Here is a 72,089-nt window from a genome sequence, read left to right as displayed (position 1 = left end):
TGAAAACACATTGCCAATAGATTCAAGAACAGCTTCTTCCCTAATGTTATCAGATGGCATTAGATCCCTCATACTATTGTGTTGATCTTTCTCTGCACCTTCTTTGTAGCTGTAAAACAATATTTTGCACTCAGTTCTATTACCCTGATGTATTTATGTAAGATATGCAATGTCTGGTTCGTGCGCAAAACAATACTTTTCAGTATGTCTTAGTGCATAAGATAATAGTAAATCAAATCAGTATTGCATTGCTGCGGCAGTCTAGACTTTTTTGTTGAAAATTTTAATCCAACAAGCTCCTGTCTCAAAGACATTTTATCTAACCACTGAACCATGGGTAAAACCCAACCAGTTAGCAATCAACAAGAAAGTTTCTGCAATAACGTCTTGCAGAAGCTGGAAACCTGCAACAAAGTAAGAAAAACCTGAAAGACATTGTAGATCAGTAGAGAAAGAGAAAGAGTTAATGTTTCAGGGAGATGTGGGCAGTTGCTGATGGTATTCCAGAGTATTTGCCAGCATTTTCTGATTTTTTGCAATATTTCAGATTTGAAATATTGACAAATGGAAGATCCAAATGTATTTAACACAGGAGACAGGCAAAAGATTTTGCAGCCTCCATCAGTCCAAGTAGGTTCATCCAGCTATTATTTAAAAGAAACACGCAACAGCAATTAGATTTATTTCCAAACCACACTTAACAATTAGCCTCATGTCAGCACAGAAGCAACTGAGACATGTGGTGTTTGTGTTTAATTAGCTCTCATGAAATAACTGAAGAATCAGTAAAATACGTGGCCATCAGGCAAATTCTGATTTTGTTCTATGTTTATTTGCACTTGCTAAGTGCATACATAAATACATGAAGGCTTGTATCCTGTCCCAAGTCACCCTTTATTTGCACATGGAGAGCCCTTGACACTGACCCAGTTCCCTCAGACCGAGCCGTCAGGGAGAATAGAACCACTGATATTCCTGGTTATATCTGTCAGCCTGAGGTCCCTGACTGAGCCAGGTTAACAGCCCCAGTCAAGGAACTCATACTCAACAAGATCCACTTGACTGACCTTGTTCCAGTCGCTATATTCCTCCCCCTCTAAGTCCTGAGATGTAGGCCCATTCCTCTTTCTGTGGGGACATCTTTGCACCAAGCTCAGTTCTTCCAACCCTGCCTGGGATACTGGCAGCATGTGCTGGGCAGTAGCCCACCTCTTGTGCACTGTGCATGTCGGAAGAAATTCCTCTTCTTCAAGCAGTAACGGCACACTCCTGTCCTGTTTGCAAGGTTTCAGCTTTCATGCGGTACTTGTGCAGAGTCTTTTCCCCATTAGCAACTCTGCTAGATCTATCCCTGTAGTCCTATAATCTGGACAGTTTGTATTGAGTGAAGTCATTGGCTGTTTCCTTATGCATGCCTTCAAATTTTGGACCGTTGGGCGATGAATGGTATGCACCTGTCTGAACATACCAAATTCCATTTGGCTTTAGGAAGTACATGAATTCCCTACTGGAAAATGATGGCCTGTTGTCTGTGATCAATATGTCCAGGACTCCAGGTATTGCAAAAGTTGCTCGCACCTTTTCAATTGTTGTCTGTATGTTTGATGAAGGAACTCTATGCACATCTAACCACTTTGAATGGGCGTCCACAATGACTAAGAACATAGAGATAATGAAAATATCTGCATAGTTGAAGCATAAAGAAGCGCAATGTTTACCCAACCATTCCATGAATGTGGGGGTGTTGCTGGTGGTAATTTTTATCCTTGTTGACATTCCAGGAACTACTCCATCAAAGCAGCTATGTCTGCATCTAGCCCTGCCCACTAGTCATAACTTCTCACTAATGTCTTCATTTTGGAAACTCCTGGATAACCCTGGTGGAGTTCAGCCAGTATCTGGCAGTGACCTTTCCTCAGGACAATCACTGTTGTTCCCCACAATAATATGCCATTCTCTCTGGTGATCTGGTCTTGTCAGGCCCAGAAAGGTTTCAGCTCTGGTTGTGATGGCCCTTTATTGCCTCCCATCACTATCCACTGTTTTGGTTTTGCCAGGACACGACCGTTTTGAACATTTAGTCTGATATTGTTAGTGTTGACAGGAAAGGCGTCCAGAAAGTTTAAAACCAGAATAGATTCTTCTAGTTAATAAAATGTGACGCTGGATGAACACAGCAGGCCCAGCAGCATCTCAGGAGCATCATAGATTCTTCTAATGGCCACATCACTGGTGGTGTATCCACCAGTGAGAAGTGGCCCAAGACATTGGTGTTTGCTGCTTGGCCTCTCGAAAGGTGTTCCAACTTGTAATTGTACACTCTCAGAATAAGAGCCCACTGCTGAATTTGACCTGAAGCTATGGACTTGTTCTCTTTGAGTTGTCCTAGCAGGGGTTTGGGTCTGTTAATATTACAAATTTACACCTAAAAATGTATTGGTGGAACTTTCTCACATTAAAGATGGCCGTCAAACTTTCCTTCTCTTTTTACATCTGGCATCGGCATACAGTCTGGAAAGCATACACTATCAAGCTTTCTTCTCTGCTGGGCCACCAGTGACCCAACACTACCCACCCCCCTGTATGGGGAGGCATTGTTTGTCAGCACCACATCTTGCTTTTGGGATCGTAGTGGGTCAACAGTTTAGATGACCAAAACTGCTTCTTCCCTAATGGCTGCATCTTGTTTACAAGACCATTTCCAAGGTTCAGTCTTTTTTAATGTTAGCAAATGTAAGGTGCCAGGATGGAGGCAAGGTTATGTAGAAATTTTCTGTAATAATTCACCAACCCAAGGAAAAACCGTTGGTACAGACTAGGAATTGGGACACCTTTGATCACCCTCACTTTATCTTCCAATAAGTGTAATCTGCTCTTGTTGGCTCTGTAGCCCAGATACTACAGGTATCTGAAACATACATTTTTCCCTCCTGAGGCATACACTTGCCTTAGAGAAACATTTATGCTCTTTATTGCTCTTCCCGGCTGTTAGCGTGTCTTCTGGATAAAGGTCGACATGGGGTAGACATTGTAAAATGTTCCCCATCATCCATTGGAAAATGGTACAGCCTCATGATACCCAAAAAGGCAGTCTCTGGCATTTGTACAAACACTTATGGATATTAATTGTGGCATACTCCAGAGAGCCCTCATCTAATCACAATTGTATGTACGCGTGGCTCATGTCCAGCTTTGTAAGGGGCAGCCCTCCTACCAATTTTGAAGATAAATCCTCAGTGCGAGGGATTGGGTATTCACCCAGCTGGAAAAAAGTAGCTTTCCATTTGTTTGTAATCCCCCAAAAGCAAACCAACCCATCAGGCTTCATAGTTGATATGATCATATTCCACGAACTGGGCTGGTTTGATGATTCAATCACTTTCCACCTTCCTGATTTCTGCCTCTACTTTTGCACATAAGGCAAATGGCATTGGGCTGGGACTTGCAGAATCGTGGAATTACTTCTTGGTCACAATGCAAGGTGGCTTCGGCTCTTTTGATAGTCATTAGACGTTCCTGAAAGACTTCTGGGTATACAATTACAACTTCACTCAAGCAACCATTTTTGAATCAAAAGATGATGAGCCGATCAAGTTAAATTTTTCATAAGCAATTTCACCCATCAAGTTTGGGCCTAAGCCTTTTAATTGAATCAGTGGTAACTGAACCAGCTGCTTCTCATACGAGACCAAAACTGAAGTTGAACCCTTAACCCGCAAAGGTTTTCCAGTTTAAGTTCTCAGTCTTGCCAACCTCTTATGCAAACTTAAAGGCTGGAACCTAGAACAAATTCTGTTAAAGTCTTGTTCTGTAGTCACTGAAATGATATTGGCCTCCATTAAAAATGGGTGACTATTTAACCATGCATTATTTTGATTGGTTCTGATTTGTATGTTGCTGAGAAATTCAGTTGTTCCAAATCAGGGGTAGGAGGACTTTCCAAAGTCCACATATCAGCAGCAACTACAATAGCCTGCCAACCCAGATACTCGAGAAAATTTTAATCCTTTGGCTGAGGTTCGGCTTTGTTTTGAGGTTAATCTGTGGGCCAATGTAGAGGTCCTCTTTTCAGGTTGTATCCTAAGTGAGACTGTTCAATTACCTTCTCTCAAGTGGTGGTCCCCAAATTCAGTAGGCCTAATGAGCTTGTCCACTTCCATCAAAATCCTTGTAAATCATAAGCTCTACAAGCCACAGTTTGTAATGACAAAATCAATTATAGTAATCATTTGAAGTCCAGTTGGGCTTCAGCCAGCCAGCAAATTTGCATGGTTACATCATTAATCCCACACACTAAATGGTCTCATAGCATCTCACTGAGGAATAAACAAAAATCACATGTCTCTGCCAGTTGTCTTAACCTCATCAAAATCCTGATATGGGTTCCTTTGGGTCTCAAACTACTGAGTAAAACCAACGGTGTCTCAGAATTAGAGGAGGCTTGAGGTCATAATATCCCTCAGCAAAAACTGTCAACTCTAGAAAGGTTTTAGTACTTGGTGCCTCAGGGAAAGCTAGGTTCCTAATAACAGAACAAGTTGCATATCCACAAGCTGTCAGGAGAATCACCCATCGATTTTCATCTGACCATTATCATTTGCCCAGAAAAAATAACACATTCTTTCCATATACTGGGTCCAGTCTTCAATGGCAAGATCAAAAGCATCAAGCTTCCCAAATAGTGGTATGATGCCTTAAATGCTTCACCCAAATCAATGATGACTGTTGCAAGCAAAGCTCTTAAGGCACGTGTTTTTGCATTATTGCCACTGAAATAAGTTCACAAAGGCTGGTATCCTTTATTTACGTTTACATAGTACATAACATGGAACAAGCCAGCTCATAGCTAGCTCCTAGAAAGAACAGATTCCCTGATACTCCTGTTTATATCTTTCCGCCAGGACTCTGATTGGACAGCCAAAATCAGGGAAATCATTTCTGTGACATCCACCCAGCTGACTTTATTCCAATCACTACAGATACCAGACATTTTCTGCATTTTCTGAGTATATGGACTGCTTATTACCATACATGCCAAGCAGAAATCATTCAGGTAGACAGTTAATACGCAGCAGCCGACATACTCAGCCTATAGCTGAATTTTTGTTTCATTCGTTCATGGGACGTGGGTATCGCTGGCTCAACCAGCATTTACTGCCCATTGCCAATTGTCTAGAGGGCAATTAAGAATCAACCAGATTGCTGTGTGTCTGGAGCTACATGTAGATCAGACCAGGTAAGGATGGCAAATTCCCTTCCCTTAAGGACATTATTATCCATTTGGGTTTATCCTGACAATCGGGAATGGCTTCATGGTCATCATCAAACTCTTAATTCCAGGTTATTATTGAATTCAAATTCCACGTACTGCCATGGTATGATTTGAACCCAGGTCCCCAGAACATTACATAATACCACTAGGCCATTGCCTACTCAAGCTGGAGCCACGGGATCATAGCGTTTACCTGTCTTACCAAGCTGGGCCGTGGTGGTGGTGCTGTGGTCAGGTAGGTGAGGGATGCAGCATTGGCAAGGATGACATGGCCCATGTTTGAGCAGACACATTGTTGGGGCCTAATTGCAATATTTAATCACAGTAAATATTTTGCTGAAATCTAGAAGACTATGTAGGCGTCATGTTATTTCTGCTTGTATGGTCAGAAATGTTTCTTCACAGGCAATTTTGCTATGATTTAGCAACCACAAGCCTTAACAACAAGGGTTGCTGTAGAACAGCCTAGCAAATAACTTTTCTCCTCCAACTTCATTTGGTGTATTTACTTTAGCATTACATCGGGTTGAAGCATATGCTCTATTTCTGTCTCCACAAATCCTGCCAGAACTGCTGAGTTTCCCCATCAATTTCTATTTCAAATCTTATGGTGCCAGGTGGGTAAAGGGTTAAGGTGGCATATAGGTTAAGGCATACATTGACAGTTAGTTGAGACGTTAGGGTGAAAGTTGGGTTGGAAGTTGCCAGGTGGCTAGGGTAACGGGTGACTGTGGTTAAGGAGAGTGGGTGGCATGTGGGTGATATTATACCATGGCAAGTGGGTGAAAGGAGAAGATGGCAGGTAGCAGAGGGTGGCAGGTGGGTGGATGAGTGTTTAGCGCAGATTGAAGGGTCATGTGGGAGTGGGGAGTAGGCATTGGTGTTAGGGCCTGGGGGAGTATTTGAAGGGTCAGTGGTGAACTGGGAACTTAAAATAATAATTACCAAGATGTTAGAGCAGGTGTAAATATATAACATTGTTTTCCCAAGCAACTATTAAGATTTGTTTCATAATAGCAATAATTAGAACCACATTTATTCAGGCACAACTACTACAGACACACCAGGTCCCTCTAAAGTGAGAGCAGAACTCAGTAACTGCAATCACAGGCCTTGCGTGACAGCAGTGGAATGGGTGTAACAGGAACATGAATTCCTGCAGGACCATGATTTAAAACAAAATGGAGGAGATTATAGAAATAAGGAGGGGCAAGGTCAGGGATGAATTTGAAAATAAAGATGAAAATTTTAATATCATGGCTTTGTCACAACCAATGTGTCAGTGAACAGACATGTGATGGATAAATTGAATTTGCTACAGGAAAAACATCTACAGTACCAGAATATCAGTGCTCACCCCAGCATTGAAAATGTCTGAATATGATGTATAAATTTTGTTTTCCTGCGCCAAAAATAAAGAAGCATCATCATTAAATTGTTCATTTTGACTTGCAGATGCCTGCAGTGCATTCCAATCTGATTAGGGATAACAATCATTCTGCTCTTCATTTCGACTTAGTGTGTTTTATATAGTTGGAGTGGGAAGTCGTCGGGAACAGGATTAAATAAAAGCAAAGCCCCTTCACTGTCCCTTCCTCCGCCTGGCATCCTAGTTCCAAAATCATCTTACAAAACATGCCTTTAATCATTAACTGACAAAGTGGCCATTTGAAATTTATGTACATGCAGACATATGGATTAGAAGCAGAAGTAGACTTTTCAATTCCCCCAAACATGCTTTGCCATTCAATGAGAACATGGCTGATCTCCTTGTTTTTCAAATTTCACATTCCCATCTACCTCAATAACACTCGATTCCCCTGCCTGACAAGAATCTACCTCACTTTCACAATAATTAATGGCCCCACTTCCATTGCCTTCTGAGGCACTACCCTCAGATCACAGAAAAACATTTCTCATCTCTGCCCTAAAAAAGGTGACCCCTAATTTTAAAAAAAAGAGTCCTCTAATTCTGGACTGACCCAAAGGAGGAAAAAAGCCTTTCCAAATCCCCGTTGTCAAAAATCTCTATCTCTAGAGAACATCTCTATCAATTAATTTTCACCACTCCAAGGGCAAAAACAATGTCTCCCATTTTGATTTCGCCCACATAAATGAAACTCTCTCATTTCCACTGCTGTTTAAAATTGATGTTTGACGTCAGTCATTCTGCTGGAATTATGATGGTACGTAAATACAGATTGTTGATGACATACACAGAATGACTTCACATTCGCCTTTGGCAAACAAAATCCTCTGCCAATTTATTACAGGATATCCGTCAGATTTTGCCATCAGAATGGTAACTAACTGTCCCGTCACACAGTTTTTCTCACAGCTCTGCAAGTATTTTTTAAGCTACTGAATTTGGCAGCTACTGCTAATTACAGAGGTATAATTTCCACCATAACTATCTCCATGCTGGGCATGAAATTTATTGGATTGTTCTATTCAGTTTCCAAAAAAGAGAAACTGGGCTTAGATGTTATTATATTGAAGAATACAAAAGACATTTATTAAAACTGAATAATACGTATGCACAAGCATTGCATTCCTCAGTCACGTTAGTGGCTGGGCTAAAATCAAGTTGTTAAGTTACAGCCAGGAAAATGCATCAGGTGATCTGAGGTAGGATAAAGTGTGAAACCTTCAGATCACTTACTATAATATTTTGATATCATGAGCATGTCGCTTAAAGGCACAATAACACGCTGATTGACAGGCACATACAACATCCCCACGTTTTTAAAAGGTAAAAGCATAATCCACATAGATTTATATGATTGGACAATGACTGCTTTTGATAATTTAATTATTACAAAACAGGTAAAACAGAATTCACGGAACTAATTTCAAACTTCAATGTAATGTTTTGGAAATTTGAATACTATCTTGATTTGGTGATCATCTACCAGTCAGGAGAAGCATGTGTTGTTCTATGCTGTGCTTATTTTGCTTTTAGTTGTTATAATTCAATACCACAGCATAATTATTAATGTTGGAGAATTCTTCCTCATTCTTCTCTTGGATGAATTGTACACCATACATTGACATGACCTGGCTTCTGTTCCTTTAGACTGTAACACTGTGACAAGTAATTACTTCATCTTGTTTGGGCTGGTTGCATATATTTAAAATCTTTGCTTGGATCCTTGTACTTGTGTTTATATTTCAGACCTTTTTTGAGTGTAATTATTTGAGCTTTCTGCCTATTCGCTTGTCATTTATCCCTTTCCTTCTCCTCTGTTTTTGAAGGATTTGGCCCTGTGCCTTAGAATGGATTCATGGTGGTTGTTGGGCAAGGCTCTTCTCACTTGCCTTCTGAGCATACGTAATGGTCACATTGTTGGGACTTGATCCTGTGTCAATTTTAACCATTATGGTGTGTTGTTCTGCTTTTCAGCTAATGATGCTAATGGTTGTAAAAGCCCCTGACTGCCTTGACTGTCAACATGTTGTGAATAGTTAACATTGTAGAAAGAGTGGTCATCTTCTGAAATAAGTCTTTTGTTTGGTCAACTCTGAACTTCATTGGCATGTCTACATTGAGTTCCTTCTTACTAGTTTCCTTTCTGACAAGGTTGTGTTGTTGTAATGTCTTGTTAGCCACTTAGGTTTTATCCTGAGGCCTGGTGTAGTCTTATGAATCAAGTTTCCTGCGCATGCATGCTGAATTTACATTAGTGCCACACGAGTTCCAGATATAAAGAAAATCAGGACAAAGCTTGGGTAGATGTGAAAATCTACATCTGTGACAGTTTTTTGTCAGTTTTGTGGAGTTTGTTGGCCAACAGCAACACTTAAAATGTATAATTGTTGTTGGTCTGCCATCATGGTTTCATAGTTGCTTCCATTTTCAAGTAATGAATCAATGGTTTGGGCATCCTTCTAAAAGGTCCTTCCTAAAGGCTTTAATTTGGTGTGTAGATGCTAACTAGCTCTCTCTGAGAATTTCTCTTCAAAAAATTTGTACTCTTGCTCTTTACAGCTGCATCTTCCAACAAACTGGTCAATAACTTTCTTATTGGTCAATAAATCCTTCGGGGATTCTGTCCTAATGAGATGGGTGGGGTCTATTAGTTCTGAATTCTACATTGACATAGTCTTCAAGGACCTTCCATATATTTTTGGACCTTTCTGATCATCTACAAAAAGACTGAATGTGTTAATTTTGGAAAGCCCACTCTTACCCATAGAAAGCAAAGTTTTTAAAGTTATTTTCTTAGGACCATTGAGATAACAACCTTTGAGCTGGATGAGTACAGCAGGCCAAGCAGCACCCTATGGGCACAAAAGTTGATGTTTCAGGCCTAGACCCTTCATCAGAAAAAGGGGATGGGGAGAGGATTCTGAAATAAATGGGGAGAGAGGGGGAGGCATATCGAAGATGGATAGAGGAGAAGATAAGTGGAGAGGAGACAGGCAAGTTAAAGGGGCGGGAATGGAGCCAGTAGATGTGAGTGTAGTTGGGGAGGTGGGGTTGATAAGTCAGTCCGGGGAGGACGGACATGTCAAATGGGGCAGGGTAAGGATGTGGAACGCCTTCTTGGGGCATGGGATGGGGGTGACGTATGGGGGCAGGTGTAGCACTTCCTGCGGTCACAGGGTAAAGTGCCATGTGTGGTGGGGTTGGAGGGACGTGTGGACTGGACAAGGGAGTACAGAGAGAGTGGTCCCTCCAGAAGGCAGACAAGAGTGGGGATGGAAAAATGTCTTTGGTGGTGGGGTCAGATTGCAAATGGCGGAAGTATCAGAGGATGATGTGTTGGATCCGGAGATTGGTGGGATAGTATGTGAGGACGAGGGGGATTCTGTATTGGCGGTTATTGCGGGGATCGGGTGTGAGGGATGAGTTGTGGGAAATGTGGGAGACATGGTCGAGGGCATTCTTGACCACTGCGGGGGGATGTTGCGGCCCTTGAAAAATGAGGATATCTGGGATGTACAGGAATGGAATGCCTCATCCTGGGAGCAGATGCGGCGGAGGCGAAGGAACTGAGAATAGGGGATGGAGTTTTTGCAGGAAGGTGGGTGGGAGGAGGTGTATTGCAGGTAGCTGTGGGAGTCGGTGGGCTTGAAATGGATATCGGTTTCTAGCTGGTTGCCTGAGATAGAGGCAGAGAGGTCCAGGAAGGTGAGGGATGTGTTGGAGATGGCCCAGGTGAACTTGAGGTTGGGGTGGAAGGTGTTGGTGAAGTGTATGAACTGTTTGAGCTCCTCTGGGGAGCATGGGGAGACACTGATACAGCCATCAATGTAATGGAGGAAGAGGTGGGGCTTAGGGCCAGTGTAGGTATGGAAAAGGAATTGTTCCACGTAACCTACAAAGACTTTCCACATCAAGCAGATGTTCACCTGCACATCTGGCAATGTCGTATACTGCATCCGCTGTACCCGTTGTGGCCTCCTCCTCATCGGGGAAACCAAGTGGAGGCTTGGGGACTGCTTTGCGAACACCTACGTTTAGTTCACAATAAACAACTGCACCTCTCAGTCGCGAACCACTTCAACTCCCCCTCCCACTCCTTAGACGACATGTCCATCCTGGGCCTCCTGCAGTGCCATAGAAATGCCACCCGTAGGTTACAGGAACAGCAACTCATATTCTGCTTGGGAACCCTGCCACCCAATGGTATCAATGTGGATTTCACAAGCTTCAAAATCTCCCCTCCCCACACTGCATCCCAAAACCAGGCCAGCCCGTCGCCACCTCCCTAACCTGTTTTTCCTCTGACCTATCCCCTCCTCCTCCCTCAAGCCTCCATTTCCTACCTACTAACCTTATCCTGCCCTCTTGACCTGTCCATCCTCTCCAGACTGACCTATCCCCTCCCTACCTTCCCACCTACACTCACATCTACTGGCTCAAACTCCACCTCTTTAACTTGTCTGTCTCCTCTCTACCTATCTTCTCCTCTCTCCATCTTCGATCTGCCTCCCCCCCTTCCTATTTATTTCAGAGCCCTCTCCCCCTCCCCCTTTCCTGATGAAGGGTCTAGGCCTGAAATGTCAGCTTTTGTGCTCCTAAGATGCTGCTTGACCTGCTGTGCTCATCCAGCTCCACACTTTGTTATGTCAGATTCTCCAGCATCTGCAGTTCCCATTATCTCTTCTTGGGATCATCTATTGGTTATCCATGAATTGAACTGGAAACTTTGTTTAAACCGCATTAATTCAGCAAAGCTGCCATTGGAGGCTCCATCTATCTTTTTCACTGCCTCAGGAAAGCAACCAACATAATCAAAGAACCCTCCCACACAAGTTATACTCTCTTCCAACCTCTTTCGTCACGCAGTGGATATACAAGCTTGACTACAGGCATGAACAGATTCAAGAACAGCTTCTTCCCTGCTGTTGTCAGACTTTTGAATACTAATGTTGATCTCTTTCTCTGTACCTTCTTTGCGGCAGTAACACTGTATTCTGCACTCTGCCCTGCTACCTGATACACTTTGCATGGTACAATCTGCCTGTATAGCACAAAATAACACTTTTCACTGTATCTCAGCATATGTGGCAACAATAATTCAAACTTAAACTCATTTCATCAGGATTCTGTTATCCTACTTCTGTCTTAAAATTTTCGGACATCATGGACTTAAGTCAACAACAAAGTTGCTGGAAAAGCTCACCACGTCTGGCAACATCTGTGAAGAAGTTTTGGGTCCAGTGACCTGAGGAAGGGTCTCCAGACCCAAGACGTTAACTCTGCTTTCTTTTCTTCACAAATACTGCCAGACCTGCTGAGCTTTTCCAGCAACTTTTTTTTTGTTCCTGATTTACAGCATCTGTAGTTCTTTCGGTTTTTATTTTCTGACTTAAGGCATTTCTCCCTGAATTTGTTTCAGTATAAAATGAAAACTAATCCTGATTGAATGTGCATCTGCCACTCCAGGAGAATGTTACTTTTTGCTCTTCATTCACAGGATATGGGTGTCACTGGCTAAGCCAGCATTTATTTATCATCCCTACATGGGTTTGATAGTTAAGAATCAACCAATATTGCTGTGGCTCTATAGTCACTTGTAGGCCAGACCAGGAAAGAGCAGTGGTTTCCTTTCATAACAACATTAATGAACCAGATGGGTTTTTCCTGACAATCAACAGAGGTTTGTGGTCATCATTATTATCATAGAATCATAGAATCCCTACAGTGTGGAAACAGGCCCTTTGGCCCAACAAATCCTCACTGCCCTTCGGAGCATCCTACCCAAACCCATTCCCCCCATAACCCACACACCCCTGAACACTATGGGCAATTTTGCATGACCAATCCACCTAACCTGCACATCTTTGGACTGTGGCACGAAACCAGAGGACCCGGAGGAAAGCCATGCAGACACAGGGAGGATGTGCAAACTCCACACAGACAGTCGCCCAAGAGTGGAATTGACACTGGATCCCTGGTGCTGTGAGGCTGCAGTGCTAACCACTGAGCCACTGTGCTGCCCAGATTTTTTATCCAGATTTTTATAGAACTCAAATTTCAAAATCTGCTATGATGGGATTCAGATTGAGATCCCAGATCATTCCCTGGGTCTCTGGATTAATAGTCCAGTGATAATACCACTAGGCCGTCAGCTCTTCCCTTAAACATTTGCTGTCAGTAACAAAGTGTTCTTGCCAATTGATCCACAAGGATGTTACAAAAGGTATTTAATTAGGAAGAAGATGATACTGTTGTAACTCAGCAGCTGATTGCTTTGTAAATTGCTTCTTTTAAATCCATTTTTATTTTCTGACCGAACTTCTAAATATAGCTTGATAGCCCTTTGTAGTTTTCATTCCAAAAGAAGCCTAATTAGTATGTAGAGAATTTTTATTTTCCGTTGACATCCACATGGAATGTAAAACAAAGCTAATGGATTTCTCAGCTGTATGTACATAGCAACAGAACGACACAGCTGAACTGGAAATGCTTTCCTTATAAACATTGCACAAATCAAATTACGCGGGACTCTAACGGTAAAAGCTATTCAGATTAACACACAGAGGAGGGTGTGTTCAGGAAAATTACCCACGCATGTATACAATTCAAGCAGGCCTTGTGTTTTTTTTTACATTTTTCACGCTGCAATTGATTTGAAAACAAAGTACATGCATTCATTTTCTGTTTGCTTAGTTATCAGATTTGCCAACACAGCAACAGATATAAATTGGGTAGTGAAAGAATCAGCTATGCAGCCTCACGCAATAAAGACTCAAGAACATTATTCCTTAATGATAATAATAACAATAAGCCGATGTTATCAAGAATGTGACTGAAAAGCACCTATCACAGCCCAGTTATTATTCATCCAGTGCTGTACTTGCTTTTAGGCATTTCTATAATAAGACAACAGCAAAATTTGTGATCAAATATTCAAGTGACCTTTCCACCCATGTCCTTTCTCACCTTTACATTCAAGTTACGGCTGTGCACAGGATTATCTGGGAAGGTATTATATGCAATTCAACTAAAGAACTCTGGTACATGGTTTAGATTTGGCAGTTGTAAATATGGCAAAACTGTTGGCTTTTTCAATCAGTACTGTGACAACAACATTCGACATGGAAATCTAGAATTTGCTGTTAAAAATTTCTTGTTTTGGTGGTTATTGATGAAAATATCTGTTACCTTTTATTTTTCATGGATTCTGTATATTGCTAGCCCAATATGATGATAATTTCATCGGGCAGCTTTTCAATTCCAGAATTAACTGTTAAATTAATTTAAATTCCATCAGTTCCTATGGTGATGGGGCTTGAATCCTTGTTCCTGCAGAATTATCCTCGTCCTCTGGTTTTCTATTTCAGTCAAGGAGGAATTTTCAAACATCCAAGGGACGATATGGGTAGAAGTTATCTTTCAAGATGACATCAGTGGAGTTACAGCTGTATCGCTCTGTCACTCTATCTAACAAATGAAGACACTACACTTGCTATAGTCAGTTTTAGTCAGTGGTTATCGGGTTAAACAGGATTTTGGATTTGGCTGCAGGATAGGGTACAGTCATAGAGAGTTAGAGGTTTACAGCGTGGAAACTGGCCACTCGGCCCAACTTGTCCATGCTGCCCAGTTTTCACAATTAAACTTCTGAGCCGGGGCTCGTTCACTCCAACCGCTTTTGCTTTTTTCTTTTCTCGCTGTTTAAAACTTTTCTTAGTATTTTTTAAACTCTTTTTCTGGTTACCTTCTGGAACGATCTTGGTCATAGAGGCAGCAGCGTTGACAGCAGCGGCTGGGGGCCTGGGGTAAAACGTTGGTGATCAGCTATGAGGCGGCTGGTGAGCCCAGGTAGGACACCGTGGGTGGCAGCGTCGCAGCTTCTTTAAGGTCTGGAGCGTGAAAGCAGCTGGGGGTCTGGAGCAGTGCTAGAGTGGGACTCTAGTGGTTCTGTGGTAAGGTGGCTGGTGAACCAGCAGGACATTGGTGGTTGGCTGTGATTCAGCAGCATGGAAGAGATCGAGCCCAGTGTCGGGGACAACGTGCCCAGCATGGGGGAGAGATCAAGCCCTCCTGGGGAATGTGAGCCCTTGTGGACAATGCCCAACATGGAGCATCTACAGGCCCATGGCTAAAGAAGGACTGCAATGTTGAACTTTTAACTTTATTTCTTTATTTTTCTACTTTGCACCTGAGATTTTGTACCTAGGTTCCTTTCTACATACACTTGGGCAGGGAATGGTGACTTTCCACACTCTTCTCTGTATTCCTGAATCTCTGTACTGAGTACATGTGACAATAAAGCCTAATTAAAACAATCAAATCCATGGGTTTGTTGATTGGCATAGCAAGTTAGAGAGGTCCTTTAGCCTACTCCTGATGTTAATTCAGGTGTTCATTCCTCAGGAAAGTATCAATTATCCATTGCTGCAATATATTGAAAGGACAACATTCAGTCACATTCAATGTTCAATACTACCTCATCACTTGTCATGAATTTAACTACAGGACTCAAATTTGATGCCAGCTGCTCATTTCAGTCTGGTGCCAGTAGTTGTATATTTGTCTGAAAGGGTCAATACTGAGGAATGCCAAAATATCATTTAATATAATTTTAATATAGGTTTAATATAATTTGATAGTATAAGGTAGGGGTAGAGGTTAGAAAAACTTTATGCTTAGGGTAAAAGTTCGGCACAACATCATGGGCTGAAGGGCCTGTACTGTGCTGCACTGTTCTATGTTCATGTTTATCAGCTACTATGGTAAAATCATATTGTTGTGTGGGAAGAACAGTTTAGAATGTCAAAGGGGTGACACCTAATACCTGATCTTCCTCAAAGTCTGCAACTGTAAGGAAAATCTCCAAATCAATGCAACAATTAAAGTGTTGGATTTAGAGTAGAGTTAAGCAGTATGAAAATTAGAAATTTTGCCAAGAGCCACATTGCACATAGCTTTGCAGATAGCAGATGGGAAGATATGGATGGCTTTGTATTTATTAGTTACTTACTGAACAAGAATTTTTGAAAGAAATTATTACGATCAAGTGAGGAAATTTGTATTTCATTAGATTTAACAAAAAACAATAATTACTTTTCCAGGCTCGCAGTCAACTATCTTCTTAAATGTTTAGCTTCTTGGATCAGTAGAGATAGATCAGAAAGCTATGTTTTCACACTATCCAAAATTGAAATATGCCAGAATCTACTCTTAATCCGCTCTTGAAAAAAAAAATTGGGCACCACAAGGCACAGCTGAGAAATTGAATTAAGGGACTATGAAGGAAATGTTATTCTGAGATTGCTAACTCAGGCACCTCACAAAGTCAGCCATTAAAACAGGAATGTTGGGCTGAAGAAGACTTGGTCAAATGAGAAAGAAAGTTTCGGAGACTTTATCATGCCAAAAAAAGCAGGAGTCTTCCATTTCAGTTGCAAAATACTCTAAAACGCTCAAGCATGACAACCAAGTAGAGTAGAATTACTAGTGCAAAAGAAAAATCTTTGAAGAAAACAATATATTTAATCTGAGTAGGTAAAAGATTTCAAAGGGCTCTGGATAGTTCATGCTAGAAAATAAATAGAATCAGCTGATGGTAGTTATGTTAGCATAGAAATGTATTTCATGCTATCAAAGAGATGAGGAGCTGTTACTACTTTGGAATGACACAGATGTTTTTCACTGCAATAGGGTAAGGTTAGGGTAACGGTTAACTCAACACTGAAGAGTACTCATGCCAGAAAGGCCAACAAGATGTGCAAGAGAAAACAAGCAATAAGATAGCCAATGAACACCATACCCCACATGAACCAGTTGACAAATCTATAACTCAGATTGTCACACAGTATATTGGACAAAATTCTATGACCGATTCAACCTGATGACAGATGCTAAAGTAACTCTGAAGAGGCAGGTTAAGTAGAAAGTTTGACTTCCTTATTCTTCCAGGAACAATCCTCAAAAACTGTGATGGGGGGCATGCCAAGCTAAAATCAATTCTAATATCACAGAACTAAGGAAATAACTATGTCAGCATCATAGAGATTGACTGCACCAATCAAAATCAACTATTTTAATCCCATTTCCAGCATTTGACTCATAGCTTTCTATGCCTTGATAATTGTACCCTCACATTTCTTTTAAACCTTTACCTTAAAACTATCCTCTCTGGTCATTGATCCCTTCACCAAGGGGAAAAGATTGTTCCTGTCTGTCCTATCTATGCCTCTCATAATTTTATACATCTCAGTCATGCTCCCCTGAGTCTCTTCAAACCAGTTTATCCACATATGTCCATAACTAAAACTTTCCAGCCCAGGCAACATTTCAGTAAATCTCCTTTGTACCTTCTGCAGTGGAAATCCTCCTTTTTTTTTCTTCTAATGTAGAATAAACTTATGCACTGTTTTTCAACAACATCTGTAGCTTTGTGTGAAGGTGTTTCTGTGACTAACCCCTGCATTAACTAACTGCCAAAAATAAGCATATGACCTAACAAGTTAGTTTCACTCTGGGAACTGAATTGTCCACTTGTACCATCAGCTGGAAAAATAGCAATTGAACCTTCTACCTTAAATTCTCTGACTTCCAGAATCTCTACCTTTTAAAAACCTTTCAAAACATATTTTTTTAACATTTTCAGACTCTCTGTGGCTCCATCTGTTCATTGCTTCATCCTTATTACACCTTCTTTTTATTTTCTCTCTCCCTACAGATTGCCTTGGGACAATTTTGATATTCAGTGCATTGAGTCAGTGCAAATTGTTATCATTCATCAGCGTGAATAAATTACACTTTTCCACTTGTTTCTCCTACATGCTGTGGTTTGGTCTCGAAATAATAATTTCCTATTTTCTTTCTGCAGTTTTTGTGACAATCTCAATCCTCCCATCCGCCCCAAGGGAAACGCTGGCTTAGTAAAATATCTTTAGGAATAAAAGACGGACTTCAATTTGCATAATCAGAAGGAAATCTGTCTTAACAATCTTACATTTTCCCATACCTTTAAGATCTTAAGAGAATGTCATTTCCAGTTTGAAACCTATGGATAGAACATGGTAATCACTGGGACACAGGTGGACCCATCTCAAACAATAGCTCAATAATGAATACCCTGGGCTAATGAGCACCTACAGCCTATAACTCTGACAGACATGTCCCTATGAACAACTGTGCTTCACAGATAAGCTGAATTCAAATGTATTCTCCTTCCTTCATTTGCTGTGTATTCTCCTAATTAGCAGCAGTAGTTCAATTGGCAAAGGTTTAGTGGCAACAAAATGAGCGACAAACCAATTTAAACAACATGATTTACAATGTCAGATAATAATGTAAATTTGAATGGCATGAGGGAAGCTTAGAGGCAATGCCATTGTCTAAATTGTGGTCCAAATGGATGAACAGATGGGATTCGAAGATTCAACAAAAAAGAGAAATCTCAAAGAATGTTAGAATACTAAAATTAAAGTAGAAGCCAAGGTCCATTTCCATTACCAGTGCATAATTTGCATGGATATCTATCACTTCATCAACAACAATCTCAATATTTGGTATCTCCCAAGGTGACAAGAACATGAAAAATAGCGACCAAGTCACCTTGCGAACATTGGCCTCGTATCATTGCACCATTATAATAGACATCAAAAACAGAAATTTCTGGGAAAGCTCTGCAGGTTTGGAGAAATCAGAGTTAACACTTGAGGTCTGGTGACCCTTCTTCAGAACAGTTCTGATTTCTCTTAACAGATCCTTCCAGACCTGCTGAGATTTTCCAACAATTTCTTGTTTCTGATTTAGAACATGCACAGTTCTTTCAGTTTTTATTCTAATAGGCATGTTCTAGCTAGCCAGTAGGATCCTCAGACTGGGCAAGGGCTCAGAAGCATTGTGGTCAATCTGGGAATCCACTCATTCAAGTATTGAGGATATAGGTTCAAAACATACTTTGAGACTAATTCTGTGGGGACAGAGTCCACCTTGAAAGTGTATGGAAGTTAAATTCAATCAGTAATCATGGAATACAAAGCTAGTTTCATCACTGGCTACACTGGCTACTTTACACAGAGAGTTGTGAGAGCATGGAATGCGTTGCCAGCAGCAGTTGTGGAAGCAAGGTCATTGGGGTCATTTAAGAGACTGCTGGACATGCATATGGTCACAGAAATTTGAGGGTGCATCCATGAGGATCAATGGTCGGCACAACATTGTGGGCTGAAGGGCCTGTTCTGTGCTGTACTGTTCTATGTTCTATGTTCTATGTTCTATGATGTTTAGTGTCATTTTGGGAAGAAAATTGCCATCCTTATGTGGTTTCACCTACAAATGATGCCAGACTCATAGCAATGCGATTAACTCTTAAATTCTCCCTGAAATGGCCTAGTGAGCCGTTCAGTTCAAGGCTACTTATTTTAAAAATTTATACCCAAGATGTGAACATCCCTGGCTAGGCCAGCATTTATTGCCCAAATGCCAGTTAAGTCAATCACATTGCCAGGCTGCTGTTTCCTTCCTTGAAGTATATTAGTAAACCAGGTGGGTTTTTCCTCAACAATCAACAATGGCCTCACAGTCATCATTTGACTCTAAATTCCAGATTTTTATTAAATTCAAATTCCACCCTCTGCCAAGGCAGGATTCAAACCAAGGTCCCCCTGAACATTGTCTGGGCTTCAGGAAGAACAGTCTAGTGACAATACTATTGGGCTATCACTTCCCCGTTAATTAAGAATTAGTGAACAATTGCAGGCCTTCCTCAATAGCCACATTTCACGGAATAATTCTTTGGAGAAGTACAGTGAGCTGGCTGAATTTTAGGCTCATCATCCCAGTGTAATTAGAGCCAATTATGATGGGCATGACTCACCATCACACTGCCATTGTTGATGTGGCAATAGCAAAGCCTCCTGGGGCCTATAGGGCAGCCAGATCTGTAGTGTCAAGTAACATGAAGTTTACAACATTTTACATCTGTAACAGCACAATTAAAAATAATAAAACATCCCAAAACACTTCACAGAAATTTTATCTAACAAAATATTACACCAAGTTGTATAAGGAGATAATATAGAAATCATGGAAATCATAGAATCCCTATAGTGTGGATGCACTATAGAAGATGGTAAACAGGGAAGTAGGTTTAAAAGAAGAGAGAGAAGAGGACATGCTTAAAGTAGGAATTTTAGATCTTCTATAGCTGGAGGAGAACACAGGCTTAGGAAAGGTGTTTTAAATAACAGCAATAATTTGCATTTATATGAAAATTGCCTTGCCCTCTAGAGATTGGAGCCTCTTGCAGGAAAGGAGCCTTCTGGTATCAGATGCTGGCCAGATTTACAACACTGTGGTATCCTGGAACTGGCCTGTGAAATCAGATTTTGTCCTTTGTCAGGGTGCCCAATACAACTTGGGGACAGTGTTGTGTTGTGATCATGTAATTCAATACATTTAAGCGAGTGTTCTCGGGGCATGGGTTCAAATGAGACATGGTGAAATTTGAATTCAATAAAAATACAACTTTTTTTTGTAAATAAGTGAGTCCAATGGTAACTATTAATGACTGTTATTTGTCATAAAAAACTCTATCAGGATAACGAGTGTCCTTTGGAGAAGGGAATCGGCCAAGTCTGGTATACATTTCATTTCATAGTAATGTGGTTGACTCTTAATTTCCTACTGGGAGCACATGGATGGGAAATAAATGTTGGCGTAATGAGCAACAACCAGGTCCCATGAATAATAGTTAAAGCACTCTTCAACATTTCACAATTAAGTTTCTCATAGACATGAGCCCAGATGTTTTAGACATTCCCTGGCAGGTTTCTTTTGTATATTGAGGTTTTGTTCTGAGACAGTCTCCAGCTGGCAAAGTATTCACTATAAAAGATGCTCAAGTTCAGCATTGCTTCAAATTCTACAGAATCACATTGACAAAGAAAATAATAGAACTGTCTAGGGATGGGAATAAAGTTTCCAGGAGTTATATTGAGCTTCAAACATTGATTCTCTTTCTCTCAACAGATGCTGCCAGACCTGCCAAGTTTCTTCAGCATTTTTATTCTTATTGAAGAATGATTACTAGCTCATCATCAATATGCTTCTCAATGCATCTGGAGTAGTCATTTAGGATTCGTATGTCACATTAGACTCTTTGCATTGCTGGTGGCCTTGTAGTCTCTAAATGCTAATATTTTGCAAGCCAATTAGATTTCAGAATTTAAAAAGGACCAATTTCAAATCAGAAAGTAGTTAAAAATGTTTTTTTTGCCATTTTCAGAAAAAAAGGTTGACTTCATATGATTGTTTTTTAGCCTATTCAGGCTGAAGCAAGAGTAATTGTTTCTTTGATCTCTCATTTTGCCTTAAACCTCAAATTTCTTCTCCTCATTCCTTAGTCCACGTGCCTTCCATTCTGGAATTTCCTTCCTAATACCATCCATCCAGTTACACATTTCTCCCTCTTCAAGGACGATTCAGTGTTGCATCTTCACCTATCACCTATCATCTTCCCCAACCTTTTTGTGAATTCCTGCTTGGTGTGCGACTTACATTTCCATATGTGAAACACCTTAAGATGTATGCCTACATTAAAGGTGTTATATCAGAAAAGCTGTTGTTGCTAGTGCTGGTGGTTTCTGGAGACGGTAATACGTTATTCAAAACATCATTCTTCATTTCTGAGCTCAAATAGTAAGTGCTACAAAATTATTTATCCACAAAAGGCACCACAAGTCATGCCTTCTTCACCAGATATCTACAAGAAGGCACTTCCAAGAGGAGTCACGGAACAATAATAATAAAAAAAAGTTCTTCTCCCAGCTCTCTAAGGATTGCTGAAGCAAATTTTAAGATCTTGGTTTATGTGCTAAATATGACAATTTAAAGCAAGGATCAATCTTTTCTGTTTGGCCCATCACTGCACCTTTCAGAGAAAATCAACCTTTGAACACAGATGCATGTTTCAGTTTGGAAAATGAAACCTGACATGTTTACTTTGACTTTAGAAAAACAAAACAAATATTTGCACTGTGCTTTCATCTTTTATTTGTATGAAAATTAAGCCACATCACCACCTGCACACATGTACATCAATATAAATTTATGGAAATGTCAGTATGAATTAGCAGTGCACATTCTATTGTGGAATTTCCATTTCTTTCAGTTCAGTTTGCACAACCAGGGTCAAATGTATTATGTGAGTGTATAAGAGTAGTATGCGGCCATTGGTTTATGTGATCTACTCTTTTTTATTGCACAAAAGTTTCTTTGCAACATTTTGCAATGGTCCTTTTGCCTCTTTCCCAATAGAAACTTATTCAATCCCATTTTGAAAGCTGGTTTTAAAGCTATCACTGGTAGTTTGCTCTACCATTTAATCAAATATTTCTGTAAATGAAAAAAAAGTTGTCTAAACTGTGCCTGATATCTTCTTAAAAGAAATGAAATCTGTATTAGTTGAATAACGGAGAATTAGTCCCAAAGTGGTTTCTCTGGAATAGAAATAAGTCAAGTATATAAATCATTATGATTAATAGATTTTGAGAAATAGAAGTGTTTTCATTACGGTCAAATACTCGCAGTATTAACCCATGGCTGCTTATCTGTTTGGAAACTTTGTAGCTATCACCTGGTGACAATCTACTCGTGAAAGTGCAGTAGTCAGTTTAATTGGCAGTTCTACTGTCCAAACCCCAGACAGAGTTGGAGTCAGAGAGCCGATGTTTAGCTTTCTTTACAGCAAAGAATTTTAAAGGAAACCAAATGGGCTAAACAGTCTGCTGCATGATAGGTAACGAGCGAAACAACCCCCTGTAGCAATTATCTCTTCCAGAGGAATAGATAGAGTATATCCACAGAGATGTGGGGCTTGTCTAAAGGGTGTATTCCAGCCCATTAAAAAAGGAACAGTAAAGCTTGCTGCTGTCTGTATTCATCTTGGGATAAGTTAAAATTTGGGGTTGAGTGCATTTTTCTATCACCTAATTTGTTGAGAAAAAAGGCAGGAAATAAGGCCATGGACATGTTTTTTTTCCTATATTCATGGAATGTAGGCATAGCTGGCTGGAATAGTATTTATTGCCCATTCTTTGTTGCCCTTGAGAAGTTAGCAATGAGCCATTTGCTCCACTGAATCTGCTCTGCCATTCAACACTGTCCTTCAGTTTGTCCTTTAATAATAATAAATACTAGGACGAACAAACCACTGAAATAAAACAAAGAGCTGAAAATGCTGGAGATCAGAAACAAAAGTAGAACTTTCTGGAGAAACTCAACAAGTCTGGTAGCATTTGTGGAGAGAAAACATTTCTTGTTTCTGTGGAGTTGTCTTACTAAATGTTGCTCTATATGATTTTTTGGAAGATAAGAGAAGCAGTTATAGGTGTATAAAGCAGATATTTAGTTTATTTGACGGAGTGCTCTATTTGTTGTGAGCATTGAGTGACTTTATGACAGTTACATTAAATTCTTCAATGTAAGAGATTCAGGACCAAGAGAGATTAATGGTATTGGACACAAGAAAATTTCAAGGGCAGGCTCAAAATTTATAATTTTGGTGCTGGCCCCAACTGCAATAAGGAATTTTTAAATTGCCATACATAAAGAATCATGGTTAATACCATTTATGTAAGTACTATTAAATACTATTGAGCATATTAATATTACAACCTAACAATGTTTGACCTAAAACTTTTGAGGTCTAACAGAAACAGCTGTTCACTTCTGCAAAAATCATTTTAGTATAGCAGTGTGTTGTGAATTAAATATAGGCTTTTGATTATATGCTTAAGGACTCCATGACAATCTATGAACAGTGGAAAACGAATGCGAAACTATAAACCAATTCTAATCTGCTTGGTCAGATCAGTCCAGCTGTGTGCCAGTGAAAACTTTGTTATTAAAAAATGCAAGATGAGTTGCTGCAGTCCTTTAAAAGAACGCTTTTCACACAGACGATGGTGCACATTTGGAACGAGCTGCCAGAAGAAATAATAGAGGCGAGTACAATTACAACATTTAAAGATATTTGGACAGGTGCACAGATAGTAAAGTATTAGAGATATAATGAATTCCTGAGAGTGCATACAAAGTAGCTTTCTGGAACATGAAATTTGGCTGTTTTGGGCTTAGCCTTGTGTAATGAGAAAGGTCTAATAATTAATCTTGCCGTAAAGGAGCCTTTGAAAAATATGGTTGAACTTTAAATTTGAATGCAGCAGGGTTCATTCTAAATCTGAGCAGACAAAACTACGAGAGTATGAAGCGCAAGTTGGTTACGGTGAATTGAAAAGGATAAAATATGATTTGATGGTAAACAGGCCATTGCTAATATTAAAAAAAATTATAAAGGATACAAAAGGTAAGCATTTCTCTAACGTACAAACACCCAAAGGGAAAGGTGAATTAATATGCTTAAGAAAGAAGTTAACAATTGAATTAGATAAAAGGAATTGCAATACAGGGGGTTCTGCTATAACATGATAGGTGTGTTCCTGTTCAACAATGCATTATAGAAATACTGGGGCCAATGGGAAAAAAAGCGACGTTGGCCAGATGAACAGAAAAAATTCAAAGTGACTCAAAAATCACTTAGAACTGTAACACAAATGATACCACAGTTCGAACAAATATTTAATTTGCATGTAATCATGAAATAACAGTAAATTTATCACCTTATCTTGAAAAAATGTCAAGATGACTTGATGGTGGAGCTGGTTCTGAAGTAGGTCTGTTTTTAATGCTTGGGTTGAGGGTTGTCATCATCATCATCATCATCACCACCTTCAGGTGTAGTGTTTTTTTGCCAGCTTACAGTGAAAAATAATTAATCTAGAAGTGGATGTCGGGTTGGCTTAAAAATGATATCCAGCTTTTGCTGCTTTGCCTTTTTACTTCATTCATAAAGAAGCTGCCCACAGTGTGCTAAAGAAGATCTTACTTCACAAATTCTGCCCTGCTACATTCTGCATTTTAATCATTGTCTTCAAATCATTGCAACTGCTTCTCAATTTCCCTCAGGTAGAAAAAAAATATAGAAGCGGAAAGCTGTCGTGGTGCTGCATCCTGGACTTCACCTTCTTCATCTCCAACTTCCAATTGCCCCTCAGTGACAAGTTGCTGTGGATCAGCTATAGAGAGGTCTTCACAGTGTGACTCAAGCAGCTCTCAACATCTTCACTCTCCATTTCTTCAAATCCAACTTGCTTTGCAAGATCAACATAATGTTCATTGCTTCTTGGGAGCTCCTCTGACAGATCAGAGCTTTTTAAATTTTGAAAAAAGGCTGGGCGAATCTTCTGCTAAACTGCAAGCAGTCCTTTCTTTGATTACCTCAGGCCTCCACGATAATGTCAATTGCATTTTTGATGCTAAAGTTTTTCCAAAATCAAAGAACACTGCCCTTACCGCTCAGTGGCTGCAATCAGCCTCTTAAATGTGAACCTTAAATAATAAGCTTTAAAAGCTGCTATTGCATCCTGGTTCATGCATTGAAGGAGAAAGTTTGTGGTTGGGGGTAGAAATAGAACTTCCATATTTTCAGAAAGTTCACCATTGGCCTGTGGATGGCTTGGCACATTATCCAGGATGAGAAGAATCTTGAAATCCACATTTTTTTTGTTCTGCAAAACTTTCTATAAGCATCTTCGAAAACATCAACAATAAGATCAGCAAAAATTTGCCCAGACATCCAGAGATAGTACATACTGCCGGTGCTGGCGAATCTGAGATAACAAGGTGTAGAGCTGAATGAACACAGCAGGCCAGGCAGCATCAGAGGAGCAGGAAAGCTGACATTTTGGGCCCAGACCCTTATTCAGAAAGGTTGGCAGAGTGCTACGCAACACATGTTTAATCTTTAAGTTTCCACTGGCATTGGCATTCAGCAGCACAGTCACAGTCACAGTCAGCAGCACACCTTAAAGCTCGAAGCATGTGCTTCATTCATAGAAGTGCCACTGCTTGCACTAAAAACAGGTCTGTCTGCAGGATTTTTGGCTTATTTTGTTCGATATTCATAAATTGATAAAGCTTTCTCTTTTAGTGTGTGAAAGGTGGTCCCAGATCACTTCTTCATTTGATCTTCTATTCACACATTTAGAAGCCGTTCCATCTCTTCAAGTTTCTTTGTCTGTGACCTTCCAGATTTGCTCGCACTCAGACTTGTTCCAGCAGTACAGCTTGCTTTAATCTCTTCTGCATTATCTCTAATGTTGCGTAAGGTAGGCTCCTTCATTCCTTTTGTTTGAGAAATATCAAATGTTCTCTCATTACACTCAACATGCTTTCTAATATGTAACTTCTCTTCAAGCATTATAGACTTTCTTTTAGGTACACCGCTGCTATTTTATCACCGGGATGCTTCTTGTTATCATTCTTGTCCCTTTGTCTTTGTATGTTGTGGGTGACACGGCAGAATTATGCAGTATCTCTGACAGGAAGCACAAGGATCCTTGATGCGAGCACAGGGGGACGCTTTTGGCGCATGCTCTGGACAAAGCCCGTGAACGAATCATGTGATAGCAACCTTGGAATGACATTATAGCCATCACAATGTTTGCGTTTTACAAATACCATTCCCCTATTCAGCAACTACATTATAGCCAATTCACATTGCCAAAACACTCGTTATAGGAAAAACCCCTGTGTATGAATATCGAAAATTGTGGTAAGCCGAAGTATTTGGAACAATTTAGGACCCATCAAACAAGTACAAAAATAAATAAGAAACAGGAAAAAAGAATATGAGTAAGAACAAATGTGGGCCCACGAAATGTGTGGATTGAAGAATTTTTAATGGAAAACAGAGATATAGTTGAGATACAGTTTTCTAAGGCTGTATCTGCATTCTTTTGACTAAGGGTAAGTTGCATTGGGATTTTTGGAGGGATTCTCACTGCGGTGTCCAGCAATGTCTAACTAAACATGTCTCATTAGTCACTGACCCTGTACCTAACAGCATCCCCCTCACATTTGACTCAATCTCCATTTCACTGTACATTATTTCCAAAGCAGCTTATTGCTCATCAGCTATCCACTGAAAGAGGCATCCTTTGCACTGCACCACTTTTGAAAGGCCACAGTACACCCAGAGAAGCATTGACAGTGTGTCATTGCCCCACACCTAGAATGTAGCAGCATAATAAGCACAGAAACATGGGCAGCATAACTAACATAACCTTACCCCTACAACTCCACTCTGTCACTGTTTAGGCACCACACCACATGGTTTTACCTGTCGTTAACAACACTTTGTGTGAACACCCTCACAGTCAGTGTTACACTTTCCCCAATAACCGCTGTACATCCACAGCTGGTCATTGTCCAAACCGGTGATATCACATACAAGGAAACAGTTGACAAGTCTGAACGTGAGCTTTTATTGATGGCCAACAAAAGACAACATGAAGGAAATTAATCAAGAGCTGCACATTAATCCACAATGCAAGCCAATTGGAACTGGCTGCCAATCAAGGTCATACTTGCCTTCAGCTTTTAGAGAATGCAGCTGAGACCTGTCATGCACAAGGAGTGTTTCCTGCAGCTCACTGTCATCACAGCTTTATTGTCTCCTTTTACGTCATAGCACATTTCCACCCACAACTCAGTGTGGACACCACCACATTGAATTATATCACCAACAGTCCTCCCGGCCTGAAATCCCAACATATTCCAGGATGTTGCTGGGTATGGAAGGTTTGAGTTATAAAGATAGGCTGGGACTTGGGCCATAGGAGCTCAGGAGAACAAAGAACAAAGAAAATTACAGCACAGGAACATGCCCTTTGGCCCTCCGAGCCTGCTCCGATCGAGATCTTCTGTCTAAACCTGTCATCTATTTCCTGAGGGCCTGTATCCCTTTGCTCCCTGCCCATCCAGGTACCAGTCCAGATACATCTTAAAAGACACTATTGTGATTGTGTCACGTGGCAACGCGTTCCAGGCACCCACCACCCTCTGCATAAAGAACTTTCCATGCGTATCTCCCTTAAACTTTCCTCCTCTCACTTTGAACTCATGACACCTAGTAATTGAGTCCCCGACACAGGGAAAAAGTTTCTTGTTATCCACTTTGTCTATACCATAAGACCATAAGACCAGAAGATATAGGAGTGGAAGTAAGGCCATTCAGCCTACCGAATCCACTCCGCCATTTAAATCATGGCTGATGGGCATTTCAACTCCACTTCCCTGCAATCTCCCCGTAGCCCTTGATGCCTTCTAAGATCAAGAATTTGTCGATCTCTGCCTTGAAGGCATCCAACGTCCTGGACTCCACTGCACTCCATGGCAATGAATTCCACAAGCCCACCACTCTCTGGCTGAAGAAATGGCGTCTCATTTCAGTTTTAAATTTACCCCCTCTAATTTTAAGGCTGTGCCCACGGGTCCTGGTCTCCCCGCCTAGTGGAAACAACTTCCTAGCATCCACCCCTTCTAAACCATACATTATCTTGTATGTTTCTATTAGATCTCCCCTCAACCTTCTAAACTCTAATGAGTACAATCCAAGGATCCTTAGCCATTCATCATATGTAAAACCTACCATTCCAGGGATCATCCGTGTGAATCTCCGCTGGACATGCTCCAGGGCTAGTATGTCCTTCCTGAGGTGTGGGGCCCAAAATTGGACACAGTATTCTAAATGGGGCCTAACTAGAGCTTTATAAAGCCTCAGAAGCACATCGCTGCTTTTATATTACAACCCTCTTGAGACAAACAACAACATTCGCTTTCTTAATTACGGGCTCTACCTGCAAGTTAACCTTTAGAGAATCCTGGACCAACACTCCCAGATCCCTTTGTACTTCTGCTTTGCGAATTTTCTCACCATTTAGAAAATAGTCCATGCCTGCATTCTTTTTTCCAAAGTGCAAAACCTCACATTTACTCACATTGAATTTCATCAGTCATTTCCTGGACCACTCTCCTAAACTGTCTAAATCTTTCTGTAGCTTCCCCACCTCTTCAGTACTACCTGCCTGTCCACCTATCTTCGTATCATTGGCAAACTTCACCAGAATTCCCCCAGTCCTTTCATCCAGGCCATTAATGTATAAGGTGAACCGCTGCGGCCCTAACACTGAACCCTGCGGGACACCACTTGTCACTGGTTGCCGTTCCGAAAAAGAGCCTTTTATCTCAACTCTCTGCCTTCTGTCACAAAAACACTCCTCAATTCAAGCTAGTAGCTCACCTCAAATACCATGAGCCCTCACCTTGCTCAGCAGCTTCCCGTGAGGCACTGCATCAAAGGCCTTTTGGAAGTCTACATAGATAACATCTACTGGGTTTCCCTGGTCTAACATACTTGTTACCTCTTCAAAGAATTCTAACAGCTTTGTCAGGCATGACCTCCCCTTAGTAAATCCATGCTGACTTGTTCTAATCTGACCCTCTACTTCCAGGAATTTAGAAATCTCATCCTTGACAATGGATGCTAGAATTTTACCAACTACCGAGGTTAGGCTAACCGGCCTATAATTTTCCATCTTTTGCCTTGATCCTTTCTTAAACAAGGGGGTTACAACAGCAATTTTCCAATCGTCTGGGACTTTCCCTGACTCCAGTGACTTTTGAAAGATCACAACCAAAGCCTCCACTACTTCCTCAGCGACCTCCCTCAAAACTCTAGGATGTAGCCCATCTGGGCCAGGAGTTTTATCAATTTTTATCCTCTTAGCTTTTCTAGTACTTTCTCTTTTGTAATGCCTACCATGCTCAACTCTGCTCCCTGGCTCTCCCTAATTGTTGGCATTCTACTCATGTCTTCCACTGTGAAGACTGATGCAAAGTACTTATTAAGTTCTTCAGCTATTTCCTTATCTCCCACCACTAGCCTTCCAGTATCAATTTGGAGCAGCCCAATATCGAATTTTGCCTCTCGTTTGTTTCTTATGTATTGAAAGAAGCTTTTACTATCATTTCTAATATTACTAGCTAGCCTACCTTCATATTTGATCTTCTCCTTCCTTATTGCTCTCTTTGTTATCCTCTGTGTGTTTTTGTAGCCTTCCCAATCTCCTGATTTCTCACTGCTCTTGGCCACTTTATAGGCTGTCTCTTTTTCCTTGATATACTTCCTGACTTCCTTTGTCAGCCATGGCTGTCTAATCCCACCCCGGATAATCTTTCTTTTCTTTGGGTTGAACCTCTGTACTGTGTCCTCAATTACACCCAGAAACTCCTGCCATTGTTGGTCTACTGTCTTCCCCGCTAGGCTCTGCTTCCAGTCGATTATTGTCAATTCCTCTCTCATGCCCCTGTAATTACTTTTATTTAACTGTAACACCATTACATCCGATTTTGCCTTCTCTCTTTCAAACTGCTGACTGAACTCTACCATATTATGATCGCTGCCTCCTAAGTGTTCCCTTACTTTAAGGTCTTTGATAAAGTCTGGCTCATTACATAGCACTAAGTCCAGAATAGCCTGCTCCCTTGTGGGCTCCATCACAAGTTGTTCCAAAAAGCCATCCTGCAAACATTCCATGAATTCCTTTTCTTTGGATCCACCAGCAACATTATTCACCCAATCCACCTGCATATTGAAGTCCCCCATGATCACCGTGACCTTGCCTTTCTGACACGCCCTATCTATTTCTCGGTGCATCTTGCCCCCATGATTTTATAGACCTCAATCAGGTCCCCCAACAATCTCCATCTTTCTAATGAAAATAATCGTAATCCACTCAACCTTTCTTCATAGCTAGCGCCCTCCATACCAGGCAACATCCTGGTGAGCCTCCTCTGCAGCCTCTCCAAAGCATCTACATCCTTTTGGTAATGTGGCGACCAGAACTGTACACAGTACTCTAAATGTGGCCAAACCAAAGTCTTATACAACTGCAACATGACCTGCCAACTCTTGTACTCAATACACCGTCCGATGAGTGAAAGCATGCCATATGCCTTCTTGACCACTCTATTGACCTGCGTTGCTACCTTCAGGGAACAATGGACCTGAACATCCAATTGGCCTGTACATCAATTTTCCCCAGGACTGTACAGTTTGCTCTTGAATTAGATCTTCCAAAATGCATCATCTCGCATTTGCCCGGATTGCACTCCATCTGCCATTTATCTGCCCAACTCTCCAATCTATCTATATTCTGCTGTAATCTCTGACAGTCCCCTTCACTACCTGCTACTCCACCAATGTTTGTGTCATCTGCAAACTTGCTGATCAGACCACCTATACCTTCCTCGAAATCATTTACGTCTATCACAAACAACAGTTGTCCCAGCACAGATCCCTGTGGAGGTTAAAAAGTGACCTAAAAGAAGCTTATAAAGTAATGAGAGGTACAGATAGAGTTGATGATAGCTGTCTTTTCCCTAAGATGCATAATTTTATTTCTAGGGGGCACATTTTTAAGGCGAGGGGAGAGAAATTTTAAAAAGACTTAAGAGGTAAGTTTCTTATGCTGAGGGTGGTCCATGTGTGGAATGAACTTCCTGATGAAGTGGTGGATACAGGTACATTTGCAACATGTGAAAGACATTTGGATGGATATATGAATAGGAAAGGTTTGGAGGGACATGGGCCAGGAGCAGGCAGGTGAGACTAGTTTAGTTTGGGATTATGTTCGGCAATTACGTTATAACCAATTCACGATGCCAAAACACAAAGGGTCTGTTTCCATGATAATAAAATGTGAGGCTGGATGAACACAGCAGGCCCAGCAGCATCTCAGGAGCACAAAAGCTGATGTTTTGGGCCTAGACCCTTCTGTTTCCATGTTGTCTGACTCTATGATTCTGTGACTCTATTACACCTTAAATGCTCCAACTTGCCCCTCTACACTCCCCTAATCATGGTAGACACCGTCAATAATTTCCCCCACCTCCAGTAGCTATCATACCTTTCAATACTGTCCCACATATACCTCATAGCCTCCCATAAACATCATTAACCCACCTCCAAAAATGCTTCTCCATTCTTTCTCCTGGCCTTGGCTGCCCCATTTCTTGTAGCAATGATGCCCCTTTGCCCCTACAGATCTCCCATGCATCCTCGTTAGCAATTGATAGGCTGCCCCCAGGATTGTGTTTGTCCCTAGACATTTGACCAGATTTGAGAATTAGCCTCTAGACATGACTGACTACACCCGTCACTGTTACTTTTGCAGCACCCCAACTGACATGACATGACTCTTGTGACTGCAGCTGCTGTGCCTACAAATTGGGCTGTTTCCACTGCAGTTTAAGAGATCTCTTGATGGATTGTTTCTCAAGATGATGAGTGAACCTGAACAAGTTTCTAGACTGTGTGTGGACTGTGTCCCTGACTGATGGTACCAGCACACCATGTCCAACTGTGGCAAACTCCCACCCTTTGACTGGAGTGAGGACAAGCCCCAAACAGTTTCTGACATAACTGTTTGAGTAAACGCAGAACGTTTTTCCTGCACAGGCAACAGAAACATACTGTGGTTTATTAAATTGATATTGTGGTGTGCCACAAAGCAAGCTGAAGCAGCACATCAGTATTGCATACTGTTCGCCTTCAGAGTCTGGCTGAAACACTGACAGACCAGCAGAATGGCACAACAAGGCATGGATGCTGCAAGAAGGAGTTGCCCTTGAAAAATTATCTGGATTGTGACTTGTAAATCTCCCAAGCCAAATGAACTTCTCCAGTGTTTTGAAAGAAATAGCTGAAAAGTTGGTCAATGTATTGATAGAGATCTTTCAATATTCTGGATGATTGCAAGCATTTATTGACCAGAGGGCAGTTAAGAGTCAACCACATTGCTATGGGTCTGGAGTCACATATCAGCCAGAACAGGTAAGAATGGCAGTTTCCTCTCCTGAAAGACATTGCTGAACCAAATGGATTTTTCCAACACTGGTTTCATGACTATCATTAGACTATTAATTCCAGGCTTTTTTTAAATTCAAACTCCATTATGTCCTGTGATGGGATTCAAACCTCGGCCCTCAGAACATTTTCTGGGTCTCTGAATTAACAGTCCAGCGATAATACTGTTAGGCCATTGCCTCCCTTTATGCCATGTATTTGAATTTTCAGAAAGTTATGAGACAATAAGGCCATAAGGTATAGGAGCAAGCTTATGCCATGTGGCCCATCAAATTTGCTCCAGTATTCGATCATGGCTGATATGCTTTTCAACCCCATTATCCTGCCTTCTTCCAGTAACCCTTGATCCCCTTACAAGCCAAGAACCTATCAATCTCTGTCTGAATGAATTCAATAATGTGGCTTCCACACCCTTCTGTGGCAATGAGTTCCACAGATTCATCACCTCCTGGCTAGAGAGCTCATCTCAATTCTAAAGTTAGCCCCTTCAGTCAGAGGCTGTTCCCTTGGGTCCCAGTCTCTCCGACTAGTGGAAACGTCTTCTCCATATCTATTCTATTCGGGCATCTCAGCGTTTAAAAATAAACCCAATGAACTTCAGATTCTGGAATTCACAAACAAAATCAAAAATTGCTGGAAAATTTGAGCTGGTCTGGCAGCATCTGTGGGGATAAAACAGATCTAATGCTTCCACTCATAAGGTTCACTGGACCCGAAATGTTAACTGAGCTTTCTCTCCACTGATGCTGCCAGATCTGTTGAGTTTTTTTTGAATTTTGCCTCTCAGTATTCTATAAGTTTCAATAAGATACCCCTCATCCTTCTAAACTCCATTGAATATAACCTTATGATAAGGTCACTTCCAGGAGCTTGATACTTAAAAGCAGTTCGGATAAGGAGAATGAATAAACTGGTATGGGTTGAGAATTGGATAATAGGCAGAATGTGACAAAGTGTGGTTATTAAGTTTTGCAGAAAAATAGGAATATATTTCTTAAAAGCTGAGAGTTTGGTAAAATTGATGGCATCTCTATCCAGGTGTCACTGGAAACTAGGACTCAGGTAAAGCGATCGACTCGGAAGGCAAAGACTGTGTTGACTTTAATTTCAAGACAATTTGAGTAGAAAGAAAATGTGTCTTGTTACAGTTGCATAGAGCATTTTGTGAAACCCCACCTAGAGTATTGTGTACAGTTTTGGTCTCCTTATGTAAGGAAACATATACCTACCATGAAAGAACTTCTAAGGAAGTTCACCAGATTAATCGCTGGAATGGTTGGATTGTTTTATGAGGGGAGATTGTGAAAACTGGAATGTTTTGGATAATGAGAGGTAATCTCACTGAAACTTATAACATTATCAAAGTGTTTCAGTTTGGATATAGATAGGACATTTCCCCTGGCTAACACAAGGGAGCATTAAGGCAAGGTAAGGGGGAAGCCATTTAAGAGTGAGAGGAGCAGGACATTCCTCATTCAGACATTGATGCAAATTTGGTATTCTCATTCCCAGAGGGCTGTGGACCTTCAATCATTGAGCATAGTTTTCTGGAAGCTAAAGACATGACGGGATATGGGGATAATGCTACAAAGCGGCTTTGAGGTGGAAAATCAGGTATGCTCTAACTGAGTGGCAGGACAAGCTCAATGGGCTGAAGCCCTACTCCTGTTCCTATTAGAGAAAAATTGTGTCTCTTATCACTTCCGACAAAAACATAAATGAATTCTTTGTGATTCAGCCAAATAAAGCAGAGGACTTCCTACTGATTGGCTAAGTGTAGAGAGAGCTTTACTACCATTGGATAGCACAATGTTCGCCATCAAGCTGATAATAAAAGGGTGTGAAAGCAACACCAACTGGAGCGGCTAGCAGCTTTAATGTCAGATGATGATTTTTATCCTGCGCAAAATGCTTACTTAGCACCAACACTCTGTTCTCAATTCACACTGAATGTTGATTTGTTCTGTCTTTCTTCTGCTGTATAAGTGCCAAAGTGGTCAAAGATTTCCACCAGTGGAATGTTATTTGGAAGAATGCCAGTGTTAAAATAGCTTGACTAGTATCACAAAAAAAATCAAACCAGAGACATTCCAGCAAACAAAAGCAAAATACTGAGAAGTAAAGCAAAGAATTGCTGATTAAACCTGAAAGGCTTGCAGTTGCTGTAAAGCAGAAACAAAAACAGGAATTTCTGGAGAAACTCGGCAGATCGGGCAACATCCGTGGGGAGAAAGCAGAGTTAATGTTTTAAGTCTAGAGACCATTCTTCAAAATACTGTGAATGTTGAAATAAAATAGAAATTGTAGGAAAAGTGATCAAATCAGGCAAGGCGTGCAGAGACAGGAACAGAGTTAACATTCCAATTCTGGAGACAGTTCAACAACCTTAAATTCTAACTTTACTCCTGTCTCTGCACTGCTGTGATTGTTTCCAGTAGTTTCCAAATTTTGATGAAGATGCATTATTTTATTGCTGTGAGGTATGTGAGTGGAATCCAGAGTGGCATATTCCCACTATCGGTCAATTGCAAGGCTCATCCTTTAGGGGCACCAAGAAGGTAAGGATGATGGTCCATCATTGAGTAGGCTGGTCCAATCAAAGGACTGGCAGCTCAACAGTTTCAGCAGTGATACAATAGAATGGCCTGGCATTGCTGAAGATAGCTGAGTTGGATTAGTGGAAATCATGGCCTAGCAGCTAGGTCTGATGATTGAAAACCAGGGAATGAGTTGTCGGGGAGTACTGGTCGTGTTATTGTTGGTGAGCAGGGCCTTGTTGCTGGAGGGCTCCTCCATGAGGCCTTGAAGCATTCCTTCCCATGAGCCACTGAGACTCAGTACATTTCACTGGAAAGACTACCCATGCTTCAGCAAGTTAAAAATAAAACTTCAATCAAATAAATGGAGCTGTAGGACAAAACTCTTACAATTAGTTCATTAATCGTGAACAAAATGATGGCTGAGAAAGTTTCACTCTTTCCTAATGCAATTGTCAATAGCTGTCCAATTTGGGGAGATAAATCGTTCATTTGAGTGAAACATGACTGGTGAGAATAAACAGCTCAGTTGTCATCAGCATCGAAGTTAATGTTGTTTTCAATTTTGCAAAAGATCTGGAGTTTAAGATCTGCTAACGCCTGTTAAATTGTCTCCACATGGGTCTGCAATGTTTGGATCTCACCCTTGGAGAGTTTGTTTTGCAGTTTCCGCCGTCTCCTGTGGGTCATCCTGGGATTATCTAGTAAAAAACTTTTCTGCTTTAGTAAGGCACCTGCATCACAGAGGCAGGATGTGGCCCTTAATTGGCTCTTTAAGTGGCTCACCTGATACACTGAGGTTATGCCCTCAGGTCTCAGATGTAGACTATGTAACACAATATTGTATTGCGGTTCAAGTGACAACAATAAATCAAATCAAATCAAATGAAGCGGAAGCAACCTCTCAATACCTACACTGTCAATTCCCACAAGAGCCTTTGTTGTTTCAATCAGGTCACACTCATTCAGATAAATTCAAAACAAGCCTAACCTACTCACATCTTCTCAGCAGAAGATCCCCCCATACCCAAAATCAACCTAATGAACCTTTCTGAGCTGCCTCCAGTGCCAATATGTCTTTCCTTAAATAAAGGAGTGTTTTGTACAGCTTTAGAACTTGAAGAACATGGCACAGTAGCTCAGTAGTTAGCACTGCTGCCTCACAGTGCCAAGGACCCGGGTTCAATTCCACCCTTGGACAACTGTGTGAAGTTTGCACATTCTCTCCATGTCTGCGTGGGTTTCTTCTGGGTAGTCTGGTTTCCTCCCACAGTTCAAAGGTGTGCAGGTTAAGTGGATTGGTCATGCTAAACTGCCCGCAGTGTTCAGGGATGTGCAGCTTAGGTGGGTTATAGGGGGATGGGTCCGAGTGGGACGCTCCAAGGGTTGGTGTGGACTTTGTGGGCCAAACAGCCTGTTTCTACACTGTAGGGATTCCAAAAAAAAATTTCATTGGTTTCCTTCCTAGATTTAGGATGTTGCAAAGCCTTTGAAATACTCTGAGTTACTGTCACTATTATAGTATGAAATATGGCAGCTTATTTGTGTACAACGGCATCCCACAAGCAGTAACGAGATAACTTGAACTAAATAATCTGCCTCAGTGACACCATTTGTAGGATAAATATTGTCCAGAATGCTGCCCAGAACTCTACTAGCATCATGTCCTCATGATATAGTGGGAATTTTTAGAAACCCAAGAAACAGACAGTGTAAATAATTTACTTTTCATCATGACCTCTGCTTCTATTTAGCTTAAATGTACACCAAAAAGCAAAGGTCATCTTGTTAACTTAATTGGCAAAATATTCTGGCATCTTTAAATTTGGAAAGTTTTTTTTAGGAAAAATCCTTGAAATTCCTGTTATAAAGTAAGAAATGTATTGTAAAAGGGTGTAAAGGGTTAATATGCTGAGTAGTACGTCGGGCACCATCCATTAGGGAATGATGTCACATAAACTGAGGAAGAGGGACAGCTTTGGATCTTAAAGCAGAAAGACCTAGCATTGAGATTTTCCTCATAGTATCTATAACAATATCTGCCACGTCAGTATAACTTGTCCCTAGTTACCTCTGTGCAGTGAAACATATCTTGTTGAAGACAGGAACACCTTCTTGTTATACTACATCCATTATCACACTAGGCCCTGTAGACCCTCCAAGATTAAGGATGGTAGCAGCAAACCTGCCAGATGGATCTTACACCAAGAGAAGCTGTGGTAAGGACTCATCTTAAAACAAAATGTAGACCACTTAGGAAAATATTCTATGAATCAATTAATAATTTCAAAGTTTTCTTGAGTCAAACAAATGATTTCTTGGAACTTTTTATTGATGGTGTGACTATATTAAAGATGATTAGTGCCCTGCCAAAAGTTTCAAGAAATGCTTGCTCCTCAGGCTTTGCTGCGCTCAATGTTCTGAATGACAGAACGAATCAATATTACCAATTTAGATTCATTTTGTCAAAATTGAGTCCCTATATCACAGGTAAGTGGAAACAAAAACCCTGGCTTAACAAAAGAGACTGGAGAATTAAAGGTTTACAAAGACATGTCATGGGTTATCTTAGAAGTTCTGTTTGAGGCATCGTTGGACATCATGTGTGTAAAGATACTTTTCTAATTTCTATTAGATTAAGCTCTGACAGATATAACCTCATCTGTGTTCAACAGAGCATTTCAGTCAAAGGCTAGAGTTGGCATTTCATTCCTACGCAATCATGAATTCACTTAGAAACAGCTGTTTCTGCTCGGGAAGCAAGGTTGGGAACCCTGTAGCCCAATGGTATCAATGTGGACTTCACCAGCTTCAAAATCTCCCCTCCCCCCACTGCATCCCAAAACCAGCCCAGTTCGTCCCCTCCCCCCACTGCATCCCAAAACCAGCCCAGCCTGTCTCTGCCTTCCTAACCTGTTCTTCCTCTCACCCATCCCTTCTTCCCACCTCAAGCCACACCTCCATTTCCTACCTACTAACCTCATCCCACCTCCTTGGCTTGTCCGCCTTCCCTGGACTGACCTATCCCCTCCCTACCTCCCCACCTATACTCTCGTCTCCACGTCTCCATCTTCGGTCCGCCTCCCCCTCTCTCCCTATTTATTCCAGAACCCTCTCCCCATCCCCCTCTCTGATGAAGGGTCTAGGCCCGAAACGTCAGCTTTTGTGCTCCTGAGATGCTGCTTGACCTGCTGTGTTCATCCAGCTCCACACTTTGTTATCTTGGATTCTCCAGCACCTGCAGTTCCCATTATCTCTGCTTCTGCAACATGCTGGGCATACATTGTGACAGAACCGTCTGCCTGATTTCCCCTTGTTTTGCTACTAGAGCCTCACCATTGCAAGTTCAAGGCAAAAAAGCATTTTGGCTGTTTTTTGCAATCACCTTAAATAGTTGAGATATCCAGTTAATGTTAATGATGCAAATTACTGCTTCTTCCATTGTACTGATAGCTACTCTGTAAGGTCTGCAATGTTTGGATTAAAAGGTAATTACATATAAATGTCCATCCATGTAGTCATGTGACATTTACTATGAGACACACATGCTATAGGCAGACATCTCAAATTCACTTCAATAAAGCCCTGGTGATAATACACTGCAGTATCATACAGTCAAAACATGGTGTCAGAAGAGGGGCTGAGATGAATAGTTGAAGAGCTGTAAGAAAGCTTAGCTACTAACAGGACAGAGGTAGATGTAGAACTGAGTTAACAGTTGAAAATAAAATATAGATCAACGAAACAAACACAGTTAGAACACAAGTTAAAAGAAAATGTTTGTTGCTAGTTTTTGTTCAAATGGCTGAGGATATGAGACAGAACCAGGTATTTTTCCATCCACAGTTGTAGAATTATGCAATGATTTGTTGAGCAAACTAGAACAAGTATAAGTTGCTGCATATTTTAACAACTGTCTTGAAACAGCAGAAGAATGCATACAGCAATGATTTTAAAAGGTTAATTTACAAATTATACATTTTCAATTTTCAATTTTCAAACCTTCCCAATATTCCAATGGCATTACAGGGTCAAATAGAATTCCAGCACCTCCAGGCGAAATCACTAACAAATGAGTTACCTTCATGGTCTCAGATGGAGTTCTAGAAGTTTGAACCAGTGAAAGTGAAGGAGCAGGAATACATTTCCAAGTAAGGATGATGAGTGGCTTGGAGGAGAACTTGCCGGTAATGGAGATCTCATGTTACTGCTCCCCTTGTCTTTCTAGATGTAAGCGGTTGTGGGCTTCTCACTAAGCCTGAATTCTTAAGGATGTATACTTAGCTCTGAACGGGGGGTTCAAATTTCATATCAGTTTACTTCTGAAATTGGAGCATTTCTTTATCATTCTTCATTCCATGTTTTGCTGAAAGGCCCACATTCTCAATGTTTGGCATCTTGTAGCCTCCTTTCCTCTCCCCAAAACATTTCAACGGAGCCGAATGTTTTTCTTTATTTTATTCAGTGTGTCTTAAGGACCATAAATCTTCACAAGAATGTAATAATTAATGAAGATATTTCTAAGCCAACCTGTTCAGACCCATATCTGGTGACAGGTGAGATTTGAGCTGAGATCTTCTACCCAAGATCATTGGGTGAACAAGAAACGTATCTTATCTAAACACCCCAACTGTCAATTAATAATGATGTTCAAAACGTTAATGGTCAGTTTAACCCATAAATTAAAGGCTAAAGATTATCTGAAAAAGTCTGATTAATTTTGATATGAGCCTTATCAAATATTTGAGAAACTGAGAAGAGAAGGAAAACTTCATTTGTCTTCTAAGACAAACATTGGATTATATGACAGTCAGGATGAAAATTTCAATGGGATTTCTCGATTTTGCTATTACATATGTTAGAATACCTAAAGTTACTTGAGGTAAGACTTAAGGTTTAAACGGAATTGTAGAGTTTTGGGCAACAGGTACAGCAGGAGCTTAACAATGACTTTTTGGTGGAGCACGTGGTAATAAACTGGAATTTGATGTCTGTGAGAATGGCGGAAGCAGTTGCATTATGCGATTCCCCAAGGAAATTGAAAGTGGATTTGAGGCAAATAATGGACGACTGTGAATGTAGGCTGTCATGGGATTGAAGGGCTGAATGGTCTCATTTTATGCTGTTATGACTCTACAATTTATGAATAGATTGGCCTGTACCATAAGCAGACAGAAAGCCAGTTTGAACTGTGAAACGAGAGGGCAAATTGTCAGAAAAAAGCAGAACAGAGGAGGCCATTTGGCCATCAACTTGGTGTCAGGTTTTTGAAGAGCAATTCGGTTAGTTCCACTCCCCTGCTCTTTCCCCAGTCTCCTGCAGTTTTGTTTACCTTCTAGTTTTAATCCCACTCTCTTTTGATTGCTAATGTTGAATCTGTATCCATCAGATTATGAGGCAAAGCATTCACAATATAAAGCAGTAATGAGGAAAATGTTTGTCTTGTTCTTTTACCAATCATCTTCATTGTTCACCATTATCAGAAAGGATCAAAACCTATATTTGTTTCATCTGAAACTGCAATACAGAGGTTTTGTGGTCGCATCTATTAATTTGTACAGTAACAATTTGTACGCACTAACAATGTGGCCTTATACACTTTGATTGCAGCTGTTATATTTTTGTGTTAAGCTGTACTTCTCTGAACATGGCAATTAATTCCTATCTGTATGCTAATAGTTAAGTCGACAGTTACGGGGGATGTTTTCTATATGCCACACTAGTCTCTATCAAAGGGAGGAAGAGAAAGGAGAGTATGTCTGAGCTGCCTCTGTGGCTAATATTTAAAACCACATTAAATAAAAACTAAAAGAACTGCAGATGCTGTAAATCAGCAGGGTCACTGGACTCAAAACATTAACTGATTTTTTTCTTCACAGATACTGCCAGACCTACAGAGATTTTCCAGCAACTTTGTTTTTGTTCCTTTAAAACCATGTTGTCCAGTGCATAAGCCATATGAGACTAATTGCATTTCTGAGTCATTGTGTCATTATTATTGCCATTGGCATTTGACATTTGATCTCACTGCTCATATTCTCATAACATATGTATGTATGCTTTCCTAACAAACATGCAATAAGATTAAAGTGATAAGGATAAAAGCTAACACGTGGATATTTTGTGACTACAATGGAAACTTTGCATTCTTTGTGTTTTTAAAAGATTGATTTCAAAATATATGGTTTGACTTTTAGGAACTGATTCATCAATGCATTACTTAACATTGAATCCTATTTTATTTAACTCAAAATTGCACTGTGATATTTTGGGGTTCTATTGCCAAAAGGCTCAATGAAATTTCTTGCCTGTTCCTCCAAAGTCTGCTACAATAGTTAACTAGCCCACCCCATATATCTCATGCATCCAATTTCCGCCCTATCTGATCATGAGCCATTCTAGCAACAATTTGACAGTCAATGGATATCCACCTGTGATGGGCACCCCATGCACCTGCACCAGATTTAAAAAATGTGTTGCACATCTGGATAAGCATTGGTTTTCCTCAGCTGCCTTGCTTGTAGTGGGAAAGAATCGGAACATGACATGGAAAAGTGAATGGGAGCCTGGAGATCCTGGGAGACAGGGTGGTGCAAAGAACTGTCCTCTTCCCAGAGGGCTGACAGAAGAGGCTTTGTCACCAGAAGCTGCCAGTCCAGACTGAGGTTGCCACCAGGGTCAGTGACATCTCAATAGTGAGAGAGAATGGCCATCCATGTGGAAAAAGCATCAGTGACCTTCTCTGCGTTCCTAAGTTAAGTGCTGCAATCTTCTCTCTGCCACCTTGCAATCACTCAACCTCTGTCACTGCACCCACCTCCCACCACGTCTCATACTCTGCTACTCTCACTATTACCTTCTTCACTTGGCCTCCCGCAATGTCCTCCACCATGTCCCATGTCACAGACTCTGTATTCTATCTGTGCTACCTCCCTACTCGTCTAGTACACCTCACCACCTTTCCTCCCACATAAAAAAGGGAGAGTGGCCAGACTCTCACTCGAGAGCAACTACTGGTAAACTTGAGAGTCACTAATTCTCAATGCGAGGTTGAGAAGGCCTGGCCTTTATTGCAACCTTAGCATGTACAGGAATTGAACCTATATTGTGGGCACCACTCTACATTGCAAATCAGCCATCTAGCCAACTGAGCTAGCCAACTTTGAGGATGTCATTACACAATGCCCATCAGGGGGACTTTTCAGTGCATGCCACAAGCTGACCTTTCTAGGTACTTGTTCTTGTTTCTTTGTTGAATTTTCCTGACGTAATTTGTTTTAGTTTGATAAGCTGTGAGTCTGAATATTAATGAGGTGAGTTTTGGTTTTAGCATGAAATTTAACAAGCGTTAATCCCATCAATCGGGATTTTGCCACTGCCTGGTGAGAATCTCGCCCAACTACTTATGAGAAGCATAAACGGTGGATCAAGGTGATAGAGTCATGCAGCACTGACACAGACCCTTCAGTTCAACCAGTCCATGCTGACTATAATCCCAAACCAAACCAGTCACACCTGCCTGCACTTGACTCATATCTCTCCACACACTTCTTATTCATGTATTTATCCAAATGTTTTTTAAGCATTGTAGTTGAACCCACATCCACCACTTCCCCTGGAAGTTCAGCCCACAAAAAAACACAGTCCATGTAAATAAATTGCCCCTCGTCTTCTTTAAATCCTTCCCCTCTCACCTTAAAAATATGCCCCCAAGACTTGAAATCCCCCTCTCTAGGGAAAAGATATCTGCCTTATACCTTATCTGTACCCCTCATAATTTTAAAAACTTCTTTAAGGCCACCCCCTCAACCTCCTACGCTCCAGTGAAAACAGTCCCGGCCTATCCAGCTTCTCCTTCAATTTCAAACCCTCCATTCCTGGCAATGTCTTAGTTAATCTCTTCTGATCCCTCTCCATTTATTTATTTACCTATTCCATTTCTCTTGGTATCATCATAGGCCTCAAAAGACTTTTCCTCTGATTCTGCACCACATCTTGCCATAACCCGCATCGTTCAGGCCCCTATTAGATTCTACTCAATTGAAGCATTAGGAAACAATACAGAGCACGTCAGCCATCCTTATCAGATTGCTGAGAGAACTACAAACTTTGCCTTGCCATTTTTCACCCCCAAAGTTGGTCTATGGTTTTGTGATCCTGGTCATTGAGACACATGTCAAAGCCCCTCTTCAATATGAAGCTATAAAACCTCCAACAGCTTGCATACACTCAGGAAATACTTTGGAAGGGAATTGTACAATACAGCTGTTCCACAGACACGTGCAGAACAGTTTTATTATCTCAGTCATAGTTCTAGTTATAGGCATTTGACCTATATCAGCTTATCCATCCAGCTAAACCCTACATTTTTTTACCGATTTAACAACAGAAATCTACTGAGGTTGAAGGCAACCTCCAGCTGGAGTGTTCAAATATGTACACAAGGGAACAGAGCAGCACACTAATGGCTAAGTCTCCAGCTGAAGTGAGCTCCCTATTAGATAGTTATTGTGATCCTTCTAGAATCACCTTGTCATAATTTGATTAAGGGTTGAAACCCGTTTTTTGCCTCCAGTAATCAATCATATTACATATATTTAACGATTTTATACCCAGGAGATACTTTGAAGATTTTTCACTGTGCTGTCAATTTCTCTTCATTGTATATATCAGTCTAAGGTGGCAGCAGAGAGGGAATTCTGCACAATTAGAGGTGCTGCCTTATAGATGAGGTATTAAACTAAGACTCTGTCTGCCTTTTCAGTGTATGCGAAAGATTCCATTTATCAATTTCAACCATAAATAAAAATAGATTGTTTGGTCATTGTCACATTGCTGGTATGCGGAAATTTGTTGTGGGCATGTTAGCTACATTTTCAAATTTACAATAGCTTTAAAGGAATTCATTGACTGTAAGGTGGTTGGTAATGTCCAGTGGCTATAAAAGGTGCTATATGAATGAATATGAAGTATTTCTTTATTTTATTAATTATGTAGATGTCATTCCCAGCAAGACACCTGCGTAAATATAACTTTCTCTAGTGCCAACTTGCCAAGTGCTGGCAGCTCAATAAAAATACCACTAAAGAGATTGCCTATTTCCCAAACTACTTAAAGGAGAATTAAGTGCAGCAAGTAAATGTCCCATATTGCTAATTTTAGTAATACTCATTAAAAGAAGGCCTAAATATCTGTACCATAGGTATCTGTGTACCGATATCCACTATGTTAATGTATAATTTTACTGTTATGTTCATGTTATAAGCACTTATATCATTGTTAATAAATAACTGCAATGGTGAAATGTAACCAGTCAAGTTTTATCAACAGCATGGTCCTATGATTCTATACAGGGAACATTTTTAGTTTAGCACTAATTTATCAATAAGAGCAAGATACCAACATCTTACTTGTTTGGTGAACAATACCACGAGCACTATAGAGTGATGGGAGCAGCAGGATCATTTTCTTGCAACTTATTGTTCAGAGACTGGGAAATACTTCTTCATCTTAACACACATTAGCTTTCAGCAACTCCGAGTTTACAAACTCTATCTTGCTGACGGCTTGACTCATACTATCTACACTTTATCAGTTCTAAACTTGATAGCACTTAGAATGGAGGCTTTGCTCTTTACCACTGATCAGCAATGAAAGTGATAACATTATTAGACTTTGAGAATGATGTCTCCATGACTAAGTCAAACAGAAGATATTAAAGGAGACATCAATATTAATATTTTGAAGGCATGTTTGGTCTTGCTGTCTGGTATTACACTGTACAGCAGGAGTTTCACAATTTGTAATCTGATTATTACCTACGCATTCCCTCATGACTAATCCCATTAAGTAGGATCCAGTCTATCCCTGTACTAAAATGGCTACCAGCATTGCTGGGAAGTCAAGAAGAATTTTCTGCAAAAATAAGATTCAGACTCTCATCTGCAAGAATTATAATTCCCTGGCATTGTTCCTGGGAGCGATGAACTCTCAATTTTACAGGCTTTTGATCAAAGGTTGGCTGGGGGTAAATTGTGACACTTTGTTTCTGCTATGATCACTGCAAATAAGATTATAACAACATTACTTTACTCTGGAAGCATTATTTTTATGAGATCTAAGGTATTTCCCGCCTCAGAAAATGCAAATTTGTAAATTATGCCAAGAGACTGAGAACCTCAGAAATAAATAGATCAATCAGGAAGAAGCAATAGGTTACTATCATATTTTGACAGTCAGAAACATCTTGTTTGATAGCTTCAGTCCCTATTATGTGTTTAAATAATTACTCTCATGCTTTTAATTTATCAAAATCATTTCTCCAGCAAAGAACATCTGTCCACTTAATATTTCCACATTTCACAACAGATTGTTAATTCCAAATAACTCTCTTGAGTTGAAAATGTGTGTTTCTGTAATTCTTATCCCATTGCACAAAGGCATGACTTTTGGCCAAAGCAATTAAGTGATTTCATTGCACTCCTTCCAAAATTTGTCAGATTATAACTCTCTTCACTGCAGCCCATGAGGTTTTGGGACGGTGCTCTCATTTTACGATATTTTAGACCTTGTCACAAATTTCACAAAGTCAGTGAAAGGGACTTTCTTGAGGCAGCAGGGATCTTACCAGCAACCTGAATATCCAATGAGGCATCTGTGCCATCTCTTATAGGCAAGGCCCTCCAAACCACATGGCATTCGGACCACTGGAGAGAGGCCACCGGCAGAAATCAGATCCTTAGGGGTAAAAGATCCACCTCAAGTGCCCAGCCAGTCAATCAGAAGTTGGTAACTATAGGTGTGAGGCTGGAAAAGCACAGCAGGTCAGACAGCTTCCAACGAGAGGTTAAGTTAACATTTTGGGATGAAATCCTTCATCCGTGTTTTGAAGGGTTTCAGCCTGAAATGTTGACTTCCCTGCTCCTTGGATGCTGTCTGACCGGCTGTGCTTTTCTAGCCTCACACCTACAGACTCTGGCTTCTAGCATCTGCAGTCGTCATTGTCTCCAGAAGTCAGTAACTCTTGTGCTCACTAGTGCCACTAAGGAGTGTGTGGCTACACCATGAAGTACACCTCGCTGAATTCCAGGTGCACAAAGGCCACACGACAAAGATAAGGAATGTGGGCATTGGGGGTAGGGTAGGGAATTCATAAGATTTGAGAGGGCAGAATCTAGGACAAAGTGTGACTCCCAACTCTTTATTGAGCCAGAGATAGTAGGAACTGCAGATGTTGGAGAATTTCAGCTAACAAGGTGTAGCGCTGGATGAACACAGCAGGCCAAGCAGCATCAGAGGAGCAGGAAGGCTAATGGTTTGGACCTGAAATTTCTGAAGGAGGGTCCAGGCCCGAAATGTCAACCTTCCTGCTCCTCTCTTGCTGCTTGGCCTGTTGTGTTCATCCAGCTCTACACCTTGTTATCTTTATTGAGCCAGTTTTGATCCCCTGGCTTTATGGTAATGGGAAAGTGGAGGATATACTGGGCCATGAGATTGCAGATTGTTTTAGAGTATGACTCTGCTGCTGCTGATAACCTATAGCATCTCATGGATACCCAGATTTGTGCTGCTGGAGTTGTTTGAACTCAGTGCATTAGTGCCACATATACAATGGAGGATATCTTCAACTTGAAGTTGGAACTTGGTTTCCTTAAGGACTGTGCAGCGGCCAATCCTACTGATACTGTCATGGACAGGTGGATCTGAGCTAGGCCGATTGATGAGCATGAGCTCAAGTATGTTTCTCCATTTCATTGATTCCTTCATCATTTGCTGTAAACCCAGTCTATCAGCAATGCCCTGTAGATCAACCAGTTCGATCAGTAATGGTGTTGTCTCACAATTCTTGGAAATGGATTTTGAAGTTTTCCACTCAGAGCACATTCTCTTTCACTGCCACATGCTGTGCTTCCTTCAAGCAGTGTCAAATATGAATGAGCACTGATTATATGCTGAGGGAGTGCGGTGTTGGTGTTAATCAGGAGGATGGTTCCTTGAAGATGTTTGACCTGATAGCAGAAGATTTCCTGGGGTCCAGAGTCAATGTTGAAGACTCCCAGGGCGACTGGCTCCCAATTTTGTACTATGGCATGGCCATCTCTGCTAGGCCTGTTTTGTTAGGGGAGCAGAAAATATCCAGGGACAGTAATGGTGGTGCCTGAGAAATGGTGTGTAGGGCGATATTCCATGACAAGCCCCCAAATGTTTATGAGGAGAGCTTTTCAGGATCAAAGGGGCTGCTTTTGCCATTGTGATTTCCAGTGTCTTAGTTGATACCAGGTGATCCGTTCAATTTCATTTCTTTGTTTGAGATTTTTTAGTGATTTAATAACCAGACCAGGTGAGGACAAAAGCTTTCTTTCATACAGCGCATCAGTGAACCAGATATCAACATTGAATTGATGGTCATCGTTAGACTTTGTATTTTTTTGAATTCAGTTTCACAATCTGTCATGGTGGGATTTGAACCCATTTCCCCAATATATTACCCGGGCCCCTATGCCATTGTCATTGCCTGATCCCTCTTAATTAAGCCCTATTCCTGTTCCCAAACTTGCCACCATGCGAGTGGAAGATTCTGTCCAACCCAGTACGGAATATAAGTTCAATGAATAATTCTGGAATATACAGATAGTCTCAATTTTGGTGGCTGAACTTATCCAGTTCTGTAGTATCCTTTGGAGAAGGTAATCTGTCCTACTTATACAGTCTGGGCACATGTGGCTTCAGATCCACAGCAAAGTGCTTGACTGTTAAGTGCCCTCTGACATGGCTGAACAATATTGTCAGTTCATAAGCTATTAAAAGTCAGGCAACAAATGCTGGCCTTGCAAGTGATGCCCTGTTCTATGAAAGTATAAAGAAAACAAATCACTTAATCTTTATTTGTGTGAGTCACTCAGTACCATTTTTACCCTTTGTGTTAGCACACAATAATGGGAAAAGTATAAAATCCCTACAAAGCAGATAGAGGCCTTTTGGCCCATCGAGTCTGCACTGACCTTCTGAAGAACATCCCAACCAAGGTCTGCCCAAATCCTCCCAACCCCTGAAGCCACATGTGCCCAGACTGTATAAGTATGACGGATTACCTTCTCCAAAGGATATTACAGAACTGGATAAGTTCAACCATTTTGTTTTTTTTATCATGGTTAGTGCACCTAACTTGCACACTGCAAGGCAATTTTTACCACGGCCAATCCACCTAACTAACACACTCTTGAACTGTGGGAGGAAACCAGACCGCCTGGAGGAAACCCACGCAGACACAGGGAGAATGTGCAAACTACTCACAGTCACCCAACGCTGGAATTGATCTCTGGCCACTGTAAGGCGACAATGCCAGTCACAATGCTACAATGCTGCTCATGTACTCAGAGCAGAGCAGAACCAGCCAACATCATGACAATGTTGGAAGTAGAACAGAAAGTGTCAAGATCATTAGTTTTGTAAGAGCAGTCAGTGTAGCACATTTTCAGGGCTGGGAACATCTTTGAACAGCATGTTAGTTTTATCTATATGCCTTCATGAACTACACGGTAATGCATACACATGCAGCTTGATTACAGGGAGCTACATTGTAATGCTACATCGTCATGCTAATTACGAGAACTCACAGGAGCTGTACAGAATACACCTGCTCCCCTGAGGGCCTGTCTAGAACTCTCTGTCACCAACCATACCTAAATCTGCTATATTTCAGATTTAGAGGTTTATAACTGACAGATCATCAAGACTCCAATCCTCCCAAACGTCCACTGAGAGATTGATAACCAGATTGGGTAAATTGGAGTGATTTGCATATAGCAAATCAGGCAACATTTCCAGCCTATGTGGTGTTACTTTCAGGTTATCAACACTCTGTAGAGTGTCCTGGAGATTACAGCTTCCTTTTGGGGTGACTACAGATATGTCCACACAAAGAATACCAAGGTTTATTGTCTTGATTCTAGGTTTAAATGGTTGCCATGTTGATTCTGGGTTAGGTCCCGTGCTTCGCTTTAGAAAAGCAAGCTTTAACTATGGTCTCCTGACTCCTCCCTTCACATCCTCGGGGCATTTCTGTTTCCATTTCTGGAGATAGACTGGCCACTAATATCCATTACAAACCCACCGACTCCCACGGCTACCTGGACTATACATCCTTACACCCCACTTCCTGTAAAGACTCCATCCCATTCTCTCAGTTCCTCCATCTCCGTTGCATATGTTCAGATGAGGCCAATTTCAACAAGGGATCTTCCAAAATATCCACTTTCTTCCTCAACTGAGGGTTTTCCAGATCCGTTATCGACAAGCCCCTCATCCAGGTCCGAACCATCTCCCACACATTCGCCCTCACCCCTTCTCTTCACTCCCGCAACAGCGATATAGGGTTCCCCTTATCCTCATCTCATATTTCAGCCGCATCCATATCCAGAAGATCATCAGATGCCATTTCCGCCACCCTCCAGCAAGATGCCACCACCAAACACATATTACCGTCCCCTCCCTTGTCTGCAGGGGCTTTTCCCTCCGGGACACACCCAACACCTCCCCACAGCCCTAAGGCACCTTCCCCTGTAACCAGCAAAGGTGCAACACCTGCCCATTTACCTCCTGCCTCTCCAGTATCCAAGGGCCCAAACATACCTTCCAGGTGAAGCAACTCTTCATCTGAACTTCCCAGTATCTAGTCTACTGCATTCGCTGCTCACAATGTGGTCTCCTCTACATTGGGGAAATGAAGCGTAGACTTGGTGACCACTTTGCAGAACATCTACGTTCTGTTTGCAAAAAAGACCCTGAACTACCTGTTGCCTGCCACTTCAACGCACCACCCTGCTCCCTGGCCAACATCTCTGTCTCTGGCTTGCAGCAGCGTTCCTGTGAAGCCCAACGCAAGCTGGAGGAACAACACCTCATTTTCCACTTAGGGACCCTACAGCCTCCCGGACTCAATATTGCGTTCAATACTTTTAGGGCCTAAACTCTCCCATGTCCCAGCCCCCCACCCCACCCCACACAGCAGGCCTTGTTACCACAAAGCCTATCATTACACACGCCCTTTTGTTAGTTACTAACAGTCCCCATTAACAACTATTCATCCTCCCAGCCTGCTCGCTGACAACTCCTTTGTCTGTCCAACTGACTTTCTCTCTCTTTGGCTCTATCCTATCATTTACTCCCTACCCTACCTACCTCCCTATTTTCTGCACGTAAAGTGAGATTTTCCCAGCCACCATCCGTTCTGAGGAACTGTCACCAGGCCCAAAACATTAACTCTTATTTGTTTTGTCCTTCACTGATGCTGCCAGATCTGCTGAGCTTTTCCAGCAACTTTGATTTTGTTCAACTTTGGTAGGGTAGACTGGTCAAATAAAGTCAAAGTTGGCGCTTTAAACACGAGATTTGTGATATTAACCTAATTTCCACTCACAGGCACTTTGGGGCATCTAGAACATAGAACATAGAACATAGAACATTACAGCACAGTACAGGCCCTTTGGCCCCGATGTTGTGCCGACCTGTTATACCAATCTGAAGCCCATCTAACCTACACTATTCCATGTACGTCCATATGCTTGTCCAATGATGGCTTAAATGTACTTAAAGTTGGCGAATATACAACCGTTACAGACAAAGCGTTCCATTCCCTTACTACTCTCTAAGTAAAGAAACTACCTCTGACATCTGTTCTATATCTTTCACCCCTCAATTTAAAGCTATTCCCCCTCATGCTCGCCATCACCATCCTAGGAAAAAGACTCTCCTTCTCCACCCTATCTAACCCTCTGATTATTTTATATGTTTCAATTAAGTCACCTCTCAACCTTCTTCTCTCTAATGAAAACAGCCTCAAGTCCCTCAGCCTTTCCTCGTCAGACCTTCCCTCCTTATCAGGCAATATCCAAGTAAATCTCCTCTGCACCCTTTCCAAAGCTTCCACATCCTTCTTATAATGCGGTGACCAGAACTGTACACAATACTCCAAGTGCGGCCGCACCAGAGTTTTGTACAGCTTCACCATAACCTCTTGGTTCCGGAACTCGATCCCTCTATTAATAAAAGCTAAAACATTGTATGCCTTCTTAACAGCCCTGTCAACCTGGGTGGCAGCTTTCAAGGATCTGTGTACATGGACACCGAGATCTCTCTGCTCATCTACACTACCAAGAATCTTACCATTAGCCCTGCACTTTGCCTTCCGGTTTCTCCTACCAAAGTGCATCACCTCACACTTGTCTGCATTAAACTCCATTTACCACTTCTCAGCCCAGCTCAGCAGCTTATCTATGTCTCTCTGCAACCGGCAGCATCCTTCATCACTATCCACAACTCCACCGACCTCAGTGTCGTCTGCAAATTTACTAACCCATCCTTCTACGCCCTCAACCTGGTCATTTATAAGAATGACAAACATCATTGGACCCAACACCGACCCTTGCGGTACACCACTAGTAACTGGTCTCCAGGATGAACATTTTCCATTAACTACCACCCTCTGTCTTCTTTCAGCAAGCCAATTATATTATACCAACTATTATATCTCCCACAATTCCATTCCTCCGCATTTTGTACAATAGCCTACTGTGGGAAACCTTATCGAACGCCTTGCTGAAATCCATATACACCACATCAACTGGTTTACTCTCATCTACCTGTTTGGTCACCTTCTCAAAGAACTCAATAAGGTTTGTGAGGCACCACCTTCCCTTCACAAAACCATGCTGACTATCCCTAATCAATTTATTCTTTTCCAGATGATTATAAGTTCTATCTCTTATAACCTTTTCCAACACTTTACCAACAACTGAGGTAAGGCTCACTGGTCTATAATTACCAGGGTTGTCTCTACTCCCCTTCTTGAACAGGGGAGCCACATTTGCTATCCTCCAGTCATCTGGCACTATTCCTGTAGACAATGACGAGTTAAAGATCAATGCCAAAGTCTCGGCAATCTCCTCCCTGGCTTCCTAGAGGATCCGAGGACAAATCCCATCTGGCCCAGGGGACTTATCTATCGCCACCCTCTGTAGGATTTCTAATACCTCTTCCTTGTGAACCTCAATCCCACCTAGTCTAGTCGCCTGTATCTCAGTATTCTCCTCGACAACATTGTCATTTTCTAGAGTGAATACTGTTGAAAAATATTCATTTAGTGCTTCCCCCATCTCATCTGACTCCACACACAACTTCCCACTATTATCCTTGACTGGGCCTGATCTTACTTTTGTCATTCTTTTATTCCTTATATACCTATAGAAAGCCTTAGAGTTTACCCTGATCCTATCCGCCAACAACTTCTCATGTCTCCTCCTGGGTCTTCTGAGTTCTCTCTTTAGGTCTTTCCTGGCTACCTCATCGCCCTCAAGTGCCCTAACTGAGCCTTCACATCTCATCCTAACATAAGCCTTCTTCTTCCTCTTGACCAGGTGAAGCAACTTGACCAGAGATTCCACCTCTTTTGTAAGCCACGGCTCCCGCGCTCTACAGCTTCCTCCCTGCCTGACAGGTGCATACTTATCTAGGACACACAGGCGCTTTTCCTTGAAGAGGCTCCACATTTCTATTGTGCCCATCCCCTGCAGTTTCCTTCCCCATCCTATGCTCCCTCAATGTTGCCTAATCTCATCATAATTGCCTTTCCCCCCAGCTATAACTCTTGCCCAGTGATATATGCCTATCCCTTTCCATCACTAAAGTAAACATAACAGAATTGTTATCGCGATCACCAAAGTGCTCACCTACTTCCAAATCTAACACCTGACTGGGCTCATTACCCAGTACCAAATCTAATGTGGCTTCGCCCCTTCATGGCCTATCTACATACTGTGTCAGGAAGCCCTCCTGCACACACTGGACAAAAACTGACCCATCTCTAGTACTCGAACTATAGTGTTCCCAGTCAATATTTGGAAAGTTGAAGTCTCCCATGACAACTACCCTGTCTCTCTCACTCCTATCGAGAATCATCTTTGCTATCCTTTCCTCTACATATCTGGAACTATTCGGAGGCGTATAGAAAACTCCCAATAGGCTGGCCTCTCCTTTCCTGTTTCTAACCTCTATCTGTTATATGTATGTGATTTAGAGTAAAGATTGTTTGTGGTAGTTTGACTCCACCATTCCTCCTTAGCTTATAGTTTGCCCAGGAGCTGTTTAATGATCAATGAATGAATGACACAACACCGTTATCTCTTTGCAGAAGAAGCACTGTTCTTAGTTAATAAGATGATTCATTACATGGTAGCAACAAGTACAATTACATGCTTGGTTCACACAATCACTGAGATTCATGGGAACTATACAGAATACATTTTTTCTCTACAAAGGCACTCCACCCAAAGACGATATGTGAGATCAACAGATGTTGTTAGTGGCTGTGGTTAGTAATCATGTTTGAGGTGATGACTGACAGGCTGTGTATTTTGAAAGCAATAATGTGCTTAAAATGGTAAACTAACATGTCTTAAAAATTTTCTTTTGTTGTATCTTCTTCTCCTTGGGAGTCTCTGCATGAAATGTAAATCTGTGCCACTACCATGTGCTATCACCCTGATTGACATACTGGCACCTTATGTGTTCACCACCTTTGCTCCAATGTGCCTCAATATCAGTTGTTTGAAGTAGTTCACCGCTACTAAACACCCTTTGTGTGCTCTTTGTCGAGGGCCTGTCCAGTGATTATGAGGAGAGGATATGCCATTGTAGAGTCTATGCAGAAGAGGCATTATCCTCAGTTAACAAGACTGTTCATTTGTATAGTAGCAATAATTACAATTACGTACTAGCCAGGCATAATTACTAGGGCTCACAGGAGCTGTACAGAATACACCTGCTTCCCTAAAGCCTTGTTTAGAACTCTCTGACACCAACCACAGGCTGTGTGTGACATCAGTGGAGTGGTATGAATATCAGTTGCTTCAGAACACCACGTTTCCCTCCAGGGCAAGCATCATCCTGATTTGGAACTCTATCGCCATTCCCTCACAATAACCAGAGCAATATCTTGGAAGTTCCTCCATAACAGCACTGTGGGTATATCAGTACTTTGAGGACTGCAACAGTCAAAGAAGGCAGCTTACCACCACTTTCTGCAGGGCTGTTAAGGAAAGTGCAAATATACAGTGACACCAATATCACATGAACAAAGAAAATAACATTACTTTGTACAACAAGGATTATCTTTTGCTGACTTCTCTTCCTCAATTCATTGCGTGATCACCCCCAGTCCATGCAAGTGGCAGGAGGTTATACAGTTGTTAACATTCACAACATGATTTCAAATCCCAAAGTTTCTTTATGATGACTTGTTTACACAATGTGTTTTACTGAAGTGTTGCCCTTTGAACTGATAGATGTTAGGTTCATGCCTCCAATTCACTGCACTGCGAGATCAGAGGCTTGGTTAGATTGTCAAAGTAAGTGTCAACCTAAGCATATTCCCACAAAAAGGAAGGGAAAAAAAGTCAATCTGTGCCTCTACCATTTGAACCTTACCAGCAGATTACATCACCATACTGGCAGATAGCCAGAACAATATTCTCAACTTAGAATCTGAAAGTTCTTAAACCAATTACTTGGCAAATAAATCGTTCTCCCTAAAATTTTCCTTTCACTTTACTTCTTTTTTTATTTAACCTGTATTTTGAACTAAAGCTCAGAAATCATCCTTGCCAAGAAACATTTCTCTGTATTGAACGTAACACAGGATTTTGAAATTTTACTCATGTTTTTCATAGCAAAAATATTGCTCAATGCAAGATATGCTTGATTTTCTTCTTTTATCACCCAGCGTTGAAAAATATACTACAAGTGGAAATATGTTGATAAATGTAATGTTAAATGACAAACAATGCTTATCCAATATAACTGGAATGTATGGTTCACATTGTGCACAATATTGTGCTAACTTTAGCAATACTGTAACCATGGAATAGCATTTTCATTAGACTAGAATGTCATCTGTTTAACTGTAAAGTCTTTTGTGTTGAAGCACAGGACAACTGTGTATATGTTGACATTATTGAATTCTGTTACAAGAGACATGCCAGATTGTAACCCCAAAAACTAATTAAAGCTTATTGTGAAGACAAGCTCTTGCTGAAATAATAGTTGTGCTTCAACCCTGTGTGTTCCGAATTCATTGAAAATTGAAAAATTGCATAGTTTCAAACCTACTGTTGTTGATTTAGAATATTCTGTCATTGAAGGACCGCAGTGCACAGTAGATAACATAACATTTGTTAGCTATACAGTGTAGTATAGAATGTAATATTACTTCATGTTTTAACAAGAAATTATTCCCCAATTTCAAATAGGCCTTGAAAATTTAATTACAGTAATTTAATTGAAGCTCCCTCTCAAAGTCTCTGTTGATGATGCAGTCCAGACAGCAATGTAGAAAAATGTTTGCTGCCAACTGTTCTGTCATTTCAGACAATGATGCTTATTACAACCAATGAAGAATGGGGAAAATAATAAACTTGGGACAAAGTACTGCTATATGTTTGGATCAATTTTATTAGGCTTTGTTTTCTAAGAAATCAAATGAATCAAGAGCTTTCATGTATTTTCAACCTTCTTTTCTTGTTTTAAAATGTTCCTCAGAACTTCTCTTTTGAATCAAGATTTTGGACATGTCCTAACAACATCTTGTGCCGCTTGGTATCAAATTTTGTTTAATTATGGCCCTGTGAAGCATGTTGGGTGAATTTGCTATGTCAAAATTGCTATCTGAATATAGGTATTGTCATATTCCAAGATTATTGTTAATAATCTGAAAAACTGAACCAGTCTTCCTCAATGTATATGCTATTCATTTGCAAATAGTGATCAAGATACATTCTATTTTATTCGTTTGTGGATTGTGGGCATTGCTGGCTGGCCAGTATTCATTGCCCGTTCCTAGTTGCCATTGAGAAGGTGGTGGTGAGCTGGTTTCTTGATCTACTGGAGTCCACATACTGTAGGTTGACCCACAATCCCTCTGGGAATAGAATTGTACCGCATGGAAGGAGACCTTTTGGCTTATCATGCCTGTGTTAGTTCTCAGGACACATTATACAATTAATTCTTACCCCTTTCTTTTACACAGATCTGCAATCTTTCCTTTCCAGGTATATATCCCATTTCCAGTTTGAAGTTACTGCTGAGTCTGTTTGTACAGGCTTTTCAGGCAATGAAAGTCCAAATCTTAATGACTTGTTGCATTTTAAAAAAAAATCCTTGATGATTGAAGCAAACATTCCCAACTGAAAGATGATGAATTTAATTTGTTCCTATTTCCTTCATTCTTTGCTTCCAAATAGTTAGCCAGAGACAAGGTTTTGTGCAAAAGCATTTCTTCAACAACATAACTGAAGTGGGAATTGGGATGTGGAGGTCAATAAGACTTGGAGAATCTTCCATGCATTAAAATTAAGTCATATGACCTGCTATAATAACCTAAGCCTCTAAGTGTGCTGCAACAAATGCAGTCAACTACCAGCAGTTCTGTTACAAAATGAAGGTCGTGCAATGCCACAATCGAGCACCAAAGGTTTGCATTATGTATTTCGCTTTTTGACCTCATGTTCCACATTATGCTAGAGTAAGTTATTGCCCTGTTGTCCTGTGGCCACTGCAGTGGATGTGTAGTTTGAAATAAATATGGCCCAAAGGACATGAAGATATAGCCGCCCAGCTGTAAATAATTACTAAAATACCATGCCGTCATTCTTTTTACAATCTTAGTCTTTAAGAATGTCAGTGCTGGATGACGGAATGTGATTAGCTGGAGCACTATAGGTTTTGCATCTGTACTGGGGCCTCCAATATTAGATTCAGGCAAATGATGCAGTTAGTTTATTACTTCTGGACTTCTTATCCAAATACACTCGTTCATTAAAGTAGAAGTTGAAGCAATTTATTTTTTCCTGTAGGCGTAGATCACAGTGCAAAATGAGAAAAAGCTGGTTGTAATATTTAACTACCTGGGGTTTAGGTTTCTCAGGTCTGATATGTGAGTCAGTGAATTGCTATGATGAGGAGATTCAGTACGAGATGAAACTATTAGTTACACCTGTATATGAGGAAGCCAAAGCAAAAGATGCAAGTGTGAAATGTTACCCAACAATCTTAATTATTGAGAAGTTGAAGATTCTCATTGCACATTTAATGTGCATTTTCATCTATTTGTGGTGTAGGCTATGGAGAAAAGAACAGTGGAATAATGACCATTGTCAATTTTCAGAAAAGCCCATCTGGTTCACTGATGTCCTTTAGGGAAGGAAGCTGCAATTCTTTTGAAGAAGGGTCTCTGGACCCCTAACATTAATCCTGTTTTCTCTCCACAGATGCTGTCAGACCAGCTGAGTTTTCCAGCAATTTCTGTTTTTGAAACTGCCATTCTTGCCTGGTCTGGCCTTTTTGTGACTCCAGTCCCACAGCATGTTGATTGACTTTTAGCAGCCTCCTGCCTGGGCAATTAGGGATGAGCAATAAATGCTGGTGTAGCCAGTGGCACCCTGATCCCATGAATGAAACAAAAATAGAGATAATAGAATAGCTGCAATGAGAGCCAATGCAGCAAACTTAGACTGAAATGTCTCCCTATTTGCTTTATGATTCTATGATTTAGTGTTGGCTACTGTCATCATAATAATTTAGTTTTGGCCTTTCTTATTTGGATCGTGCACCATCATTAAATGATGCTCCAGTCTTGCTCCTCTCAGGTAGTATTTAAACAGGAATGGACTTGTTCAGCTTTATTCTGGCTTCTGCTTAGACCTGTTTAAATAAAAGGATATGTAATAGTGACAACACAATACCATGCCGATGTTTGCCAATTTTACTAGTAGGAATTTTCTATCTTTTGTGTTTTGTGTCTCCACTTCCCCATAATGGTTGTAATGTATATTTATAAGTCATCACAGTGCCCCTAACATTGCTGATCTAAGACTGAATATTGCAATACGGTTGTCAACCTTTTGGGCGTCATGACACTTACAAGTCCATGTTCTGCTAAACCTCTTCCTTGTGCCTTATATTAATAATTCGGGCAAAGCAACAGAATTTGCTGCTTACTCTTACCCTTGCTTCCGCCTATCCTTGAAACCACCCAAGACCAGTAGGCTCAGACATAGCAAGAACTGCAGTTGCCTCCACTAACGGCAAGCCTATCAGTCTCAGCTGTCTCCTACTTTCTTTCTGGTATCTCCTTCCTTTTGTTTACTTGCTATTCCCTTGCCCTATCACAATCCCAGCTTCAACCATTTATTCCCACCATGCAGCTTCAACATTGACTCAGGCTAATCAGACCACATTGTTGGACTTACCTCACATTTGCTTCCTGGAAGCAGTCAGTAGCAGGAGAAGATGGACCTTGTGCAGAATGTTTGTGACCTAGCCAAGTCAGAGACTATGATAGACAGAGTCTGAATGTAACAATGCGAGTTAACCGGTTATTTCCTGATCCCATTTCAGTACTAGCCATTTTACAGGAGGTGTGTTTAAGACCAGCAGGGCCATCCATTCCCATGAGGCAGGCAGCCACTTAGAACATAATGATGCAAGAACTAAACCTGGGAGTAGCCTGCTCCACTTTCACAGTCATGCAGTCATAGAGACGTACAGCACAGAAACAGACCCTTTAGTCCAACTCGTCCATGCCAACCAGATATCCTAAATAAATCAAATCCCATTTGCCACCATTTGGTCTATGTCCCTCTAAAGCCTTCCTATTCATATACCTATCCAGATGCCTGTTAAATGTTGTAAGTTTACAAGCCTCCCCATGTCCTCTAGCAGCTCATTGCACATATGCACCAAACTCCATGTGGAAGAGTTGCCCCTCAGGTCCCTTTTAAATCTTTCTCCTCTCACCTTCAACCTATGGCTTCAGGTTTTTGATTCCCTATCCCAGAGAAAAGACCTTGTCTATTTACATTATCCATGCTCTTCATGATTTAATAAACATCTAAGTCATCACCTCTCAGCCTCTGACCCTGCAGGGAAAACAGCCCCAGGCTTTTTAGTCTCTCTTTTTGGCCCAAACCTTCCAACTGTGGCAACATCCTTGTAAATCCTTTTTAATCCTTTCAAATTCTCCTATAACAGAGTGATCTGAATTGCACGCAGTATTCTAGAAGAGCCCTAATCAATGACCTGCACAGCTGCAACATGACCTCCCAACTCCTATACTCAATGCACTGACCAATAAAGGCAAGCATACCAAATATCTTTTTCACTACCCTGTCTACGTGTGACTCCACTTTAAAAAAAACTATGAACCTGCACCCCAAGGTCTCTTTGTTCAGCAACATTCAATATGATCACGGTTGATTTCATCTTAGTTTCAACTCCACCTTCCTGCCCACTCTTCGTAATTCTTCAGATTAGATGAAAATTTGTCAATCTCGTACTTACTCGATGTATAGCATTCTACCTTTTCCTTATGCCTTTCCTCTTTGTTCCTTGTTCTTAAATTACTCATAATGGCACCAGATGGTGGCAAATTGGAAAAGCTTTTCAATGCATTTTACTGTGTTTTTAACTGTAAAATGCACGTGACTATAAACTCATTCATTCAAGCATCTGCCGCACTCCGAAGTAGTCATTCCACAGATTCACAACCCTTTGAGAGAAGTAATTTCTTTTCACCTCTGGTTTAAGTGTGCTACCCCTTTTCCTAAAACTATGACCTCTCATTCAAGGTTGCGTCTCATTAGGAAACATCTTTTCCATGCCAAATTTAAGCATATTTAAAATTTTGTTCTTGGAAGTTAAAGGTGGTAAAGTGTTATACTATTACATTGATTCCAGATGGCTAGGTGGGATTATGACACGTGACCTTCCTGTATAAAGGTTCTTGTCTCACTTTCAGTGGTCACAGTTAAATGGAGTCTGTGATCTATGTTGTTCATCAGCAATGTGTGGTGTTGCATCATGTAATGTAGATGCAACATCAGTGACCATTGAATAACAACTATACGACCATATGCATGTGAACGAGGAACAAGCATAGGCCGCTTTGTTCTTTGAGTCTGCTCTGCCTTTCAGTAAAATCACGGCTGATCTGATTTTATACTGAGCTCTATTCCTGCATATCCCATAAAATCATTCAGCCCCTTGTTAATCAAGGATTTTCTAATTTTACCTTAAAAATATTTGTTACCTGGCAGTTTGGGAATCTCATAACAATGTAGAAAGTTAGTGCTGTTTACAAACTTCAAGACATTTACTTTGACAAGAAGCTAATCTTTTTAGTATATATAATGTGGGAAAGAACCCCATGCCATATTATTCCAGCAATGGTTTGATTTTTTTTTTATTCATTCACAAGATGAGGGCGTCACTGACCAGGCAGCATTTATTGCCCAGAGGGAAGTTCAGCATAAGCCACATTGCTGTGGTTCTGGAGTAAGGATGGCAGTTTCTTTCCCTAAAAGACATTACTAACCAGATGGGTTTTTCCCGACAACTGACAATGGGTTCATAGACATCGTTGGACTATTTTACTGAATCCAAATGCCATCATCTGCCTCAGCAGGATTCAAACTCAGATCCCCACAACATTATCTGGGTCTCTGGATTAACAGTCCAGTGACAATGCCACCAGGCCATTGCCACCCCTGAAATCATGCCTAAGAAATCATATGTTTCAGTTTCCCAACATGGTGTTGTTGGTCAACTCAGCTTCCTGGTGGCAGGTACACAATGGCTGGCCAGTGCTCTAGACCATCTTGTAGGTTCTTCCTGGCTGCCTGTAATACCAGTGCAGTCAACTTCTTCCCAATTGGGAGAGGAATTTCGATCCTCCCGCTTCCTAATAACAACCCACAATCCTGTTCGCTCTTTGGCTGGATGTTTTCCAGCTTTCTGTTTGAATTTTAAGATGTTGTATGAAAGAGCACCTTCATGCTGAAGTATCCTTGATGTTTCTTACCTTTTATTGAAGGGAGGTTTTTCTGCCTGGAAGCTTTTGACTGGCTCTCCAAGATAATGCCACTCTTGTTTAGGAAGGAAATCTATCACTATGCTAACTTGTGACGTGCCACAGTCAAAATCCACATAAATCTCTGGTTCCCCTGTCACCACCTCTCCGTGACCAGAACCCCACAAGGAGGAGGGTTTGGGAGTCAGCAGCTTTCCTAGCTTCTATTTCTGACCCTAAAAGTGAAAATTCAGCCTTTGGCTTTACCACCCATCCTCATTACTCCATGTTATATTTCTAGAAAGCCAGTTGGTGAACTAAAACAATGTTTTCACTCTTTCAAATTTATTTGCTGATTTACACATTATTAGTATATACCTCCTAATCTAACAAACACAGTTTTAGCTCTGTGATAATGGGAACTGCAGATGCTGGAGAATCCAAGATAATAAAATGTGAGGCTGGATGAACACAGCAGGCCCAGCAGCATCTCAGGAGCACAAAAGCTGATGTTTCGGGCCTAGACCCTTCTTCAGAGAGGTGGATGGGGTGAGGGTTCTGGAATAAATAGGGAGAGAGGGGGAGGTGGACCGAAGATGAAGAGAAAAGAAGATCGGTGGGGAGGAGAGTATAGGTGGGGAGGTAGGGAGGGGATAGGAAGGGCCTAGGCCCGAAACGTCAGCTTTTGTGCTCCTGAGATGCTGCTGGGCCTGCTGTGTTCATCCAGCCTCACAGTTTTAGCTCTGCCTGTTTGCAAGAACTCAAGTGAATGCCCAGTTAAAGCTCACAACCTGCTTACGATTAAATCTATAGATGGTCCATGTCAGACTATTAATTTAAACACAATCTGTTGGTGGGCTGTTTTAAATGTTGTTTTTGCCTTGATGGATTTTGTGAACATGACCAATACAAATATAATTAGCACATCTATCCTTGGGGATTGCAATTCTCCTGTCAATCTCAGCATAATGACACTGGTCCTCTTAGCCACATTTCTTTATTCCTTCATAACTTCCAATAATATATTGCTTCATGTCCTTCTCCACTCTTTTCATGACAAAACATACCAATGCAAAAAAGCTTGATCAATGCATCTTGATTTCTAGCTCCTTCCTTCTTAACTGCTATGTGAACGTTCCGTATGGAAGGTGTTTGTATTACCTAAAGATATTCTACGAATGGACGATGCAATATATTCATTGTTCCATGAATGGATTGTAATGTAATTTTTATTTTTCTCTTGATGGATTCTGTGATCATCACCAACAGGAATTTAGTTTCAAAAATTAATGAATGGAAGAAAAAGATATGTTGTCTCTATGTTGTACATTCATCCTAAAATTTAAAGACTAAAACAAATTCACATACAAATCAGACAAAACTCACGTAGCATGCAAAGAAGATATTAAATGAAGCACTTAGAGATTTTGTACCTTTTGCTTTTCAATCATTAATTGTTATAGTACAGGAATGGGAAAAGAAGAGGTGAGGAAATTTGCTAAGGAAGGCAGCAATACATTGAACCCTCCAGAGAAAGGCAAGAAAATGAAGTTGAAGATTATTAGATTAGCCATCATTTCATTAAATATCAAAAGATTCCAAGGGCTAAATGGCCTTTTTTTCCTAAATTTTATTAAGGTGAAACAAACTTATCTTATTATTTCTAACATTAACCTTAACCTTAGTATCAGAAGGCTTTACCTCCTTGAATGCACTATAACAATTTGGACATTCTAACAGTAACCAAAGCTGCCCAGAACATTGTCAATATCAACGGGTGGCAATATCATGACTTGAAGAGAAGGGGAAGTTCAGGCATCCGTTGAAATTGTCCCTGGCATGGTTAAAGAGCGTTGAGAGAGGATCTGAAAAGGTTAATGTTGTGGAGTGGCATAAGCTGCACCAAATATAAAGATGTTGTACTGCTGTTTGGAGAGAGCAGTTTAGGATTTCAAAGAAACATCTGAATCCTTCTTGTGGTCTCTTTACCAATGTCTATCATATCCCTTAAGTAGTTACTTTCATGCATTAGACTACATCTTTAAGACAGGAGCTACTTATAGTTGATCTACAGGGTGATTTTTCTTCCCACACTAGCTGAAGTAGACCCTATACATCACTACCTGGAAAAAGGATGATAATAGTAAATTCAGCATAAAGGTTATACAACCTGATGAACAATGGTGACTTGAAACATTACCTGCTGTCTCTCCATGGACATTGCCTGACCTGCTGTATTTTCCAATATTTTTACTTTCCTGAACAATGGTGGGTATTCATCTTATAACAGAGAACAGGCAGAGGGGGAGAGTATTCAGCAAAGGGAATAAGGATGGTAAGCTACTGGCACCAATGATCAGAGTTAAGACTGAGATGGATACATTCTTAATGAGTAGAAGAATCAAAGGTTGTGGGTAAAACACAGGAAACTGAACATACAGAATGTTGAATCAACGATGGTCCTATTGAATGGCACAGCAGACTCAATGGACTGAATAGCTTACTCCTGCTCTGGTTTCTTGAGGTCTTGTGGCATTCTTAATTCACAATAAAACTTGAAGAGAGATAAAGTAATTGGGCTTTTTGCAGCTGTGGCCATCTTTCAGTGGCAGCATTCCATCAATTCTAGCCACTAGAATGCCTGCAGTTTAAATGGTGACACATCTGAACACTTTGCCATTTAAAGGAAGTGTCCATTTCTCTCGAACTCCTGTGCTTTCCAGGTCTGATGGACGTTATGCTAAAATGGTAAGCCATGGAAAAGCTTCAGAATGCAGTGACCCACACTTCCCAACCCTCTCAGTGTTCCACCACACCCCAATCTCCTCTACCATTCACCACCCTCCAAACCCCCTTACATTCACTACCTCCCAAACCCCTCTACCATTCACCACCCCCAATCCCCTCTACCATTCACCACTCCCCAAATCTCCTCTAGCATTACCACTCCCCAGTCACCTCTACCATTCGCCTTACCCCAATCCTCCTCTACCATTCACCACCCCCCAAATCTCACCTACCATTCACCACACCCTAATCCTCCTCTACCATTCACCATCCCCCATACCACCTCTACCATTCACCATCCCCCAAACCTCCTCTACCATTCACCACGCCTCAAACCTCCTCTACCATTCACCACCCCCGAATCCCCTCTACCTTCACCAGCCCCCAAACCTCCTCCACCATTCACCACCCCCCCATCTTCTCTCCCATTCACCACCCTCCATCCACTCTACCATTCACCACACCCAAATCTCCTCTACCATTCACCACCTCCCAATTGTCTCTACCATTCACCATCCGCCAACTGCCTCGACCATTCACACCTCCCAATCTGCTGTACCATTCACCACCTCCCAATAGCTTCTACCATTCACCACCTCCTAATCCCCTCTCCCATCTTCCACACCATGTACCCAGGCATATGACATGTCGATTGATGGATTGGGGTTAAAATTAAGGAATATGACTTTGATTTGATTAACTTCAACATTAATTAGCTTAGCTATGTTTTGAAGTAAGCCACGATTGTGCTGCAAAGGAATTTTATAAAATTCAGCTTCCCTGCTATTTTAGTCAGTCAAGTTTAATCAATTCATCAGGTTACTAATAGGCTAAATACCAAACCTATTTCAGGTTCTTCCTGTGCAAGCTGTGTAAACTAAACTGAGTGTTGCTACACGTGTTCAATCTCCCATGAGAATTAGACCTCACCAATTGCTGTGCTTCAGCTTTCTGCAAACATAGCCCATATGTTTTGAATTTCCTCTGCAGTCTCATCTACTGGCAGCAGAAATTCCAGGCTCCACTGTAAACAGCACTAGTGTAATGAGAGAATGCCTTGCAGTCTCCTTTTATTCATTGGTCTCTAGCATTCCACTTGTCATTTATACAAAGTGATATGATGCTTTAGCTTAATATTTTGGATGGTGGACTGCATTCACTGTAGTGAGCAAACCTCAGTTATTGACCAGCTTAAACCCCATTTTTTTTTGGTTTGAAAGAACTGAATGGCTCTTATTGATCAGTGTTACTCATTCTCTGCCACACAATAGCAGTGATAATACTCCACTATTCTAGGCAGTAACATCAATGCTACTGTTTAGATGTTAGCTATGGCACAGTGATAGTACTCTCACTTCTGAGCCAAAATGTTTGAATTTAAATCCCATGCCAGGTTTGAGGACAAAATCCAGGCTGATGCGATGGTAAATTGACTCAATACCTCATAATGCCAGGGACCTAGGTTTGATTCCAGCCTCAGGTTACAGTCTGTGTGGAGTTTGCACATTCTCCCTGTGCCTGTGTGGGTTTCCTCTGAATTGTCTGGTTTCTTCCCAACAGCCAAAGATGTGCAAGTTAGGTGGAATGTCCACGCTTAATTGCCTGTAACATTCAAAGATATGTGGGATAGTTGGATTAGCCATGGAGAATGCAGGATTACAGGGATATGGTCGAACTGGGTGGGATGCTCCTCAAAAGTTCAGTGTGGACTTGTTGGGCCAAATGGCCTGCTTTCACACTGTAGGGATTCTATGGTTTCAATGCAATGCTAAGAGAGTGCTGCACCATCAAAATAGTTGTCTTTCAGGTGTTAAATTAGGATCTTATTCATTCTTTTACATTAATGTAGAACTTGCCGGGGAATATTTGAAAGAGCTGGGGAATTTTCTCTGGTCTTCTGGTGAATTTTTATTCTTCAAGCAACATCAGCTTAAAAAAGTTGATATATTCATTATTACTTGTGGAAGTTTGCTGTGTGCAGATGGATTGCTTGGTTACCTAGATTAAAAGAACAACTGTCAATAGCACTGTAAAACCACTTTAAGGTGTTGCACTGTATAAGCACATGTTTCTTCCCATTAGTTTTCTTTTCTTAGCCAGTTTAAATATATTACACGCAAGTGAGAACTAATGGCCTGTCACATCCAATTCACCTCCCAAAATCCCCAAACTTTGGGATTTGCAACAGAAACACGTAGCTGATCATGACTGGATTAAAATTGAAAGATTACAACATTAGACATGAATATATCTGCAAGAACTGAATCAATTGAGGGAGGTGGTGGCCCCAAGTGATATTATCATGGATTGCTAATCCAGAGCCCCAGATCCTTTTCTGGAGTCACAGGTTTGAATCCCATCACTGCAGATGGCAGAATTTGAGTTTAGTTTTAGAAAAAAAATACTGTAATTAAGAGTTTCATGATGACTATGAATCCATTGCAAATTGGTTCACTCTGTTTCACTCATGCCATCCTAACTTAGCCTGGCCTTCATGTAACTCCAGACCCACAGCAATTTGGTTGACTCTTAACTGCACTATGGGCAATAAATGCTGGTCTAGCCAAAGATAACCTCATCCCATGAACAATTTTTAAAAAATTACGGTAAAATGATTATTGTGATGCCGGACTAGCGACTCCAGAGCCTTAAATGTTACCCTTGCAACTTGTGAAGTCTGGTCATTCATAAGCAGGTAAAATTACTATTAAAAATCTGACTTGCTCATTAAAATCCCATTAGATGACCTACGTGCTAATTAATCGCGTATAACCATTGCTCAGGGCACCTCACTGTGGAAAATGGCGGTATCAACCATCACTATTCTGAGACTACATAAAATTAAACCTCCAATTGATATTTTTGTCCAAAATAACACTAGGTTATTTAAAATAAGAAAATTGATGTTTTTGACAAAAATTCGGAGAAATTTTACATAAACATGTGTTTGAAATTAATCCCAGGTGATATATAATAACAATTTATACATACAAAGAATAAAATACCGATGTCTGGTACAAGATTTTGGGGCTAAAATCCTTTATGAGAAGACCATGGACAATGTCTCCACTTTGGAAAGAGTTCCAGAGAGGATAATCCAACTGTTCAGCTCTCAGGTGAGGAAGGATGAGCTGGCTCCTTTTCTATATGCATTCATTCCCTTGGTCAGACATAGCAAGGTTAATTAGAAAAGGATCCCTTCCCTTGTGAATACCTCTTGCCTAGACCCAAATGGAATTTTTTCCTTAAAAGGAGTCAAGTTAACCAGTGTCATGATGATCCATTTGGGAACTTGCGCAGACATTTAAGCCCCAATTTTCCCAGATTAAAGATTTAGCCAAAGTGCACTATATCCCTGATTTACCTGCCTGGTGGATTTAGTTAATAGAAAACAATGACCAGGTTCCTGTACTTAACAAGAATTACTGTTCATTATAAATGAATAAACTCTAATCACTGGAGCTGTGAGCTAATATACTAATTGAAACTTTAATTTCCTCTTAAAGCTTCTACATACACATATAGACAGACACATACACAATGTTATGGGTGGAGAAAAAAGTGCTGGGAAACACAGTTCAATGACATCAGTCTATGGGTTTCAATATGGTGTTCTTCTTACTTCCCAAGACCTTCTACTCTTTGGTCACCTTTCAGGAGGTTCTTCCACTTCTTCACAAAAGGCAAAGAGTGATTGGTACACTGATAGGAGAACAAAACTACCTTTCTTCAGGATTCAGGTACTTTTACTGCTGACAGATGTAGGCACAGAACCTGCTATTTCAGCAGTCCAGAGGTTTCTCACCCTCTACTGTAAAACCCTTGCTGTTCCTCTGCCCAGGAGTCAGTCAGAGAGCCATGGCCTTCATCAACTGGCCACAATTAAGCAAAGCAATTGAACAAACCTATTCCCAGCTGAGTATCACTTTGTACAGACACACTGTGCTGTGCTATTTTATCTCACTGTTCCGCACTGCTTACAATGTAACTGAGTGAATACGGCTCACATTGAGTTCCAGTAACTTGCTTTAAATGTGCAGCAATTATGTAGTCCTTGGTTTTAAAACAGACCTTTTCCCATTTCAGTCCACTACCAAAAATAAAGAAAAATATAAGGATGTGGTCTTTACACCAGGTTTTCTTGAGTCAACAATGAGTGAGTTTATTAATTACAAAATGGAAGAAGAATTGCTAAAACAGCACATTTTTACACAGATTAGGAAAAATAAACAGCAGGGTCCTAAATAATGGAAGGAAATATAAAAGGTTACATTATCCAGTCGATGACTTGTTTGTGAAGAACAGATAACATGGTTATTATTGTTAATAGCTGACAATGGTACATGAGCTTCAGCGATTAAAAAGATGATTTTTGAAATTCTTGGTTTTGTAGGTTGATGGTAGTTCCTGTAACCTGACTCTGTTTTGAAATGGTTTGCAGAATCCTGAAAGAGAGAGTCTTCCTTTACTTGCAAAGCGGAGGATCATAGGAGATAGTTTCTCAACTGTGACATTCACAGAGCATTAACAAACTCAGGATGGAACTCAAGACAGCGTTTAATCTCACAAGTCCCTTCTAATAATATGGAAACTGGCTCTTTGTACACCGCTCCTTCAAAGGGGAAAAAACTATGCAGAATGTGTCTGCAATGTAGGACATAATATGCAGAAGGTAGCTTGCTCTTGAGCAGGGTTACATAAACTCTCTGGAGTCACAAGAAATTACAATCCAATTTTTTTAAAAGTCTGTTTGACGTTTAGGTATTACCTTCCATTGATCTCTCTTACTCTAAACAGACTGACTTTAAATCTATTTACATCTTTCTGAAGAAGGGTCTTGACCCGAAACGTCAACTTTCCTGCTCCTCTGATGCTGCTTGGCCTGCTGTATTCATCCAGCTTCACACTGTGTTATCTTACTTTACATCTATAGCTATTTTTGGCTGTATCAATCCTCTTTTAAAGAAAATGCATTTTGTAATTGCACATTAAAAATTACTCTAGTGCTTCAGGGCTCTGATCTGTCATTGCAACACATCACATTGTTAGTATCTTTTGAGCTTTGTTCTTGTGGTTTTGTAATATTATTACACTGCCTTGATTTGCTTTAGCTCTGCCATACCTGTCAGAATTTATTTTTTTCCCATATACTCTAGAGTGAAAGGGAATAATTCTGACCTTGTTCTAAATGGATGAAACAGTCAATATCCATCTGTCCTGATTATCATTGGTATTGACTGAAAAATGAAAATGATGCACTCCCCACCCCACTCCCACCACAACACAAATAATTCTTCAGAATATTAAGAGCTATAGCATATCCATAAAATTGTGTGCACTGTTTCTGTATCTTCCTGTTACTGTGAAATGGCTTGGTTTTATAAAGTTATTGAATAAAACACATGATGCAGAGCAGGCTGAAAATGCACAGGGACAGAATGATGGAATTTTACAACAAGGACATAAGATACAAATTTCAATGTTAAGCTTCAGTGCAAGACGGGAGTGCACATTATTGTGTTAAACAGTGTATTTCAAGCATTGGTTTCTCAGGGTTCAGTTAAAATTATGTTATTTAAGCTTTGCCCTCATGATTTACGATTTCATCGAAACCCTGTGAATGTGCTCTTTTTCAATAACACTTGTCAACATTATTTATTCTATGCCATTCGCTGCAAACAAAATTGGTAAACTGCCTTTTGGAAATCTACTGATATTGTACTATCCAGTAATACACCCATCACTGAGTGTAATCATATAGCACCACATTGTTACACCATTGAATCAAATATTGCACATTGTTAGCCTCCTAGCTGACAGTTTATTTGCCTGGATTCCCTTCATTTACTAAAGATTATGCAACTGTATTAACAAAAGGCTGGGCACAATAGATCTTGCCTGATATAAGGTTATATGTAAATTGATACTACATACAATTTACAGCAGATTCCATCACAGAAATTTAACATTTGTTTCATGTTCATGTCAATGTCTCATTCAAGTTGATTCTCACTTCCATTACCCACAGTGAAAATGCTTGGTTTTCACTCTGGATTTTGAGAAATTGGTTTGACAGTTCTTCTGAGTTTAGCAGTTAATGGTGCATTCTCACAAACCAGTGGACTATTACAGAGTTTTGTCCCTGTACAAACTGACAGTGATGCCTAGTCATTATGAAAATACTGGAGTCATGGCATTAGTGGTCCCACATGGGAATCACTGCATGTATCTGATGATGGTGTGTTGGTCTGCTGTACTCGTACAGACAGTGCTACAGCATAATTACCAGCAGCAGCAAGCTTGGCACCTGCTGGGAAAATACTGAAACAAATAGTTTCCCAACCCGCCTATGTTAAACATTAAAATAATAGTCCATTTGACTTTCAGGTGCTGGAGTTATTAAACCTCATCATGCATTGGAGGTCCCAGTACAAGGTGACCGTATATTTTCCCCAACCTATTAAAGTATCAAATGTCTTAATTGAAAAATATCATACAATTACAAAATAAGCAACAATGAAAGAAGGAGGAAATTTAAGGAGGCAACATTTGGGTTCTCCAACTGCAATGTGCTTCCTCGTGCCTTAACACATCATCTTCTTCGTCTGAATTGGCTTCATTTTCCTCTTCAACAGAACATGTGATCAAGAAGCCTGAATAAATGAATTGGATTCCCATCCCACCATGGCTGATGATAAAATTAAAGTCAAATTGAAGTAAATAATTTGCTAATATTGTAAGAAATTGTTATTTTTAAAACATTAGCATTAGTAAGGATGACCATGAAACGAAGGAATTATCAAAAAAAAATACAATTGGTTCACTTGGTCCCTTTTGGGATGGAAACCTACCATCCATACCAAGTCTGGCTCATATCTGACTCTGGCCTGCAGCAATGTGGTTGACACTTAATTACCCTCTTAAAATAAATAAAAAAATGAAAGAACTTTGGATGCTGTAAACCAGGGAACAAAACAGAAGTTGCTGGAAAAGCTCAGCAGGTTTGGCACCATCCATGAAGGAAAAAACAGAGTTAACGTTTCAGGTCCAGGGAGTGCTCTGAGTTCTGAGGAAGGGTCACTGGCCCTGAAACCTTAACTCTGTTTTTTCCTTCACAGATGCTGCCAGACCTGCTGAGCGTTTCCAGAAAATTCTGTTTTGTACCCTCTTAAATTGTCTAGCAAGCCACTCAGTTGTGTCCAAGAGGATGGTTGACCACCATTTTCTCAAACGTGATTGATAATGGCTAATGAATGCTGATCTTAATAACCAACATCACCATATTAATGAAAAATAGAATTCCTTCCATTAATTGTTGTTATGGGGTATTATTTAATAGCATTAGCATATTCATTGTCCCATGTTTTGAAAATAAACTCAAGATTATTCCTATTAACATAGAACATTACAGCACAGTACAGGCCCTTTGGCCCTCGATGTTGTGCCGACCTGTCATACCGATCTCAAGCCCATCTAACCTACACTATTCCATGTATGTCCATATGCTTATCCAATGACGACTTAAATGTACCTAAAGTTGGCAAATCTACTCCGTTGCAGGCAAAGCGTTCCATTCCCTTACTACTCTCTGAGTAAAGAAACTACCTCTGACATCTATCCTATATCTTTCACCCCTCAATTTAAAGCTGTGCCCCCTCGTGCTTGCCGTCACCATCCTAGGAAAAAGGCTCTCCCTATCCACCCTATCCAAACCTCGGATTATTTTATAGGTTTCAATTAAGTCGCCTCTCAACCTTCTTCTCTCTAATGAAAACAGCCTCAAGTCCCTCAGCCTTTCTTCGTAAGACCTTCCCTCCATACCAGGCAACATCCTAGTAAATCTCCTCTGCACCCTTTCCAAAGCTTCCACATCCTTCTTATAATATGGTGACCAGAACTGTACACAATATTCCAAGTGCGGCCGCACCAGAGTTTTGTACAGCTTCACAATAACCTCTTGGTTCCGGAACTCGATCCCTCTATTAATAAAAGCTAAAACACTGTATGCCTTCTTAACAACCCTGTCAACCTGGGTGGCAACTTGCAAGGATCTGTGTACATGGACACCGAGATCTCTCTGCTAATTTACACTGCTAAGAATCTTACCATTAGCCCAGTAAATCATTAAATCAATGGCTAAAATTATTTCACGATAGTTTTGTTCACAAAGTGTTTTGCTTGACATAAGCAGAAATGGTAAACTATATTGCTGGCTTACCTACACCTAACAGCTGAAAATTAGTTAATAATTTTGCTGCTTAGATTTTGTACCTTAAATTCAGACCTAAAAGAAATTCTGGGTCTGTAGCTCCACAATTTGGTTCTAATAATTAATTTGTGTATATGGCACA

Source organism: Stegostoma tigrinum, chromosome 7 (assembly GCF_030684315.1).
Source record: "Stegostoma tigrinum isolate sSteTig4 chromosome 7, sSteTig4.hap1, whole genome shotgun sequence".
Classification (NCBI taxonomy): domain Eukaryota; kingdom Metazoa; phylum Chordata; class Chondrichthyes; order Orectolobiformes; family Stegostomatidae; genus Stegostoma; species Stegostoma tigrinum.
The sequence above is the reverse complement of the archived record's forward strand: the minus strand, read 5'-3'. Positions refer to the sequence as shown.